The following is a 61379-nucleotide window of genomic DNA, read 5'->3' on the forward strand; positions in this document are numbered from 1 at the left end:
AATCAATCAATCAATCAATCAATCAATCAATCAATCAATCAATCAATATCATAAGATATTGATTGAATCATCATTCATTGTACCACTCCCATTGCATGAGATATAAACCAAATTAATCCAATTTGTTGTAATTTTATGGTCAGTTCCAGACTTCCAGTTACTATACAATAATATCAGTCATGCATAATCTGATAAAAAACGATGTTTTGTTTTAATCAGAAATGCTTTTATTGCAGCGGGGTGCTGCTGATTTCACCCAACTGTGCTTTTATGTCGAAAGAGTCCCCGGTAGCTGTTCCTAACCCGGAAACGCTTGAATGTTATTATGCTAACGATGTGTCATCAACAAAACAGCCTAGCAGGACGAGGCTGGGAAGTGCAAATATTACACAAAATAAGGAGGATATCCTCTTGTTAATACATTCCTTTGCGTCATCGTGCGAATAGTTTCATAGTGACTTTCAGACGGTGCCTGTCACATTGTGTAACACTAACAACCCGCAGCGTTGCATTTAGCAGCTGCTGCTGCTGCTGTTGTTGTTGTTGGCTAACGGGCTAACAGGCTAATAAGCAGCTGACTCCCCGTCCGTCCACTAGTGTCGGTAGGACGGGATAGATAGAGAGAGAGAGGCAGAGATGTCCTGCTGCCTGGTGGACTTCTGTCGGGTCCAAGAACTCAGAACCGTCAGGGAGTTCTTGTTTCAGAACGACAAGACGTCAGAGCCAGCTGAGGAGAAGGACCACACAGCAGGTATAACTGAATAATAAATTGCACTCACCATGGTATTTAGTTAGCATGTACTGGTGATGTTTGCTGTGTGACTTCACTAGACAGTGGTTAACTTAATGTCAATGTTTTAAATGTCAAGAAGGGCTCTCCCCTTTTACTCTGAGGCCCCTTTTCCACCGGTTGGGGAACCGGTTCAGTTCTTTTTGGTTCTTAGTCCATGAGCCAAAGCTGCAAAATTGGAATGTTAATTATGAATTGAGTGTGTAAAACCAAACATAAAACCAAATTGTTTACAGGGTCAATTATAAGTAAATTAATATATGATAACCTTTCGACAGTAGTAGATTTTTCAGATTTTCTATTTTTTGCATATTTCCTATATAATGCCTAATTTGCATATTTAAATGTACAAATTTCAGAACATTTTTAATACAATAAAGCATTGTCTTCATGTAAGTAATCAACTGGGGAAGTTTCATGGTGATAACTATTAATTCCATTTTTACCTATTCACCTATAGGCCTACTGTAGCTGAAAATTACAAAATGTGTGATAAATATGAAAAAGCTACTCCTGTGGAAGGGTTATCGTATATTAATTTACTTATATATTTACTTATATTGAGCTCTGGCTCATGGACTAAAGAACTGAACCGGTTTGGTGGAAAAGGGGCCTGACAGTATGCAAATGGCCCATTATGTTCAGAGTTACAGGCTTGTAATTGTAAGGGTCCATTTAAACCCTCCTAAAGTAAGTAAGTACATTTTATTTATAAAGCACCTTTCGAAACAAAGTTACAAAGTGCTGTACAGTGACACAATATAAAAACAATCAGGTTTTAGTAGTATGATAATGCAAACAAATACAATCAATACTCAAGGATTAAAATGGAAACAAAACAAACAGACCTGTAGAAGAGATCAAGCGACAACATGGGAAAAATGTTTATGGAACAAAAACGTTTTTAAACTGCTTTTAGGCAAAGGTAGGGCATTCCACAAGGTAGGAGCAACCACTGAAAAGGCCCTGTCACCTTTTGTCTTTAACTTGGTCACCGGGATTTTTAGGAGACCTTTATCCGAGGACCTGAGAGGTCTCGTATTATCCTTAGGGGTTAAAAGATCAAGGATATAAAGTGGGGCCAGTCCATGAAGTTACTTGATGGGTAACCAGTGCAGTCCAGCTAATACCGGGGTTATGTGTGCTCTATGGTTTGTGTTAGTGAGGATTCTGGCTGCAGTGTTCTGTACTAATTGGAGTCTGGATAATGAGGAGTGGCTCAGCATTGTGTTGTCTTTGCCGTGGGTTTAACATTAGCTGCCAGTGAGCCGAGGGACTGCCGAATGGGATTTGATCCCAATGATCAAGATTTCAGTTTTTTCAGCATTGAGTTGTAAAAAGTTTTGTGCCATCCAATGTTTTTATGTCGGTTAAACAGTTGTGTATGATTATGAGTTTGCTGGGGTCATTTTGCTTAAAAGAGAGATATAACTGTGTATCGTCAGCATAACAATGATAAGAAATACATTCAAAACTATTGATGAGGGAGCCTAGGGGGAGCATATAGAAGGAGAAAAGGATTGGGCCAAGTATGGAACCCTGGGGGACCCCACAGGTCAAGGGAAATGAAATGAAATGAAATGATTACTATATTTACCCAGCGTATCTGGGCTAAGCTCAAGAACTTGTTTCCAGCCAGGCCCTGCTCATAGAACATTTCATCGTAGTGGTTCAATGCCTTGTTCAAGGGCACTTCAGCGGTGGTAATTTTAACGTGTCGGACCGCTGATTCGAACTGGCGACCTTCCAGTATCAAGACCGCTCCGCAATCCGTTCGGCCACCAGCTGAGGAAGAGGCGTAATTGTCAACCGCGCCAGCCACACTTCGCCCTGACAGATAGGAGGAGAACGCCAAGAGTCCCTGGATTGGCATGAAATCCACTTTGAGAACCACTGGTCTAGTCTACACTTTAACCCATTCAGGCCTGACGTCGACATTTAAAAAAAAAAGTTTTCTAAATCATGACAATTTTCGGAAAGATTTGAGGCACATTTTAACGATTTTTCAAAAATAGCAGACCTACAAGTTCATAGCGCGCCACTCGGTGGCGCGCTATGAGCTTGTAGATCTGCTATTTTTCAATAGCTAAATTATAACATAATGTTTAAAACGCTAACGTGACATGGATGCGTTCCAGGTCTCGGAGAGTCTTCAAATGTTGTTTGTAGACTCTCAGACTTGACACTGACAAAGGATGTTACTTGTAGTGTGAGCAAGGTTATCATTACAAGGCTTAAACCAGTTAAAGTAGGTACTCAAGCTTCAAGATGAGTGCATGGCATGCTTGTTAAAACGATAACATGCAGAAATGTATAACCATGATGAACCTAGACAGCAATCTCAAACAGTGGTTCTTCTCAGGAATTTTCATGTCCAATGTATTTGGCCATTATTTGAACATATTTTGTACGAAGGAATCCCATAATAGTCTACTTGCCAGTGTGTGAACCCGGACATTTTGAGTACCCTACGTTTTTATTTTAGAAATGTTGAGTATGGGTCCCCAGCTTTTAGAAACTGCCGGATGCTAACTTGCATATGTTGGGCAATTTTCATAATTAGCATAATAAGCTGGGGTACCATTAACATCCAATATAAGGCAACATTTTCAACATTTCTTTATGCTTTAAGTAGCATGTGACGGGTCAAACTAGGGGTTTTCAATGATTCTGAATCCATTGCAATGCAAGCACATTAGTTTTGCACAAAAAACACTTGCCCAATATTTGTGATGACGGCTATGGCCGTTTTTAGCCGAATGAGAGAAGATTGTTGTTGTTAAACATTTTCAAGATTTGTCTCTTGCACAATTTGTCTCTCTTTCTTCAGAAAAAGTTCACAACGCGTTGCTTGCAGCGTGGGCTTCTAGATTGGCTATTTTCAAGTAGCCAAACTATTGTCATCATGTTAAATTGGTTTTGAAGCTGTATGTTATAGCTAATATTGCTAGGGAGGGACCCTCTCCTGTAGCCCTCTCAAGCCCCCGGCCCAGACTCCAATTTGGAGAACCACTGAAAGTGAAAACACCTCAAATCATGGCTTTATGAATTCTGTCAGTCACTGCATGTCTAAAGGCAGGTCAGATGGGTGATTATATTCACAGCTGACAAGGTGTGAGTCACACCTCAGCAGTACGTTGCATTTTAACAGTAGGGGTGTGTGGGGGGGGAGAGCGAGGCTTATGGATGGAGAGAGAAAACAGTAGGCAAGGGGTGGAGCTAGATTTGATGTTTGTCCATTGTGTGAGTCATCTCACTGGAGGTGACCTGAGCAGATAGCTGCTGCAAGTGCACGATGCTCAACAGAGAACGGACACACTCACAGGAATATGGACATGCTGCTGTCATGTCACATACACAGTCACATACATAGAGAGAAGACTCACGCATACTCCAGTTTAAAAGGGCCTTGCAAACGTGAAGCGAGGAACGCAGGCGTTGTTGCCTGGACCAACACAGGTCTCCTCCAGGTCTGTTGAAGAAGGGAGGGGGGGGGGGGGGGGGGGGGGGGGGGGTGCAACAACGCAAGCGTAAAAAAAAAGCTAAACAGAATCCAGGTCTGGTGAGTCGCGGGCGTGTGTGCGTAACGAGCACGTGCGCAACAAATTCACGGAACCGTGCTCACGTAAATACGTTTGCGTTGTCGCACCGCTACTTCTCTGAGCAAAAACGCAGGTCTCATTGAAAATGAACTATAGGTGCGTTTTATCGCTCCCCGTTTGCAAGGCCCTTTTAGGTAAATGGTAAATGGTGCATTTATATAGCGCCTTTATCCAAGGCGCTTTACAGAGATTGTGCATTACATTCACCCATTCACACACACATTCATACACCGATGGCAACGGAAACCATGCAAGGCACCAACTAGCACATCGGGAGCAATTAGGGGTTCAGTGTCTTGCTCAAGGACACTTCGACAGTAACTCTGGGGGATCGCGGGTTTGAACTGGCAACCTTGCGGTTACCATTCAGGCACTCTACCCCTGAACCACCGCCGCCCCTTAGGGCGATAACCTATTCACTGCAGTGGTTAGGAAAACTAACATGACATCACCCCACCCCAGCACATCTCCCTGTTTTTACAAACCACTGCGGTGGTTAGGTCATCATCTAAAAACGGAGTATGTGTCCCGCTCCCGCTTAACCCATTCAGGCCTGACGTCGAAATTTAAAAAAAAAAAGTTTTCTAAATCATGACAATTTTCGGAAAGATTTGAGGCACATTTTAACGATTTTTCAAAAATAGCAGACCTACAAGTTCATAGCGCGCCACTCGGTGGCGCGCTATGAGCTTGTAGATCTGCTATTTTTCAATAGCTAAATTATAACATAATGTTTAAAACACCAAAAGGGGTTCCCGGTTTAATGGTTAATGTGGTTAAACGCTAACGTGACATGGATGCGTTCCAGGTCTCAATGGATTTACACATTGAGAGCCCACGCAAAACTGCCCAAAAATCACTTTCACCTAGAAAATCCATTCACATTTTTTATAATTCAGCTGACTGTGGAGACACATGCTGGAACTTTTTACTTTGAAATGTTTTATAGTTTCTGAGTTATTTAATTTAAACGCCAAATGCATTCTCAATGGCGAAAACACAAACTTTGGCACCACGTATTAGAAAAATAAATAAATCATTGTTTTGATTTTTTTGATTTTTCTTGATAAAAAAATAAAAATAAATAAATATATATATATATATTTTGTTTTTCAAAGACGTCCACAGACGTCTTGGGCTCTGCACGTGCGGTAATACCAAAGACGTCCACAGACGTCTTGGGCACAAAATGTGTTTTAACATGCACACTGCTGCTACTTACAGTATAGCACATTATGTAGATTTTAAACAGACTTATAGCTTGTTATGTAGACAGCTCTAGAATTGCACTTTATGTAGTCATAGCACTTTATAGTACACATGTATAATATATTATATAGTATAGTATGTATAGTTTACATAGATACTCCACTGTTACGTTCTTAGTTTACGCATGATTCATGATAACTACTTTTTATACATGTGATGTATGCCATGCTTTTTGTTATTGCTTAATGTAAATTGCTCTGGATTAAGAGCGTCTGCTAAATGCCTAAATTGTAAATTGTAATTGTAAATTGTATAGTGTATAATACAAAAGTGGCATGGCAACAGGATTTGTTGCATGTAGACTGTCTTTCAGTTTGGTCATTTTCTCGCCTGGTATATTTTAATCCTCCATGCCTTTTAGTTCAGCTTTCATCAGCCCTGCATCTCCTGTCCTGTTCTCTGTTTATTTTCCTTTGTATTTGGTATGAAGCAGTTTGCTTATATCTTTTGATGGTTTCATCACCTTTCTTTCACCTGTGTGCTATTTATCATCACTTACTAAAAGGGTAGTAAACGGCGCATTTTGGTCTCGGCTTGGGAACCAGGTTGAGTGGACCCAGAAATGTGGGGCTGGAAAGTGGAAACCTATTTTGGATATCGTAGACATGCCAAGTTGCTGACATTGTGTTGAACTGTCACAGGTTCAATCATCCTGACCATTTTTAGTGAGTTCAGTTAATACCAAAAAATGTAATTAGATTGCAGACAGTATATTTTCTTCTCATTTACACAGGAGAGAATGAGCTGTCTTGGGATACTTCTGACTGGGAATCATCGTGGGATAATCCCGAAGACAAAGATGACACCACCGCTACCACCAACAGCACGGTCTGTTTTTTGTTTTGTTTTTTGGGTTTGTTTTTAGATTCCTTCTTCATACAGTATCGGTATCTTTGCTACATTGCCACCCAATCAGCGGCGTCAACTTTGGGAGTGCCTGAGGGCTTGGGCACTCACTGAAAAAATAATAAACCAAATAGCACCCACTGAGATTAAGGCTGAAGATCCCCTCCCCCTGGTCATTTTGTCACGTAGGCACACACCTTTACGGTGTTCACAGAACAGGTATTCAAATGCTAATACTGTGGCTTTGTCCAGTGACCGCACGGTTCATTCACACTCCGTCTCCTGCAGCAACACAACACTAACACAGTCAGCGGAGAGGCTGCTGTCTGTGTACCGTCGGCCCGTCTGTAAAGAGCCATGACTTGAGACTTGACAAACAGAGCCATCTCAGCCAAAATACAATTTAATTATTTACTGTTGATCATGCTGAAATGTTGAAACAAGATGCTGAAACAATTTAATGTGTTCGTTAATTGTTGTGATTAACTGAAAGCGCGCACCACTGTATTTATTAGCAAACTGTAAATTATAAAGTACCAAAAAAATGTTTTTTTCCCCCGCTGCGGCGGGGGGGGGGGGGGGGGGTCAGGGAGGCGGGGCCGGGGGGCACCCACTGCCGTTATAGGAACCTGCCGCCCCTGCCCCCAATTAGCCCATATGTTATCTACTGTAAGTTCCAAGTTCCTCTATCCATATATAACCCAGTGGGATACTTCTGACTGGGAATCATCGTGGGATAATCCCGAAGACAAAGATGACACCACCGCTACCACCAACAGCACGGTCGGTTTTTTGTTTTGTTTTTTGGGTTTGTTTTTAGATTCCTTCTTCATACAGTATCGGTATCTTTGCTACATTGCCCCCCAATTAGCCCATATGTTATCTACTGTAAGTTCCAAGTTCCTCTATCCATATATAACCCAGTGAGCTTGGGACGTGATAACTGGAAATACAGTAGGTCGAATCTGAACCAAGCCTTGAACCCACATTCATGGAATTGGAAGGACACCTACCTCTATCTCTCTTTCTCTGACTCACTCTCTGTCTCCACCTCCTTATTGATCTGTCCATTTTTCTCTCTTGTGATTAAATCATTAAATAGCTTGTGGGGACAGCAGGGCACGCAGGAAATTAGCTATTTTGTCTGCAGCACGCTTTGCAGCTGATGAACTCTGAAATAGCCTCCTCAACCATCATGTTTTGGTGCATTGCAAAGTGCTGAGTACACTCTGCGTTACAGTCAGATCCAGGTCCATTTGGTTCTCAAGTATCAATCATTTAGCTGGGTATATATATATATATATATATATATATATATATATATATATATATATATATATATATATATATATACATACATATACATACACCCAAGTGCAACCAAGCATAAAATGACTTGTCCTTTAGTTCTACTGGCTTAGTTTGTATTTAGTTCACTGAAAAAAGGTAGTCGTAGTCGACCAACATTTTTCGTCATAGTGTTAGTCGACGAAAGCAACACTGTAACAGGGACCCCTGAGGTTCCCGCAGACCCCATGTTGTAAACCACTGTTCTATTGGTCAACTTCAACCTCTCTGCTCTCTCTCTAGGTGGAGGAGGACGGCGCAGGGCAGGGCAGCGCCCCCTGGATGCAGGACTGCGTGGTGTCCCTGTCGCCCTGTTCCGACATGCTGGTGGTGGCGCGGGAACACAGGGCCGTCTTCCTCTCGGGTATGATGACAAACACACGCGCAGTCTCACACCGCACGCTCGTGTGATATTTAGACTTTGTCGTATCGTATGACTGCGTCACTCGCCGGGAAAAAAATCTAACTCAAGTGTAAATGGTTGTGTGATGAAGCGCAAATTTACCCACATTAAATGGATTCATAGTACTGTACATATGTGCACACAAGCTATTAAAACAACACAAATAAATGTGTCATGCACGTACTGTTTACCCCATTTAGACCCGAGGCCGCTTTTAAATCATGACCAAAGTTTTCAGAAAAACTTATATTTTTCATTAAAAAAATCACACCCGTGTGAACTGAGTGGTGCAACTCCCCTCTCCCCCTGCCCCCCCCCCCCCCTCTCTCTCTCTCATTAGCAGGCAACAGTGCAGCACTATCTCTCTCTGTTTCAGCGCCACTTTTGCCCCTACTGCTACTCATAGTCACATAGTCACATATGTTAACACGGACATTGCTGTTCCTTGGAGTGGTTGCACCACTCAAAAAAAATAAAGAATTCCTGTTGCTACACTCCGGATTTGAAAGGTATAACAACGTATTCACGAATTTCAAATATATTCCTACACCTGCCGTGTTCGGGACCAACACAGGTGTTTTGATTTGTCTAAACAGTCTGATTGGCGTAGAACTAATTCATTGGTTTTTCAACACCTGTTGGTCCCCAACATGGCAGGTGCAGGGCTACATTTTGAAACTCTTGAATTGGCTTTCCCGGTCTTGATGGGTTATTTTCTGCTTACAGCCAAGTGGCGCACAGATGACAACGGCAGAGAGCAGATGACCCTGGCTGTGTCCTGGAGTGGAACGCTCCCCACCGAGGAGGGGTAGGCCTGTCACAATTATTACATAATTGTCTAATCGCAAGAGGATGAAAATGAAACCATGAGAAGGGGATTGATGGGGGGCAAGAGGATGAAAATGAAACCATGAGAAGGGGATTGATGGGGGGCAAGAGGATGAAAATGAAACCATGAGAAGGGGATTGATGGGGGGCAAGAGGATGAAAATGAAACCATGAGAAGGGGATTGATGGGGGGCAAGAGGATGAAAATGAAACCATGAGGGGCAAGAGGATGAAAATGAAACCATGAGGGGCAAGAGGATGAAAATGAAACCATGAGAAGGGGAGTGATGGGGGCCCTGGGGGGGGCAAGAGGATGAAAATGAACAAAGAAGGATTAAACAGATCTTCTGTGGGTTACCAGCAGGGTGGAATGGTTCAGTAAAAGAATCATGAGAACGACAGAGAGTGGCTGAGGCTTTGTGTCCTTGAGGCACCCGATTGAGATCTGAACTTATTAACACCAGTCGTGTGTGTGTGTGTGTGTGTGTGTGTGTGTGTGTGTGTGTGTGTGTGTGTGTGTGTGTGTGTGTGTGTGTGTGTGTGTGTGTGTGTGTGTGTGTGTGTGTGTGTGTGTGTGTGTGTGTGTGTGTGTGTGTGTGTGTGTGTGTGTGTGTGTGTGTGTGTGTGTGTGTGTGCGCGCGCGCGCGCGCTCATCAGAGAGTGTGTGAGCAGTGTCATCTGTATACCCCTGGCGAGCCAGAAGAGGTAAGCTACTGTATTTGTCATTTACCTACAGGAGTTGTTTTTTCGTATCCTTATGACATCAGATGTTGACAGCCCTGTGTGTGTTTGTGTGTGTGTGTAGGAGTTCAACAGGGCGGCCAGACTGGACATGCATTGTTGTGGGTTTCTCTTCTGGCTATGTGCGCTTCTATACAGAGGTCAGTGTACAGTACAATCAAATTCTTAAATGTTTTCCTCTGTTCTGTATATATTTCATGATTAGGGAAAAGGTGCCATGCAGTTAAACATGAGCATGTAATGCATCTGATTAAAAATTTCTATCAAAATTATGGTTACCATATTTCAGTAAAATATATTTAAAATAGTCTACATTGTGAGTGCATAATATCCATGACATTTTAAACAGGCACATGAAACATGATGCTAAAAACGTGTATACATGTCTTCTCTAATCAAACCGGGGGTATACATGTCTTTAGGTCCTTTTTAATGATATGAAAGGGAATCGCTGTAATACATTTTTTAACAGCTCCCTTTGCTGGGCAACACCTTGTTCAGAGCTCCAGGACATGTTTTGTGCATGCACGCAGCCGTTCACTTCCTTGTTTGCGATGAGATATCACGGACGCTTTTTTGCATATATCTGCTGTGACTGAAACTAGCTGGTTTCAGTGACGATACAATACATTTTGATTGATTTGGTTGACTGATACATACGGTTTGTTGCATCTCGTCAGAACGGGGTTCTACTATTGGCCCAGCTGTTGAATGAAGACCCTGTGTTGCGGCTCAAGTGTCGCACGTACGAAATCCCCCGGCATCCTGGAGTCACTGAGCAGGTAAAACGCACAGACATGGGGACAGACAGACAGACAATCAGACAGACACATATGTACACAGAAATTCATTAACCCATTAAAACCGGGAAATCGCCATTTTAGCTGTATTTTAACCATTATACTTGGGGCTATTCAAAAATAGCAGATCTACAAGCTCATAGCACCTCACTTTGAATATGTATATTTCTTACATTTTTAATTAAATATTTTGCTTCTGGGGGTCCCTGGAACTAAATATTTTGAGATCGGTCGACGGCCAAATACATATAATTTTGGGTGTCCTTGACATGAAAAAGTTTGAGCACCACTGATATAGAAACATATGTTTTTCGGAAAACTGTTGGGATTTTGAAGACGATTTGTAGAACCGGCTTCATCAGGTCTTGATGGGTGAAGAGGTGCACTACATGCGCTGGTTTCATTACTAGTGTGTTCATTTGGTTCTCTTCCTCTCTGTCCTTTCAGCATGAGGAGCTGAGTATCCTCTACCCTGCTGCTCTGGTCACCATCGATGGCTTTAGCCTCTTCCAGTCGCTACGGGCCTGCAGGAACCAGGTGGCCAGAGGTACGACTAGGCCTGTCACCATTTGACATTTTACTTGACGATGAATTGTCGCTCAAATAATGGACCGTATCATTGACTACCGCACAGGGCAGACATATATGACAAATCACTTACATATGTTTAATAACGTTATACTTCAAAAATGTTAATAGTGGAAATAGCTGATCTATAAGCTTGTAGATCTTCTTCCAGGAGTTTTCTCTCCGCATTCAGTATTGTGTTGTGTGTTCATACTGTATATGTGGACAAACACGGCGCATGCAGTTACAAGTCAGTCAAGGCAGTTAATTGATCGTGCCGCTGCTTGCCACATGACTTCATGTAATTCATGGCTGTTGGCCAACAATTATTCCTTGGTGTGATGTAATTTATTTATGACCTACATGTGAAAACGGATAAATATTGTCTCTCTGACTTCGTATTCCGGAAGTCGTATTTGCATAGTCTGGAAGCCAGTGACACGAAATTTCGTTCTCTTATGTATTTTATGTATCTGTTGAATGACAATAAAGATATCTATCCATCTGTATTGATCAACACTATCATTTCCACCTCCATCTTTCCCTCTCTTCCACCTCTCCCATCTCCACCTCATCCACCTGCCATTCTCTCTTCTCCACCCAGCCGCCGCGGCGGGCAGCGATGTGATCCAACCCCCTCCCCTGGCCTATAAGAAGTGGGGTCTGCAAGAAATGGACACCATTGTAGACCACAGCAGCGTGGGTGAGAGGGACACTGGACTTTCATTTTACTTCAAACCAAATTAACCCTAGCTTCCCTGTTTTGGGCATGTCATTATGTGCAACATTCCTTCAAAAATGTTTAGGATTTTTCAATTATCTTCCGTTATTTTTTCACAGGTATGCTAGCTCACAACCTGTTGCATTGCATTTCGGGACACGATGTGAGCTTGTAGAGCAGCTATTTTCCAATATCCAGACTAGAGTATAAATTAGTGCTTACTGTATGTGGTTAAGCTATAGCAGGGTGTTTAAAGGCAGACAAATGGAGAGATTGATAGATCAAATGTATTATAAGGAAGCTGGGACGTTGACTAGCAGAAGACATGGGTGGATGTGGTAAGAAGCACAGATATCAACAGTGGTTAGAACAAATCGAGGTAACTAGGCGTTACTCACGTCTAACTTACCTTGCCTCCCTGTAAAACTTCCCTCTATTTCTCTACCTCCCAACTTCACTGTCTCTTATTTACATCCACTCTGTCTCCCTCTTTTTGTCTCATTCCTCCTTCACTCTTTCCTTCTTCTCATTTCTCCACCAACCTGCCCCCCCCCTCCCTCTCTCTCTCTCTCTCTCTCTCTCTCTCTACTAGGCATCATGACACTGTGTGTATTTGACCAGATGAAGAATGCCTCCATCCTGGGGGGGTTCCACGCCTCGGTCAAGGGCAGCCCCCCCGCCATGAGTCAGTACATCGCTGTGGGAGGAGGACCTTACACAGGATTCTATTACGCCATTGAGGTAGCCTGTGTGTGTGTGTGTGGGTGGGGCATTGTTTCCCCTGTGTTCATTATGTTATCTCGCATGGTACATGGGTCACAGTGTGCCAGACAGGGATAGGCTATAAAGATAATGTAAAAGTGTTGATCTCTTTATGTGCTAGTTGTACATGCTTGTATGTTAATTAGGTATGATACTATGGCCACAGAGAATACTCCATATTTCTTCGCTGGAGGGTGTGCGTTATTTTAAGATAACCAAACCCTCCACTTTGATATTTAAAAGGCACATTGCCCCATAATGTTAATAAAAAATGGCGTTTTAAATTGTTGGCAAGTGGACATGGTATATAATCAGGATCATCTACTCTTTACCTGGGGGTTTATTTATGTACTTAATATAATGTATATGAATGCTAGTGTAGCGGTTAAGCCAGGCATACGCCTTTAATGCGAAAGGGTGTGGGTTCGAACCCTGTCAGGGGATGACAAGGGCATGCAGTCGCAGCAGGTTCCAAACTCTAAATCAAAATGTGTTTAGATCTGAGCCAACTTCAGCCAAGTCTCCTGCAGGAGGAGTGTCTGAATGATGATAATGATGATGATGATGATGATACATACGAGATATTATACTAAATCCAGCGTTGTGTGTATTTTCTCTTTCTCTCCCCAGGGAAGTTCCCAACCTCTGCTGTCCCATGTTGCCCTTGCTGTGGCCAGCAAACTCACATCAGCCCTGTTTAGTGCTGCCAGGTCTGTATTGTGTGTGTGTGTGTGTGTGTGTGTGTGGCACGTGCATGCTCTGTCCTGTGAGTCCACAGCACCTAGTTAGTATATACTGTACTAAAGTAAATAGTATTCAAAATTACGAAATACATTTTCAGCAATCAAAGTTTCAGAAATTGATCTACAAGCTCACAACGCGTATGCATTGTGAGGCTTTGTGAGCTTGTAGTTTGGCTATATTATCACTATATTATAAATAGTGGATAATTCATAATATATTTCTTTAAAGGAGCATTCAGTGATTTGGGTGATTTGGAAAACCACCCAGTCCGCCCCGGTAACAAAATGTGCACATGCACGCTCTACAGTGGGGGGAAGTGCAACAGGCCAACAGCACGTGCACCAAGGCCCCACTCGATCATGATTGGAGGAAGGCCCCTCTCATCCTGATTGGATGAAGGCTTTGCCACCCGCCACCAAAACTGAAACTAGGGTTTTTTGACCCCAGGGGCTCACTGGGGACAGGGAGAAACTCCTTATATGGTCAGCACACTCTATAGTAGGGAGGATTATCCAGAAAAAAAGAAAAAACAAGTGGTATTTGAATTAAGTCAAATCACTGAATATACCTTTAAGGCTGGGTCCCAAAAGACTCCTTTCCTAGAAATACAGTGGAGTCAATATTTCTGAAAGTCATCAGTTTACAAAAAACAGATACAGCAAGAATTTACTGAAGTAAATGTACATTGTTACTGTGCATCACTGTGCATTAATGCTGCTACTGCACCAGCCAACAAAACGGTTAAATCAATACTGAATTATAGCCTGTTGTACCCTGGCAGCGTCTCCTCCATCCATACCTCTCTCCACTGTCTCCTTTTATATCTCACTTTTCATTTTATTACCACTCTGTCGTTATATCTGTATTTTCATTTCTCTGCTTATCTTTTTTTATCTTGCTGTCTCACTCGGTTTCCCCCTCCCTGTCTCTCAGATTATTTAAAGTTAGATTAATTAAAGGCTTGGCTGCATTGCAGCCCAGGCATTGCAGCCTGACAGCATGTCCTGACGACCTTTGCTGCCACTCCTCATTTCCTTTCAATCCTACAGTATCAATAAAGGCACAAAAGCCCCAAAATAAATCTGTCTCTGTCTCTCTCAGTGGGTGGTTAGGTTGGAAGAAGAACCAGAGTGAAGAAGAACCAGCTCAGAAACAGAAGCCCAAAGTGGAAGCAGCTACACCCCTGGGAGTCAGGTAACCAATGACCATATGTAAGAACAACATACATTACATGTTGTTCCTCAATGAAGATCTGTGATGATCAGGCGAAAGAGATTACACAGGTTGTTGTGAGCAATTATTGCAAAAGCACAGTCACCTTTTGCAGCCAGCGTACAGTAGACATCCATGTCTAAACCCACTTGTTCTGAAAGCAGGGCGCTCGGCAATCAGGACAATGTTGTAGTTTCTTTACGACACAAAGTCTAATTTTAACGATTCTCTTGGGGCAGGTTTGGTCTCCCGGACTCTCGTCGCCACGGGGAGTCCATCTGTCTGTCCCCCTGCAACACGCTGGCCGGAGTGACGGACGACTTTGGACGAGTCACACTGCTGGACGTGGCCAGAGGCATCGCCATCCGCATGTGGAAGGGTGAGGAGAAATAATATCCAGTAGGGGAGAAACTGTGTCAGTCAAAATGCACTACTTTACCAATATGAGAATGCTTTATTGTTCTATATCATGAAATGAAAAGTTACAAAAATATGGAGATAAAAGGTTTCTGCCCGACAGCAAACAATATTAGAGGCGTGTCCATTGAGGAGGTCTTAAACACAATTTGTCTTCTCTAGGTTACCGTGATGCCCAGCTGGGCTGGGTGCAGGTGTCTGAAAGGCGAGGCGAGCGGGAGTCATCCCCCTCGGCACCCCTACCCCGACGCCATGCCCAGTTCCTGGTTATCTACGCCCCCCGCAGGGGCATCCTGGAGGTGTGGGGCACGCAGCAGGGTCCCCGCGTGGGGGCCTTCACCGTGGGCAAACACTGCAGGTACTGTGTGTGTGTGTGTGTGTGTGTGTGTGTGTGTGTGTGTGTGTGTGTGTGTGGGCATCCTGGAGGTGTGGGGCACGCAGCAGGGTCCCCGCGTGGGGGCCTTCACCGTGGGCAAACACTGCAGGTACTGTGTGTGTGTGTGTGTGTGTGTGTGTGTGGGCATCCTGGAGGTGTGGGGTACGCAGCAGGGTCCCCGCGTGGGGGCCTTCACCGTGGGCAAACACTGCAGGTACTGCATGCACTCGGCCTCAAACTGGCAATGGGTAATATATTGATTTGGGGGACAGAAAATCATTAACTTATTATTTATTCTATTTTTCATATAGAAAATCATTAACTTCCATCATTACATTACATTTCAGTTTGAGAACCATACATATTGAGACTTTTGAGGTCGTATCGCCCAGCTCTGGTTCAAACAAAAGACAACTTCACGCTTTGAGAATAAGGACGCACACAAAAATTTGCCTCGCGTAGCCAGCCTTTGCAATGCATATATTGCCCCAGGCAGATTAAGTCTGGCCCCTCTCAATTGTGGGAGGACTTCACGGCCCAAAGTGGTGACGAGCCAACCAGATTCGTCTGGAACCAGGCAATAACCAACCAGGGCCCAGTATGCAAATACAGGGTGGGACATTGCGGGAAAAAATCTAACGCTGAGAGGGACGTAATTAATATCCACGCAGTGATATTAGTATCGCTACTCGAGGCTACACAAAAATAGCAACAGCATATCTCTAATATTCTTCCAGACTGCTGTATGCCGGCTACCGTCTGATGGGCGTGAACAGTGTGACCAGTCAGGGCTGGCAGCTCCACACCCAGCAGGTGTGTCTGCTGGACCCCACCACCGGAGGTTTGAGGACCATCACCGTGCCCTTCCACCTGGCCCTCAGGTTGACCCTCCTCCTGCTTGTTTAACCACGTTTTTTGGTAAAGATCTGTCCCGTTTATGCACAGAATAGGCAAACCTAATGTTTTTTTTCTGACCTAGTGACAAGAAGAGTGAGCGAGCCAAAGACATGCACCTGCTGAAGAGACTGGCCACCTTACTGAGGAGCAGAGAGGTGGAGCCTGGTAAGACATTGAGTCAGGGATGAGACTAGATGGAGTTATTGGAAACATAAGCCAAATTCCAATATCCCAAATATCGGTCACTCGCTTACTCGCACTCGGGTCAGTCCAGTGGCGTTGTTACAGTGAAATTGGTACCCTGCTTAAAATTGTGACAATCGTGTAGACATCACATAACGTCAGTGTCCGAGCGTAAATCATTGCGGTTTATTTATTAGCAGAGTTCAACCTAGCGGTGTTTAGGTCACATATTTAAAGACCTCCATGTATGTTATGTGAACTCCACAAGATGGTCACATATTTCAGCAGGTCACCAATTTCCCCGTAATACTGGCATGCTTGAGTGACCGAGTGTGAGTGAGCGAGTGGCTGAGATTCTGGGTATTGGAATTTGGCTGTAGACAAAGACAGGTAGACGCCTCCTCCGGCTCTAGAGCGTCTGTAAAAAAGGGAAGGCAACATGGAAGGCAAGCTTCCGAAATTGTGAAGCACGCTTTCGCGTGCGTCACAGAAGGGGACGTTCGATAGGCCAATCAGAGGCGGGACTCCCTCTTTCCCAGAGGCACTCCTCATGCCAATAAAGCTCCTTTGAATTGAATTGAAGTCCCGGAAAAGACACACTCTGATTGGCCGATAGGCAGCATGCCTTCCGTAATTCCGCCTCCCCTTTATACAGGTCGCTCCAATGAACTGCAGCGGCGAATGAGGTATCTAGATTTTTGTATCTTTGATTAGAAGTGTCACACTGATCTGACTGTCTTTGCTCTTCTCTTCAGACATTTTGGAGAGTGAAGCCAAGAGTGTGCTGCTAGAAATCAAACATCCTGCCATTAAGAAGCAGGTGATGAGGGCGCGCACAGTATACACACACACACACACACACACACACACACACACACATGATGTGACAATGATATGAACATGCTTTTCAATAGGTTTTGTTTCATTTGGTTTATCTTTAGGCATTGGAGTCTCTGCTGTCCAATAAGAATGCTCCCATCTCCTGCCTGACCAATGTCACACGCGCCTTACACAACAGTTTCAAGGAGCGAGGTGAAGTATAAGAGCTCTCCCCAGGGCCAAATTAGCCATTGGGCCAGTTGGACCGGGGCCCTTGGCTGTTAGGGGCCCTTTGAGGAAACTGGACCGCGTGGTACTGGGTTTGAGGCCCTGAAATTGGCCATTGATTTTGTTAAATTTAGGTCAAAAAGATGATAAAAACATAAAAAAGATAGAATGGGACCCCCAACACATTACCGGCTCAGGGGCCCTCATGGAGTTTAATCCGTCCCTGGCTCTCCCTACACCTTTAGATTTTTCAACCAGCTCTGAAATTGGAAGGTCAGCGATTAAATCCCCAGCCATATAAAAATAGGACCCAGTGCCTCCCTGCTTTGCACTCAGCATCAAGGGTTGGTTTGGGCCGTAAGTTCCTGCGAATACTAGTGTCATGTCCAGGGGATGTACAGTGCTTGTACATCAAGCTCCCTCACTAGGTGTTGGTTCCCAAGGCTACTTCTTTATTTAGATTTTTGCAGTGACAGGTACTGAAAGGTGAGGTGAATCATGGATGTATTTCAATCCATTTTTATCAGAGAGGACTTTCTTAGCCTCAAGAAATGTAAAAACAAAATGGTTGCAATACTCTCTGCCTCCCCAAGGCTACGTAGGTGTTAATCAAATCAAATGAAGAGCTCGCAATCATGTTAACGACAGGATATCTGTACATCTCTGGTCTGAATTAGCATATGATTGCTAATGTATGTCTGTACTGTATGTTCACTGTAGATCCTGAAGCAGTGGATGAAGCGTTGCTTCAACTCTGCTCCTCTCAACTGAAACTGCTTCAGCTTTATTCAGACATCCAACAGCTGCAATCTGCCACAGACACAGAACCATGCCCTGAAGCTGTGAGGACACACACACACACACACACACACACATACACGTCAAGGTCGTCGGGATCGGGACTCGAACCCGCGACATGCTGTCAGGCTGGATTACCAGCATAGGTGCCTGGGCCGCTTGGCCAGAATCATTCTGCACTCAACTCTACATTAATGTTACAGAGATATTTAATACAAGTTGCTCATTGTTTGACAGCAGTCTGTGTGTGACCCTCCCCTCTTGAGCGTTGATGTGAAGACTTCCACTTTATTGACAGACAAGTCGACTTACAGAAATCTGAAGAATATGGTTTAATGCACACCGCTTCAGCATTTGCTCTTGTGCTGAAATCTTGAGGTGTTCCACAATCCAACTAGTTACCGTGGTTGATCTAGGATTGGGCAGTAGCCAACTGCCAGTTGAAGGGTGAATTTATTGAGTTGTAACACATGGATGGTTAGGTTACATTTCTACACTCAGAGTTAAAGGAACACTCAGGATTGTGTACATACATAAACATTCACATGCTGAACCAGTTGGAAAGTTGCTTCACTGTCGATTAGATTTACATTTACTGGTCAACATCGATGAATCAACGATGTTGGTTGTTTGTCACCATGGACTTGATCAAGATCCTTATCATCATCATTGTCTTGGTTCCACGCTAGGTGGAGTCCCTGGAGGGCCTGGAGGTGGAGTTGTCTCGCTTGGCTCCCACCCTGGAGCGCTATGCCCAGCTCACCACACGGCCCAGTGTCTCCTTCGCCCAGGACTCCCCTGACCGTCCGCTGCCCGCCCGCACCTTCCTCTCTCAGCTGGAGTGCGCCGAGACTGGGGAGGTGAACGTGGTCCGCGGCTCTGACACAGACTGGAACCAGCTTGGTAAACGCACGCACGCACGCACGCACGCACGCACGCACGCACGCACGCACGCACGCACGCAGTAAACTAATAATATTAGCACTTTCAGCAATTTTTGTATCAATATCATGCTAATGCATCATTCATGTACATTGCTCAACCTCCATAATGTTTTTTTTTCATACACAAAACCAACTAATTCGAGAAAATGTAAACATTTTTATGGCTCCTGTGACTTTACAAGAGCCACCGAACAACACCTTTCATCCTCCGTGTCACACCCATACTGTCGAGCGTATACTGTAGGCGGCTGAGAATGTGTACTTGTGTCCTGTCTGTGCAGGGAGCTTCCTTTTATGGGGATGTCTGTGTGGAGACAGCCCAATCCACAGCGTGTGTGACACACTACAGCAGGCAGGAATCAGTCCACAGCAGCTGCTGGTAAGACAAAAGGGAGATGGGGGGGGGGGGGGGGATACATTGATGGTTCTCCAACTTGTTAATTTCATGCACCTGGTACCATGACCTTGTACCACCAAAGTTTAGAACATGGGAACGTTCTCATTCTACTGCTCTGCCACCTAAATGTGGAATGCCCCCGACGACGCCATCCATTAAATGGTGTGTAACACTGTTTTCTTTTAAAATTGGCCTGGAAAAACATATGTAGATAAAAATGGGATGTAAATGTAATTTTCCCATCTATTTTGTACATATATTGTTTGTATTTGTTGATGACTTGTAATGCTTGTATGCTATGTTGATTAATTGAATGCATTGGACCACAATGGAAACAAGTCTCTTATCCTTTTAGCTTTTATGTCTTACTGTATGTGCTATTTACATTTCTGACTAATAATTGTATATAATAGGGAGACTGACGAATAGAATGTATAAATGAAGTGGTTAAGCCTGTTTCATATTTCTTGTTTGAATTCATCCATGTTCAAGTCCCGGCCTTTTGTGTGTTTTTATTTCAGTATTGATATTTTTATTTCAGCATTGATATTTTATGCATTCAATTCTTATTTTAAATTTGGAACAAGGAAAATCTCTACTGCAGTATAGTGACTGGGCATTCTTCTTTTTATGGTATTTTCCTTATGTTTAACCCAGAAAGAACCCGCTGGTTGGTCGGCCAGGGACCAATCAGAAAGTGGGGACAAAATGGGTGAATTAATGAATGGGTTGTTCAGTCCAGGACAATAAGAGGCCTCCTCTGTGTCTGTTGTCTCCTCTCCTTGTGTGAAGTCTCTGTTGCTGAGCGTGTGGCTGCACAGGGAGAAAGATGTTCTGAAGAAGCCAGAGATGACCGCTCGGAACCTGCACGCTCTGCTCACTGCCCTCAGCAACATGAAAGGTGAGTACGGTCGCTCTGCTCACTGCCCTCAGCAACATGAAAGGTGAGTACGGTGGAGATGTCTGGCCATACTTATTTCTGTCTCCCCTCATTGATCCAGTCGAGTGTCGCTTTCTTGGGTTTTCCCTCTTCTTACAATCTCAGGTGAAAACTGTTGGAGCAAATTTGTTTTAAAGGAGCATTCAGTGATTTGGGTAATTTGGAAAACAAAATGTGCACATGCACGCTCTACAGTGGGGGGAAGTGCAACAGGCCAACAGCATGTGCACCAATGCCCGCCCCCAGTCGATCATGATTGGAGGAAGGCCCCTCTCATCCTGATTGGATGAAGGCTTTGCCACCCGCCACCAAAACTGAAACTAGGGTTTTTTGACCCCAGGGGCTCACTGGGGACAGGGAGGAATATAATTTTGAATTAAGTCAAATCACTGAATATACCTTTAAAGGGATATTTCACTTTCAAAACATTTTTGGGGTTATTTTATCATCTACTCAGGCTTTTGTGAACACCCCGGACAGTTTTTTAAGTTGCTTGATTCAGTATTTAGATATTTGATATTCATTTTAGCTGCCCCGCCCCCTTCCTATACAAACCCAATGTAACTTCAACCTCCATTTTAACCATCATAGATAGACTGTATGTTTATTCATTCATCTCAGTAGCTGGAGCACCAATATACGTTTGTGTGTATATATAAAAGAAATCACACCCGTGTGAAGTGAGGGGAGCTCTTATCATCATACGTCATCATACATCATCTCATTCTGGCCAATCACAATTTGCTTCCTCACTTTTGTCCTCAAGGTTTGTGTTTACACAATTTTGTGTTGCACAAACCCTCAACTAGTCATAGAACACGGTAGCAAAACAATGTTTATGTTTACACAAACTCTCAAAGCTGGACACTATGTCCTCAATGTTTATTGAGTGGCCAGTGCCCCTCAATAAAATAATGGTGCTGGCTTTTGATGTTTGACGTTTAAACCTTCAATTCACTGAGTATTTCATGCATGAGAAGTGGCTAGTTGTCAAGGTGTTAGGGTTACAAAAATACAACAAAAAAACAAAGTCATTACGTTTGAGACTGCTGAATCTAAAGCTGCCTCTTCCTGCCATTCTTCTGCTGTCCACACAGGTGCGGTAGAGGCTTCATGGGACCCCCAGTCTCTCTCCCCCTGGTGGCAGCAGGTGCGCGGTGCCTGTGTTCAATCCCACAGCCCGGCCGCCGCCTTGCTAGCTGCACTGGTGGCTCACCGTGCTGCTAAAACTAACATCACCAGCCTGGGAGACAGCAAGGTAGACACACACACACACACACACAGTAAATAATTACCTTTTGTTAAATGTGTCCGTTAGTAACTCGGAGAACATACAAACCAGGTGAACCCAGATTTGTACACGCTCAGAGTTAAATGAACACTTTTTATTTTATTGCACACACACAGACTGGCATGTTGTGTTCTGTGTCATCGTGTGTGTGTGTGTGGGTGCGCACGTTCATGTGCTATAACTTTTTACTATACCTTTTGAGGGCCAAATGGTCAAGGTCAAGGTTAGCTGGGGTTTGGAAAAAAATAACGCACCTGGGATTGATCTAAAGTGTAGTAGATTATAGTCTCATATCGGAAACCCGCATTTTAGAATGGTTGATTGTTTTGTGGTTAAAAAGATTGGGGTTGGGGCTATCACGTGTCACAGCGTGGCACGTTCTGAGTTTATAGATGTACTTTATAGATGTACTGTAATACGTGTGTGTGCGTGCGTGCGTGTGTGTGTGTGCAGCTGCAGGCAGAGTGGGAAGCTGTGTCTCTGGAACTGGAGCAGTGGGCTGTGTGTGTCCGCCAGCTGGAGGACATGCTGGCTCTGCAGACCCTCCTGTGGGTGCCTCCTCCTCCACACGGGGCAGCATCGGGCAGCACGCCGCCGCAGTACTCTGTGAAAACCCTGCTGGAGGGAGGACGGGGTAACACAACGCTTTGTACTGCAGTCCATGCAATGTTTTGTGAGCTTGTTAAAGGCACGTTTGACTGTCAAGGTTTCAGCCTCCAGGAAGAAACCCTAAATACAAAGAGAAGACATCATTGCACATAACAACCACACCAAGGGGTCTAATGAAAACATACAAACACTCCTCAACTAATCTTTAAGTTAACACCAGCAAGGTTTACAAAGGCTGCCGAGTGTCACACCTAGTGGGAACTAAGGAAGGAATATAGGAATAAGCCAGAATAAATAAGCCCATTGTTTGACCTGCTTACTCTGTCGTGTAGGTGTTAAGCGACGTGTGCTTGACGTCATTCACATAGCGTCCCCCGCAAAGATGAAATCACCAATGCAACACTGTCCGTGTGTGTCTGTGTGTGTGGTGCAGGCGGCATAGCGGACAGCGTGTCAAAGTGGGTGTTCAGGCAGGACTTGGCCCCGGCGCGGCTGGCGGGCATCCTCCAGAGGAGAGCAGAGAAGCAGGCTGACGACAGCTCAGGAGGAGAGGAGGCCAAAGACCACACTCAGCCTGACGCTGAGTTAGACAGGACAGCAGGTCTGTGATTTCAGTGATTATCATCATCACTGACATTGGATCAATCATCCACATACATACAGAACATCACACATGTTGTTGTGTTTTCAATCACTTAAACCAGGGGTTTTCATATCGAGGCCTATTTTTTATTTGGCATTTGAGCCATGGACCACCATTTAATGAGATTTAGCCAAAACTAAAGAATATTTTGTTGTCGTTGGATAAGATTTTGTCTACAATTCCATGCTTTTGGCAAACGATCAAAATAACAATTCTTCCACATTCTCTAATTGTGTAGACTTCTTGTAAATTAAGTAATTCAGATGTTTAACAAACATTTAACTTGAGGTTAAAAGAGCGTAAAATGAAACCAAATGGACCCGTACAGGTCCATTTGGTTTCATTTTATGCTCAAGAGTTAAAGGGCCCATTTGGTTACCAACTCTCCATCATTTACCTGGGGACGAGCTGGAACCCCCTCAAGGATCACTGGTCCCCAGACCACTGGTTGAGAAACACTGACTTAAACCCCATGTCGTTTCTGTCGGGCAGAAACCTCTTATCTCCATATATAATATTTTATTATAAATGTATAGATAAATATATTCACCTATTATGATATTCCCTGAATACTGATGATAAGGTTCATGTTTGGGATGTTGACTGTATATGGCTTCTCATTACTTTTATATGAAATGAAATGACACCACAATTACAGGGTTTACAGTGGCGGTATATGCCACTTCTAACTACTGTACTCTATACACCAGATTTTAAATGCCACTTTAGTCAAAGTCAATTCACACAATCCGCGGTTCTCTTCCAGAGTTGCTGGTGACCGTGTGCCAACGATTCCCAGACTCCCTCTCTGCTGACCTCCTGTACGCCCACTGCTGCTGGGAATACGTGGTTCAGTGGAACAAAGACCCCGAGGTACACACAGAGACGCACATAAAGACAAAGGTTACCCAGACAGAGGAAGACACATTTAACCCTTGTGGTGATCAAACCATACAATTTACAATTTACAATTTAGGCATTTAGCAGACGCTCTTAATCCAGAGCGACTTACATTAAGCAAGAACAAAAAGCATGGGAATACATCACATATGTAAAATGCATTTATCGCGAAACATGCGTAAGCTAAGAACGTGACTAGAACATATCTATATAATGACACTATACATATAAACTATAACTAGAACATATCTATATAATGACACTATACATATAAACTATACATATATGCTATACTATGCTGTACATATATACTATGAAGTGCTATGACTACATACAATGCACTTATTGTGCTGTCTACATGACATGCTATAAGTCTGTTTCAAATGCTATATAAGTCTAAGAAGTGCTGTCTAAGGGGGGTAGGGTAAGTGCTATGGGCCATGATGGAGTCTGAAAAGGTGGGTTTTCAGACTACGGCGGAAGATCGGGAGTGATGCTGCAGTTCTGATTGCAACGGGAAGTGCATTCCACAGTTTTGGGGCCAGAAGGGAGAAGAGTTTGGGACGTGTGGAGCGTTGTCCCGGCGTTTTTAGTGAGGGTACTTCCAGCTTCCCTGCGTTGGCTGATCTGAGTGCGCGGGAGGGTTTGTAGGGTTCAATCATGCTGGGAAGATATGGGGGAGCCATACCTTTGGTTGCTTTAAATGCCAACATCAGAGTTTTGTATTCTGTGCGGGCAGCGACCGGGAGCCAGTGCAGGGAGCGGAGCAGGGGGGAGACATGTGAGAATTTTGGCTGGTTGAAGACCAAGCGAGCTGCGCCATTTTGGATCAGTTGGAGAGGCTTCAGTGCACATGCCGGTAGGCCAGTAAGGAGAGAGTTACAATAGTCAAGTTTTGACAGGACTGTTGTCTGGATTAGGAGCTGGGATGATTCCTGGGTGAGGAACGGTCTAATTCGTCGTATGTTATAGAGTGTGAACCTACAGGATCGAGTGACAGCTGTGATGTGAGTTTTGAACGAGAGCTGACTGTCCAGGACAACACCAAGGTTCCTGGCTGTTGGGACAGACGTTACCAGGGCGTTGTCTACGGAAATAGTTAGCTCCCGCATCGGGCAGGAATTAGCTGGGAAGAAGAGAAGCTCAGTCTTGTCTGGGTTCAGCTTGAGGTGGTTGGAGGACATCCACTGTGAGATGTCAGCCAGGCAAGCAGTGATGCGCTCTTCCACCTGGGCAACCATTGCTCTCTGTTGTTCATTTGTCCCTAATTTCTCTCTCTCTTACTTTCTCTTCCCAGGAGGGTCGATTTCTGTGTTGGGCTGTAGACCACCTGAAGCTGGTCTCAAGTCCACACATCCAACTAGGTGAGTAAGTTGGTAGCTACGTGTTCAGATACCATTATGAGTATTCCGTTACTGTATGTGACCATCTATTCAGAGCACCTTTAATATGATTGCAAATTGCAATCATATTAAAGGTGCTCTGAATAGATTCACAACTCGGATTCAATCAAATATTGCAATTTGCAATATTTGATTGAATCTGAGTGTGAATCTGAGTCTTGTTTTTACAAATATACTGTAATCAGCTAATTGTTTGTGACCAGGGAAACGATTGACGGCTTGAGTTTATGCCTATAAAGTATAATTAATACCATATGGAAGTGACAGAATATTTGTCTACAATGTGATTCTCTTGACAGGTATATCTTCAATGATGTGGAGCACCTTCATTGTCAAACGATTCTCAGCGGCAGCCTTCCTCATGGAAAAGGTAAAGAGTAAAGACCCATCGATGCATATTCACACATATACTCCTGTACTGTACGTGCATGTAAAGTATTTGAATACAAAGTGGGGAACTAGTAACCTGACTCCGCCAGATGGGGCAGCAGAGAGTACACTGGGTTCCCCCCTCCTGCTCCCATCTGGGAACTCTCAGGCAGACTTGATGCCCGGCCACAAAACGGCCTGGCCAATCAGCGGCAGCTAGAGGCGGGATCAAGGCAGCACTGTGTATGTCCTCATCTGAAATATTTCTTTTTTAGGTGGGGAAGGCGCCCAAAGATCGTTTATGTCGAAGGGTAAGGGTCTGTTTTTGTGTTTTTGTCATTTATTTTTCAGAACAAAATGCAACAAATAATGCAACAATAAAGACATATTTGACCTTGTACATTGACATTCTGCATACCACCTTGATCAGATGACTTAACTAGATGTTAAGTCATCTACAACATGTCGATGTAGATCGGCTTGTTGAAAAATTCTTAAATGTTTTTCAAAATAGTAAAAAATGGCAAATAAGTTTGGGGATAAGGGGTCAGGGGTGGCGCAATATAGGGCCCCATGTCTCCACTATTTCTGGTTTCAACGAGACTCGAACAGTGAATCATAGGTTGTAGCGAAAATCGTGAAAATGCAAATCTTTGCTTCTGGGGGTCCCTGGAACAACATATTTTCAGATGGGGGTCGGCGGCCAAATTGCAGATAATTCTAGGGGTCCTTGACATGAAAATGTTTGAGAACCACTGACATAGAAACATGGGTTTTTCAGAAAACTGTCAGGATTTAGAAGGCATTTTTATTGTAGAATCGTCCTCGGGTCTATGAACATAGAAGCCATGGAGTTTTGAGTGTCTTGCTGTTCCATCTGTGTGCAGGACGTGGGGATGGGAGACAAAGCCTTGACGTCCTTCCTGGGTTCCTGTGCCCAGCTGCTGCAGATCCTCATGGAGGTGACTGGAGTATTGGTTTACAATCACTGCCCTTTGTCTTTTATAAATCACTATGTAAGTAAACATAGAACGGAAGGGAAGCATGGCGAATGAGCAGCCAACAGCACCAATAAATAGACCACAGCATGAGCCCTGAATGAACCCCGTTGGCTCCAGCACTAGCCACGCTGAACATGCAGCAGTTATTTTAAGTCTGAAAAAACCTAACAATCAAAAACTACAGCTGATGGGGTTGACCCCTGAATGATTAAATCGTTGCTGTCGGGCAGAAACTCATATCTCCACATTTTAACTTTGGAGGTTTTTTTTCCCACCAAATGGACACCCTACTTGATCATACTACAGCGAAGCGTCACAGAAAAGCATCAAAAGCTGTAGATCTGCAACCTGCAGAGCTTGGCGCGCTGCTACTTTTGCTATTTTTTATTTGAATCCTCAGAAGATTTCTTTTTTGAGTGGTGTAAACCACTCCAACAACTGGCTTTGTACCCGTGATCGTACCAGAAAAATGAGCATGGTTACTATGGTCACTGACATTACGTCAGACCACAGCTGATCAGGCTATATAAGACCTTGCACCACTCAGTTCACACGGGTGTGATTTCTTTTTTTACATATTAAGTTTCCACCCGACTAAGACGAAATACAATATTCTTTCTTTCTACACTTGTGAGTTGCAATCCATAGTGAGAGCACTGCTACGTACTTACTAGCCCTGGGTTTGGAATGGAAGAGAACAACTTCAACTAGCAGCGACCTGCTGCCACAACAAACAGCTCTTTTGGCTTCTGAGAGCTATTCAGATATTGCATGTGCTTCTTTTCTTTTTGCCGTCGGTCGTTCTGAGTGCTGAATGCCATTCCAGATCATTACCTTCATGTTCTGCTACATCTTAGCTTACATTAGCTACTCCAAACCCATCAGACCTAACCTTATAACCACGACCGTTTGTAACTTTACTCCTAAACATAACCATCTGTAACCCAATGCCTAAACACAACCATTTTATCCATAACCATAATAATCCATGCTAGAGCACCTGGCTGCGATTGGTTCGTCATGCTTTTACCAACCAGAGCACCCAATTGGCTGAAAAGCATTTCCTGTACCTAATGTAATGTTTTTAACTCAAATCTTTGCTTCTGGGAGTACTCTGGAACAACATATTTTCAGATAGGGGTCGGCGGCCAATTACATAATTTGGGGGCTTCTTCCCATGAAATAGCACCACTGATACAGAAACATGGGGTTTTTCGAAAACTGTCACGATTTAGAAGACTTTTTTTCAATCCCAACCACTCCTTCCCGTCGTTTTCCTCGTTTTGTTTTCCCCAGGCGGACTCTGCGGTGGAGGAGGTGGCCCTTCCGGAGCTGTGCGTGGAGGAGGTGTGGGGCGGGGCCGAGGGCCCGGCGTCCCTCGCCGAGCTGGCCCTGGAGCAGAAGGGGGTCCACTACCCGCTGGTCCAGCACCACTGTCTGCTGGCCTCGCTGCTGCACGCCACCATGACCTTCAGTCTGAGGCTCAAACCACTCAGCCTGTTTGACAGCAAAGTGAGGACCGTGGGGGGAGGGGCGGTAGTACCCTAGTCTAGTGGTTCCCAAGCTTTTTAGAGAAAGTGATGCATCCACGTGACCGAAACTAGTGAAAATAGCAGATCTACAAGCGTGTAGATCCAGATATTTTCACTACTACTACTACTTAAATATTTGTTTTCTAATTTATGGAATTTATTTTATTTCCCAATGACAAAAATCATTGGGAATGTTTTTTGAAATAATAATAATTAAAAACAAAATGTAGGAAACAAAAAAGAAAGGGACCCAGAAAAATGTGTCTGCGACCCACAAATGGTTCCCGACCCAGTGTTTGGGAATTAACAGCAGAAGACGCTAATTCGTTCAATTCAGTTGCTTGCCTGTTAATAAATCATTTCATTTATATTGTCAGGTTTACTTAAATACACTTTACAGGAATTAAAAAATATATTTTTGATGTGTAAAATAAATGAAATTCCTTATTTCCTTGCATTGAACACTAGAGGGAATATTGAGGTGTAAAACAAGCATTGTTATAGGTGTCCCTGAGATCCAGAATTCAAGCTGCTGATGCATAAACAGAGTACAACATACAAATACTCTGAAAACTGTTGGCTCACACTCTGACTAACGCTCTAACATCCTAGGGTAAGAATGCTTTCTTCAGAGACCTGACCTCCATCCAGCTGATGCCCAGTGGTGACATGGACCCTAGCCTGATCTCACTACGACAGGAGGTGAGCATTTAATTCAGACAGATGGGATCACTTACAGAGTGAACAAAGTGAAAAGGAGACACATTTCATGTGACGTTAAACTACTATTGTAAATGTTTGCCTGTAATGAGTTGACATGCCCATAATATTGATGCCAGGTTGAAAGTGGTTAAATAGAATCTTTCCTCCCCTCATCCCTGTCCTCTCTCTCAGTTCCTCCTGCGAGTGCTAACAGCCTGGGTTCAAGCCCTAGACGACGTGGCTGAGGCCTCTGCCTCCACCACGCCGCTCCCTGCCAGCGGGCCCAGGGCTGACTGGTGGCCCTCGCTGTGCCAGGAGCTGGCCTCCCTGCTGCAGGTCAACACCGACGTCGTCAAAAGACACCTGGTCTGTGAGCTCTACAACCAGGGACTGGATCCCAGGGCTGAAGAGGTACAGCCAGGGCAGGTCACGATGAACCCGTTAAGACCTGAGGCCGATTTGTACAAATGCCTTCTAAAATCAGTCGTTCTCAAACCTTTTCGTGTCCAGGAGCCCCCAAGATGAACCGTATTGTGCCGAATATAAACGACTCTGATTATAAGACGACCCCCATTTTTCAAGACTCATTGTTGGAACAAGAACATTGAATGTCAAATAGTCTAGTCCCCGGTTATAATACGACCCATTTCCATTGGATAAAAAACGTCTTATATTCAGCACAATAGGGTATTTGGCTGTGGACCCCGCATCTGAATCGTGCTTATAATGGAAGTGGAAGGCGGGGAAGAGAAGATGTGTGTACAATGTAAAATTGGCTACTCTAAATTAATGACAAGAGTCTATGGTACAGTGAACAATGCTGACATAAAATTATAATCCAAATATATCACGTTTACTGCCATGCATTTTACTGCCTTTTTTAATAATGTGTGATTGGTGATGCAACTCAACCAGAAATTCATCTCAGCCTTTATTTTATTTTTCGCTTAGGTGTCCTCACTGTTTATTAATTGAACCATCTTCAAATTGGTTTATTTGTTTTATGGTTCATTGGGGAGAACCGTTCCCATTTTTCCTCATCATATATTTGCGTCTTTTCTTTTTTTTTTTTATGAAAATAAACAAACAAACAAGCAAGGTTACAGGTTTTATAACATGTGATGATCAAGGTACTCATCAGGTAACGTCATGGAAGGTTCAGGGTCTTTATCTTAAGCCACCTTGCCGTCCTCCTCTTCCTCCCAGGTGATGATGGAGGTAGAAGATAAGGACGTGCTGGGCTCTCAGCTGCTGGTGCTGACGGGCCAGAGGCTCAGCTACTCGCTGCTCCACAGTCAGGCGCAGACCCAGTCTGCCATGGAGCTGCTGGCGCGCCTGCCCCCCACCCTCTGCACTTGGCTGAAGGCTATGGTGAGACACCCACACCCTACAGAAGTGATTCTCAACCTTTTAAAAAAAAGAATATATAATTTAAGGACCCAGTTTGATATCTGTAATTAGGCCGCCATGGACCCCCAATTGATACCAGCTTTGTATCTCTATTGTCTACTAATGTACATCCACCAATGTATGTACACAGTTGACCCAAAAGACTTCCTTCTGTGTCTTCACTGTCTGTTAAGTACCAATCCATTTCAGAGACCATTTTATTCAAACGGCTCAAAGAGTTGCGGCCTCAGGGCTGAATCATTGTGATAGATTACTAGGTATAGCCAGAGCCATTACTCCCATTATTAAGTACGGTAACTTAGTACTATCCTATTGTGTGTGTCATATGCCATGATTTTGTTGATGTAACTTTGCTGCACCTAAACTATTTATGTCCTTGTATGCAATTTCCTCTGTGTGGACATAAATAAATTGTTAATGTGTCCGTGCGTGCATTTTTATTCCTTCCAGGACCCCAGCGAGCTGCGGTGCCCTTCGGTACCGTTGGCTCAGAGCAGCAGGCTGGTCAGCCGACTGATCGAGATCCTGCCAGAGAACCACGCCCAGTACAGTCTGGCCTTGCATCTAATGGAGGCCGTGGACGCCCTCACTACCGGGCCCACCCTCACTACCCATCCCACTTGACTTTTAGTGGGTACGCAGTAAAATCACCAGTCGTCATCATTTCACTCTGAGAGGGTACAAATGTATTAGAATGTCCGAGAGGGGGTGGAGCGTCTATATTTCTGAAAACGCGTTGAGACGGAGGAGAGACTGTGAGATTCCTGTCCAGTCGTGTCCTGGCTGGCTTCAAAGAAAACACTTTTCTTTTACATTTGTACACTCTCAGTTACAAATGGATAAAATAACCCTGACATTTTACTGAGTAAAAGGATGGATGGAGGGCAGGGAAGTAAAGGAAGGATAGAGAAAGTGACATTGGTGCTCCAGTGGGGCGGTCCTCCGTCCCCATCACTATTTGGGTCCACTGTTATTTATCATGTCTTTTTTTTTAAAGGCCACCTTAAAAATTATGGAGACCAAGAACCCCAGTCGTATCCTTCAACGGCTGAGCTTGTATAACGCGATTAATCATGTCTTAACATCGGTTTGTCAATGAGGTATTATAGGAAGAATGGATATGACGGGCTTTTAAATGGGTTTTTATTCGATCCAATCACCTTATTTTTGCTGTAACATACATTGTCTAACACTAGTGTTTGTGTTATCGAAAAGTATTGTAGAGTACAATTTGTGAGATGGAACTGGGCATGTCTTTACTTTATCAGCATGTAATTTAATTTCCACCACACCCATCTTATTCTGACTTTAAAATGACTATAGTGATTTTCTTTCTTTGGGTTAGGTTCCTAACTGTTCTGTGCGCGCCATTTCATAATTCTCTCATACTTAATTATATATCCTCTCCTCTTTCTAGAGCGATGTATGTACCATAAAGAAATAGACCATATTATTTTGTTATTTATATATGCAGACCGTTCTGTACTAGCTGTGCCTGTAGACCTCTTCTGTTGTTCTGTGTCCTGCACTGGGATTGAATTATGCAGAATAAAGAGGTTTGAAGCTTCTCAAGAGCCTGGAATGGGTCTATATACTCTACACTAGTGGGTGCATTCATCAGTGTTCGTTAATCAGACGGACATCAACTCCATACACGTTATTTATTTGTTGGAACTTGGAATACACACTTTTTTTTAATGCAGTGAAATTACACCAACGGAGTGGCAATATAATTTCGTTGAATGCTTGCGTACAATGACAATAAAAAAAGTATTCTGATAAAGGGTGCAAGGAAAGTAATTATTATACAAGGGTCTGCATTTACAAGTCAACGGTCACCCATACCCTCTTAACGTTCCCCAACTGACTTGCAGCACTATTTGTTGATGTCACACAGTGACACTGAACATAGTGACTTCCATTTCCACACCATTACATGTGAATAAAAACAATACGGTAAGCCCTCTGAGGACAATACCATAACCTCTATCTATAGGTTTTAAGTGCTGCTGCATTCATATCCTCAACCATGTACATATACCATCCTGCTTGTCACTGACTATACTTACTGATGCACGTTCTTCATGCATGATATTTGGTTGTGAATTTAAGCCTTTACATATAACAACCAAATTGTCTAATAAATTCTAATTCAATTCCAAAATTGGCCTTCAGGCTGTTCTGCAAATATAATCATTTTCGAGATGTAATTTGTGTTTTTCCGTTCAAATCTGCTAAGGCAATCAAACAAGGCTATAATGGAAGGGACACTGTACGGGAAATGGGTATGGCACCTGGGGCTACAGTTATGCACAGAACGGATCGTTTAATTGCTAACTGTTGGCAGAATGCTCTTAACAACCATCTCAAGATCAAAACAAAATCTTGGAATATCTTATGAAAATAACTAACTTTTGCAGATGAACAGCCTCATATGTGAATTTTGGTGGGCTTGCCCGTGGAGCCCATTCCCTTTCTGAACACCAGAGATGGTCAGTCTTGTCTTCACGCACTCACAGCAAAGCAGCAAGCGTCAGTTAGCTGACCAAAGCTACGGGGCATCAGAGTAGGGTGCTACTAGACCCCCTACTCTTCACATTTCCCATCTGATGGTCAATGTTTCGTCTATTAAATAAAGAACTTGTAACCAGAAAATGTATGCCTTATGCCCCATTGGGGGCGAAGAGCGTAAGTAAACAGGGAAATTCCTTTCCTCCTGAGAGCAGTTTTTCTGGGCGGGGCTAATAACCACCTGATGACACGCTCAGGTGCGCAAACCCCTAGACTCTAAAGTACATCGCCATCTTTTGGCTAGAATACAATTGGTTCTCTGCTTTCAATGGACAATCCGAAGAAGAAAAACTACAGCTTATTTTTCATGACTTTGAAACCAAACTTTATATACTTAACTCTTTTTTTGTAATCATTCTAATTTGGCCGGGTGATTTATAACATGTTATTCTGTGGTCTGACAAACTTTGAATACATACAGTAATCCTTCTTATACCACCGGTTTCGACTGGTATCAATGGACAAGACCGCAGTTATCAGTTAGGATCAGCACAACTTTTTCAGACGAGTATGGGCATGCTCTGCCGACCCAACGGCTCAGTCGTTAGTTCTCCGTGAGTATTTCGCTTGATAATCACTGATGTCCTGACAGAGGCGCGCCGTGTCTGGTGGCCTTGAGCTACGTGAGGCACCGCCGAGCGAGGCGCTAGCCGAGCGAGTCGCCGTGCCGAGCGTTGCGAAGGCCACCAGACCCGACTCAGCGCCGTCCGAGTTACGTCCCGATAGGCAGAGAATAGTATATATTAGTAGCTCCTAGTTTCCATGCCCCGACAATAGTTGGAAATGACACGTCCACCAGGGGGAAACCTTGACCAGGACATCAGTGATTATCAAGCGAAATACTCACGGAGAAATACCGACTGAGCCATGGGTCGGCAGAGCATGCCCATACTCGTCCAAAAAAGTCGTGCTGATCCTAACTGATAACTGCGGTCTTGTCGGGTGATAACGGTCGAATCCGCTACTTATACTAGGTTAGGGCACTTCCTGTTTACGGGCTCTTGAAGACCAGAAAAGCTTGAGCCCAAGTTCAGCACGGAAAGTCAACTTCCACTTTTGGTATGGTAGCGAGGGCCATTGGTTGCCATCGTTTCTCACAGCAGCAGCCAGCCAGCCACCCGGGTGACTGGCCATGTCAGTGTGACTGTGTTACTGTGTTCCTGAGAGGACGGTCTGGCAGCGCGGGCACAAGCAGTCTGCCGACTCGGCAGTGTAGCGACGGCATCGCGGGCATCGGGCGGCCGAGGTGGGCACCACCGCAATGCTGTATGCGCTGTCCTCGTGTATAACACCACCTATAAACAGATAATAAAAAGTATTTGTTATATTGCACAGATTTATATTTTTCCATAATCCAAAAAAACCCATCCTGAAATCAATATTTTGCTGCTGTCTGGCAGAAACCTCTGAACACCCTATTTGATCATACTACAGTGTCACACAAACATATCCAAAAGTAGCAGATCTGCTGCTGTTGCTACTTTTGAATCCTAAAAAGTAATCAATATATATATATTCTTTTTAAATAATGGATGAACGTACCCTCCAGGTTGATGAGGAAGCTGCCCTTGCTGATCAGGGTGTCAGGGGGCAGGTCTCTGGGCAGGGAGCTGCTCAGGGTGGTCCTCGCCGCCATCATCAGCTCCGTCAGCTGGGAGGAGGTGGAGCTGGGCTTCTCTTGTAGAGACTGGGGGGGGATGCAGGGAAGAGAAATGTTTAGAGCACTGGATCTCAAAATGGTCAAGCCGTGACACACCCCCCACCACCCCCCACACTCCAGTGTGCTATTAAGCCATACCTCAATGAGTTCAAACAGGAGGCCAGGGTCGATAGCGATGGTGAGGTCGTACTGGGTGGCGTTTTTCCCCGGGATGGAGGACAGGAAGGAGTCCCTGATGGCACACGCCCCTTCCACTGCCTCCTCCAAGCCCGGCCTCCGCCACACTGAGCTGCTTTTGATCCATCCGCTTTGAAACAGCGTCTCCCCCTCTGCAGAAAACAAGGACCGGGATTCCCTGTAAGCATGCTGGGCTGGCACAGGTGACCGCAAAACACCTGCAGTGACAGGCTTCCATTCACAGAGACTAATGCTGCGTTCACACTGGCAGATGAGATACAACAAATACGCTGTGTGTTTGTAGTTGAAACCAGCTCAACTTTTTTTTGTAGCTTTTGCTGCAGCTACAAACGTCGGATGCATCTTTGTATCTTCATGTCGCTGGCTTCCATTGACAATGAATGGTAGACTGTATCTTTGCATCTGCCCGTGTGAACGCAGCAATAGACTCCTGTCCTGAGGAGAGCTTGACAGTACTGACCAGTAGGGCTGGCCTATTAACCAAAAATAGATCAGAACCAACATTTATTTTTTGTAGATAATGGATCAAGGCAAATGGTTGAAATCATATCGCCCAGCCCTGACTGGAACACGTGGAGCCACACTCGCTCTGACACACACACACACACACACATACTGTCATGTCCAGGTGCATGTAGGTAAACGTCCTCAGCCAGGTGTGGCAGGATGGGAGCTATGGACCGGGCCACTCCGTCTAGGATCTCTTCTAAGACCGTCTGACACGACCGCCGGCCCAGGGAATCCTCTGCATCACAATACAACCTGACGGGTGGATCGGAGAGAGACACAGTCATGATGGAGAGTTGGAGACTTAGGGCAGTATTATGCGTGTCTTAAGTACCAGGTCTTATGACTTAACTTAAGACCTGGAGGCGTGGTCAATGCTGTTTGGCCACTCAGAATAGCCAAATGGCATTGAACACGCATCCAGGTCTTAAAGGGGTATTCCACTCATTTTCAACATTTTACTATGTCATTAATATACCTTAGAGCTGTTGTGTGGAAATAATAAAAAAGTCCCCCCATTCTGTGTTTCCTAGAACTGTAATTATGGAGAACATTTTTTTTCAGACCTCTAGTTCTAGGAAACACAGAATGGGGGGACTTTTGTATTATTTCCACACAACAGCTCTATGGTATATTAATGTCATAGTAAAATGTTGAAAATGAGTGGAAGACACGCATAATACTGCCCAGAGTGTGAGTGTGTCTGTCTGTGGGGTTTTACAAGTGAGTATTGAACACTCAGCGAACGTCTCTTGGAATGTCTAAAGATGAATATTCTGTGGCTACTTAAAAGGTAAGCAAATACCCCCAAAAGGCCTGGCAGTGGCTAAACACAGCCAGAAATAAATCTGGCAGTCATTGAGTTAACGACGCGTATTCTTCCTCTATTGCTACTTGATTAGAATGGTGTGTCATGTATTGTCTGCACCTCAACACCGCTGGAAATGAGGGATCTACCTCGATGCATTTTCCGAGGTTTTACATAAATATCGTCCCCGACGAATGGAAACCTCATTATGCCCAAAACTGCTGCTTTTCAGGATTCAAAAATATCAAAAAATAGCAGATCAACAAGCTCAAAACGCACCGCTTCGCACTGCGTTTAGAGCTTGTTGATCTGCTATTTTTGGTGCTTCTGTAGTATGATCAAGTGGGGCGTTAATTTACGTTAAAGTTAGAATATGGAGATAAGAGGTTTCTGCCCGAAAGCAACGATATATAAATGTAATGACTTACCTGTCCTTGATGATACTAAAGTAAAAGCTGGACAGGTCTCTGGAGATGAAAGCTTGCAGGAGGCGGATGACTCTGCCTGCGTCACTCTCACTGTAGGCGTCCGTCACCTGCCCCATACACACACACACACACACACACACAAATAAATATGGGTCATCCAGTTAAACCCTCTAGTATTATGGCCTAATCATACTCCAGTTTCAGGTGATAAGGTGACCACTGAAACGGTCGTTAGTAAAAACAGAGAGTGTTTTGAATTTGAGTGGCTTATCACAGCGGCATGACGTCATGTTCTTGTCTTCGGTGGTCACCTTATCACCTAAAACTGGATATGAATAGGCCTTTAGTAAACTGGACCCAAGTTGGCTGTACTTGGACCGTTCTTTTTTTCAATGCAGTGCATTGTGTGAGCTTGTATATCGGCTATTTTTTGGCTAGTGTTCCCCCCAGAATATGGATGCTGGGGTTCAAGCCACACACATGCACGCACTCACCTTCATGCCGTATTCACGGAGCACGTGCAGCATGTACTGGTCGACGTAGTGCATTTCTTTGGGGTCCACAGCCTGAGTCCGGGGATCAAAACCACCCAGGTTGCCTAGGAGGAACTTCAGTGTGTTTCTCAGCTGAGAAAGAAAGGCATGACCAGTGAGTACAGCCAATATGTAGTCTTTATTTACATGAGTGATTCTCAACGGCCCGCCAGTTAGATTATGCATTACGCCGTTTGATACAATTTTAATCTGTGGGACCCCCCCATCTACACTGGAAAACACTAGTGTGTTAATTTAGCTCAGAGTGTAGAAATGGAACCAAATGTCATGGGTCCTCATTCACCGAGAGAATGAATAGACCCATACAGCAACGGTCCATTTGGTTAAATTTGTACACTCTTGGAGTTACAGACTCGTTAAGGGTCCATTTGGTTCCTATCAGTCATTTAGCTGGGGACCCCCTGGAACCCCCTCCAAGACCCCATGTGTATAGATTACCAAATTACTCCAATCCTGGTTCACCTCGTATGGAGAAGGATCAAGGTTCAACGAGTTTATTGTCATTCCACAAGTGCAGAACGAAGTCTGTTACCGAGATTCTGGTCATGACAGGAAAAATTAAAAGTACACCTATACACCACATAAAAACCTCAGTCTAAATAATACCTATTACTGTATTACTGTGCAGATAATGCTAAACAATGCAATAATACGTTAAAAGCATTTCTAAAAAGCGTGTTTAGTTCATTTTCAATGGGCGTACTATCCATTTAGGAAAGCACCTCACTTCCTATTGTTTGAGCACATTTTTCCTACATTGCGCACGTGATCAATACCTTATTAATGCTTTCTCTGGCAGAGTTGAGCACATTGGGTCCAATCTGGACCTCAGAGAATACGTTGGACTCTGCCACCCACCAGCGCAACGCATCTGCACCATACGCTGGCGTACTGGGGTCCTGAGAGAGAGAGAGAGAGAGAGAGGGAGGTAAGTGGAAGACGGTCAAAAGGAGTAAAGGTTTGATAGAAAAAGGATGAGTTGTAACACATGAATGTGTTATAATGAGAGGGACTTTTTTCAATTCAAATTGCCACTGGTTTGTAAGAACAGTAAGGGCTGATTCATACTCCTATTTTACCGCTGTAGTGCCGAAATGATTTTGGCTCGTCAGAACTTTTCAGTAGCACCGAAGAGCCGACTTTAGGACGGTACCCGCCCCCCCCCGAACCTCAAATGACGTCACATTGTAGGCTCTACAGAGCCGAACAGACTTTTATTCGGCTCTAAAATAGGAGTATGAATCGCGCCTTACAGTACACTCAATTAGTGGAATGCATTTCTAGGCTACATCCTCGGATCACGAAAATACAAACAAATACAAAGATGGCTTAAATTGTCTGTCTTAAACCGCCAACTCTCATCCTACCTTTCCTCCGTTGATGATGGTGTCAGGATCCACCACATTGCCGACAGACTTTGACATCTTCTCTCCTGTCTCACTGACGGCAAACCCATGGACCACCAGAGACCTAGACAAACACATCATGTAGATAGACACACACGTCACACACACGGAACATCAGCATCTCAAACCCACAATATAGGAGGTCATTATTGTAGCTATGTGGCATTGTGATGGCGTATCCTCTGCTTTTCACACAAACATTCTCTCTCTCTCTCACGCACACACACAAATCATATGCATTAGTCTACTCCACACACACACACTTATTTAATTAGCATAATGTATGTGACTTGATACTGACTTGTACGGTGCTTTGTTTCTCACGGCTACGCTGGTAAGCAGCGAGGACTGGAACCACCCGCCCAGCTGATCCTTCCCCTCCAGGTATACATCGGCCCTGGAGTCAGAGTCTGGAGGCACACAGCCAGGGAACAATAATGAATCGGTCATTCCAGAATCAACTCAAGTCAGAGCAAAGTGTGAACGGGAAAGGTGGGAAAGGTAGATGACAAGACAGAGGCACTGCACAAAAGATTAGTATCGGGAATAACAGAGTAGTTTGTCCACCACGGATGGAAGTCTAGAAAGACAAGAGAGGCCATGACCATGTGTTATTTGGGATGCTGCAACACGACAGAAGAATTGCTTTTACGGCCCAATGGCCTGACACAAAACCTTTCACCCATGCCTTGACAAAATAACCGTTGACCAATGAATAGACCTTCTTGCAGGACCAATCTTTTGTACATAGAATAGGGTTAGGTTTCCCAGAGGCTAAACGATACCACCGTTATCATCTGTTTACACACACACACACTTTTTTTGGTATGCGGTCAGGTTTAGGCCCGGCTCAGGGAAGATGACGCCCCTGCCATGCATAGTCCACCATGGGCACCGAGGAGGTGCGACAGTCCTAGCAGGAAGACCATTCTTCTGTATGAAATAAATAAATCATGGAATATGTGGAAAGTATCCACTTTTCCACCCTCATGCCCCTATTTGGGGCATGTCAATATACTGTAGGCTAAATGTTCTGTAAAATGTTCTAAAATATCCAAAATGGCACCGTGACGTGTTGTGAGCTTGTAGAGCGGCTATTTTAGCTGCACAACAAAGTATAAAATAGGGCCTACTGTATATACATGATTAAATGCCTTTGAGAAACCCAGCCCCAGAAACCGAAAGGAAGCTCTTAAACTAGCTGGCAGGTTTGTAGATGGATGGTTACAGATGTATTGTAACAGTCCATTACAGACACTACTGTGTACATCACAGGCAAATGTGACAAAGGTTTGTCAGCCTCGTCAGCTGCCGTGGTGAGACAGCCCACGAGACAGGACCACATCAATGCCCAGTGGGCGTGGGCTGGCACTGGAAAACAAATCATAGAAATGCGACGGTGCTCTCCCAAGCAATGTGCTGTGTCAGGAGGCCTACATGCAAGGGAGAAACAAGAGGTGGTTCAAAAGAAGAGGGTTGAGGGCTGTTTAGCCTCAGGAGGGAAAGAAATAACCAACTGCACCGTGCAAGTTTTACACTGAACAATTCAGTGTGTGTGATAAGAGAAAATATTTAAGGACAAAGAGGGCGCTTGGGGAAGCGAGTGTTAGGTTTTCTTTTTGTTTTTGCGACAGAAAGGAATGTGGTTGGCTGAGTAACCTGTGACCAGGGGTTTGCGTAGGGAAGCAGGGAGCCAGCTGAACCGAGGTGGAGGAGAGTCTGCTCCCTCGGGTTCTCCCCCATCCTCCGACATGTCCTCTGGAAATGACAACACAACCGAACCACACCTCACGTTGACTATTCTTTCTGCTGACTGAAAGAAACACTTAGCACAATGACTTGCGGACGCTGAGGTGGCACTGGGCGTTAATCCAAGGTTCTCATCCGTAAAGCCAGTACAGCTTCGACAGAACAGTGTGGTGTGAGACAAGCCAGTTAGCACTCTAGAGCGCATTGCGTAAGTTTAAGTAGCTTTCAACACACTATCGCTAATGAACGGCCACTTGATTAAAATAGTTATCGTAGGCTACTTGTCCATGGCTTAACAAGGAGGCGAGCGTACTTCTACTGCTTTTAATGCAGGCCTGAAATGATAATTAATTTACATTAATTAAATGTGCACTGTATATCATGTATCATCAACTATTAAGCTATTTCCATATAATTAATAAAAGACAGTCCGCTTTCACTTCTACAAAACGTCTGTCGGGTGGAAACCTCATAATCCAGGATTTAAATAAATCAGGATTTAAATTCACGAGTAGCAAACGCAGCAGACCGACACGCTCAAAACGCATCGCTTTGCGAGCTTGTGGATCTGCTACTTTTGTGTATCACCGCAGTATGATCAAGTAGAGCGTTGATTTAAGAAAATATAAAATAAACACAAAAGGTTAGAATATGGAGATATGGAGGTTTCTGTCCGACAGAAAGGTGTCTTGAAAGAAATGGCCAGATGGGGAACAACGTTACCTTCCAGTACCGCTGCCCATGACACTCCGCTGTCAAACCAGATGTCCAACACGTCTTCTCCTCGAACGTAGTCACTCACTGGGCCTGCACCACACTGAGACAGACAAGACAGACAGACGCACACATTAGCAACAAGCCAATTGTACAGTGAGTGGGGAAACGTACATGTCAGTTTGAAACAGAGACTGGCCACCAACCTTCTTAAGCACATCTGGTGGTAACAGCTCGTCCATGGGCAGCTCCCACCAGCAGTCACTGCCTTTCTCCTTGAACAACGTCCCTATATGGGACACTGTGTGTCTACGTGAAACACAAACAAGGACACAGAGTTGTGTATATCTGTGCAGCTGCAGCATGCATGATTTATGCCACAAATACACTTTGTCATGTTTGTTCTATATCATCATATCTGCAACTCTTTAGAAAACATCAATGCTTATTATTTGGAATACAAAGTATGGCTTTAAATCCTTAAGAAGAAAGTTTTTTTTTGCCTTACATTTCTTTTAAATGTCTGTTAACCACTTAAATCTTGTGTGTGTGTGTGTGTGTGTGTGTGTGTGTGTGTGTGTGTTTACTTGTTGATGAGCGGCTCTGCAGTGTCTTTGTGGTAGAACACGGGGATGGGGACGCCCCAGCTCCGCTGTCTGGAGATGCACCAGTACGTCCTCCTGTCCAGCATGGCCTGCAGGCTGCCACGCGCCGACTCTGGTACCACACGCACCTTCTGCAGCACCTCCTGCACGCACGCACGCACACACGTTTGTATTTCTATTTCTGAGGATATACCAGTATTTTAGGACGGCAATTTTATGAATGCCAAATGATGTGCCATTTTTAACCCTAAAGGTCAGCGACTGGCAAACCTAGTAATTCATTTTCAATGAGAGGCGTGCGTTTATTTTGGACGCGCGGAGAAGTTGAGGGACGATTACGCAGGCGTATTTTACTATTTTTACAGGCGCGGTCCTGTGAAATTGTCGCACGTGTGCTCGGTTTGTGCACACACGCACAGCTGACTAGACCTGGGTCGTCATGCTATTGCGCAGCAAAATACACCAGCGCCGGTCGGCGCCCCTGAGCCTTACACCATGTGAGCTTGTTGATCTACCGTTTTTGCTGCGTAACATGCTTCCATAGAAGGCTTCTAGGGGAATCAAAATGACTGAAATCAACTTAAATCCATGCAGTCAGTCAGTACCTTGGCCTTGGCTTGGAGTGAGGCGGTGTTGATGAACCACTGTTTACTGGGTCTGATGATCACAGGCTGTTTGGTCCTCCAGTCATACGGGTAGCTGTGCACACACGGCTCCTCCTTCACCAGGGCTCCACATGCCTTCAGCATGGAGATCACTGAAGCACGCACACGCACACACACACACACACACACACACACACACACACACACACACACACACACACACACACACACACACACACACACACACTTAAGACAATATCGTTGCAGTCTGCCAGAAACCTCTTATGTCCATATACACTTATATCAGAAAAACAACAGTAGATACAGGAAGACGCAAAACCACAGTATTCTTCACTGTGTCTACCTTTGTCAGTGCCTTCTCCCATCACTGACAGATTGTGCAGATCAGGGCCGGCCAGCTCGGTGAACTTGCCATCCTCATCCACTATGCATTCCTACAGGAGAGAACACAGGAGAGAACACACACACCAAAAAGTAGCTTATTAACATGTCTACGGTGGATTTTTATGAAACAAACACTTTGTAGATAGAAAGAGGATAATTCAATTATTATGCATGTTGGCTCACTGGAAGGACTGTTACAATATGGCTGCCATGAAAAATAAAAAGCCTATTGTTAGATAGGTAAAAGACCACTGTACAGACAATTTAAACTGTGAAGCAACAATGTAACCATCCACTCAGTAAAAGTAACAGATAATGGAGCATACCACAGACAGTTTAAACTGTGAAGCCACACTGTAATCGTCCATTCCGTGGGCCGGTGCTGTGTGGACCAATCCCGTTCCTTTCGCCATGGTCACATGATTGGCTGGCAATAAAGGCACTTCCTTATCGGGAATTGTGGGGTGTTTGCAAACTCCACCTTCAAGCTGAGAGCCTTGTTGGGAGAGACCAAGAAGTGGGTTTAACATAGTAAAGCGTGTGTGTGTGAGGCAGTGTGCACATGAGTGTGTCATTTTGTGAATATGGCTTGTCAAGGGAGATTAACCACTTGAACCCCAGGATCCTTATTGTGGGGAAGTCTTTCACGGAAAATAGCATATCGACAAGCTCACAACGCGTGCAGTGAAATTGTCATGTATAGCGAGACATTAGTATATAGAGCCCTGAGGGACTCCGGGGAACCATAAACTGGGTCGAAGTGGTTAAAAACTAGATGGATGGATGACTGCCATGAATGTCCATCATTGAGAAGTGTGCGTGTCTGACTCTGAGTGTAATACCTGTGAATGTGCCCACGGTCTCCAGCTCTGTGCCCAACAGTGCTGCCAAGCTAGCCGTGCGCTCTGTAGCCACTAGCATCAGCTCTGAGCTGTCTGCCCTCTTCAGCACCGAGTACCTTTAACACCACAACATTAGCAGAGAGTTACTAAGCATTCACCACAACACTAGACATCAGAGAAGTTTGATTCATCTTTACTCTTGGTTCAACTAACATTTCACCCCTATTTGACATCCTTTCCCGGCACTATGTAGTTGTTACATTTAACTGAGCCTTATATTTAGCAAGAAGCTAATTAATATAACTTATATGGAGGGCAAATTCATTTAACATGATCTAAGGAATGTGGGTGTAGTAGTAGAGTATATTTTTAACTCCCAGAGTGCACAAATATAACCAAATGGACCCGTTAATGATCCATTTGGTTACATTTTGTATACTCAGAGTTAACACTTAGGTTTACAGTGTACTGTCGGTGCCAGTTTGTGGTATTGTACTCACTGGGCGTTGGGCATGTAACAGACGGCCTGGTTGGCAGGGATGGTCCATGGCTGTGTGGTCCACACCAACACCGACATACTGCCCAGATCCACTGAGATACATACAGACGATATGAATTATGAAACCTTAACCAATACATCCTCTTCTATATTGTACAAATGAATGAATAGTCCTGTCACAATTATTATTACACAATCGCACTTATTTGAGATAAGTGCGATTGTCATAATCGTCACAATCATGTTGTAAAATGTTCACACATTTAGGGGGAAAAAAAGCAGAAATAGCTGATTTACAAGCTTTCAACACATCACTTTGTGGTGCATTGTAAGCTTGTAGATCAGCTATTTACCTTTTTTATATAAAATTAATGTCTTCCCTGTGCAATTTTTTAGCCTAAAAGGCAAACGGAAGTGTATTTTTTATTCATATGTTCAATGCCAAAAACACAATGAAATCGTTACTTGCAATTATTAGTGTGACAATGAATCGTCAAACTTAAATTTGTAATCCTGACAGCACTACAAATGAATGCAGAGGGTTTAGTGCGAGTTACCCGACGTCTCCTGTGCCAGCTTAGGTGGAAGTGTAGCTATAGCGAACGTAGCATAGATTGCTTTGCTGACATGCTGAGGGTTGTACTCCAACTCTGCCTCCGCTAGGGCCGTTCTGTAGACAGGGAGAATAAGATGCAGGAGACTGAGGAACTGAAAAGAGTCTTTGAGCCGGACCATGAATCGGTGTAGGAAAGGATCAAATGGAACATAAATAAATAGGAACAGCAGGTGTAGTAAGCTAGTTATGTGTGCTTCCTACCTGGAGGATGGAGACCAGAAGACTGGCTTGTAGTCCTGGTAGATCAGCCCCTGAAGAAGAGCACAGAGTAATCGTAAATGACAATTTACTACCGGTGTCAATATTTATATGAGTCAAAAGGTTATGGTAGATAATTTAACAGTTAGTGTCAAAAAGAATAAAGTGCCATCAGGTAGGCTACCTTGCTATGCATGTCCTGGAAGACTTTGAGCTGTGCCGCCTCATAAGACCCATCAAAAGTGTAGTAGCACTTGTCCCAGTCGGCCATCACTCCCCAGCGCTGGAAAGCTGCCCTTTGACGGGCTATAGCTCCTTCTGCAAACTCACGTGCTGGGTAAGGAGAGAAATGTATATAACATATGAATGCTATAGAAATACAGTACGTACATGCTTAGAAAAGGCGCAGCTGGACAATAAATGGTGTGCAAGGTTTATGTGCATATGAACGTGTGAAGTGACCCAAACACATGACATAACCTCACCTTTCTGTCTGACCTGCAGAGGGCTGAGGTCACTGGTTCCCAGCTCACCCAGAGCCTTCAGCTCGATGGGCAGGCCGTGGCAGTCCCAGCCAGGCACGTAGTGGACCTGCCTCCCCCTCAGCATCTCAAAGCGATTCCGGATGTCTTTCAGGATCTGGAGCAACCAAAACAGTAAATGCAGTGAAGTGACATGGCCTAATCGGCAGTCAGAATGTACAGTATGATCGGATGCTGGAAATCTAGCTTCAAGCTTTTCAATCTCTGGCTGTGTTTATGCTGTGCGACTATCATTAGTTATTTAGTTGGACTCACAACAGGTTTATCATTATTCCAATACATCACTTAACAGGAAGGCATTACATTAAATTAAAGTTGCCAGCAATACAGTTATAGGTTGACCAGATAATGTCAGTTGCTCTGGAGGTAGAATGGGGACCGACTGGGAACTGAGAGGTCCCTGGTGCCCCAGCTCCTCCTGGACTGAGAGGTCCCTGGTGCCCCAGCTCCTCCTGAACTGAGAGGTCCCTGGTGCCCCAGCTCCTCCTGGATTTGTGTCCAAGTGTCCTTGAGCAATATGCCTAACCACAACTGCTCTTGAGGTGCATGGTTGTGCCTTGTAGGGTTTATGTAATGTACATGATAAAGCACTTAGGATAAATCAAATGTAATATGCAGACTGGTAGGAAATAGCTGAAAATGCACGACAAGACCAGAAATGCATTACCTTATTTAGTGCATGTCCAACGTGGGGGTCACCGTTTGCGTATGGGGGTCCATCGTGAAGGCAGAACTCTTTCTTGGCCTTTCTCTCTCTCTGCCATGAGTATAGCTCTGTGAAAGCACACTCCTGCCCCATACAAAGATCAAGTTGAGGAGGAGGATTCATGTCAAACATAATCAAGAACCCAGAATCTAGCATTCACGTTAGACACATTCTTCTGTGTGGAACTCTCAAGAGTTACACACAGCATAAAAACTGTTCTACCCTGGGCCATGGCTCAGCGGTCCAGGCACCTTGGCTGGTAATCCAGTCCGGCAGTGTGCCGCGGGTTCGACTCCCGATCCCAACGGCCTTTACTGCATATCTTCCCCCCCATCTCTCTCCCCATTTCCTGTCAGCCTACTGTCTGTCCCTCCATAAAAAAAAGATATAAAATAAAGGCGAAAGCCAAAAAATAAAAACATTTAAAACTGTTCTACCCCAGATTTGAACCTGGGTCTCCTGTTGTATAAGTTGCATTGTATTACTCTTACTCTTCATCATAATTAATTAAAAACAGTGACACAGTGGAGCTTTACATTTAGATTAGAGCCTCATCCAATTTGACTGTGTCGGTGACAGGTGTCTCTTACCTGCTGGATGTAAAGCTCTCGGTCCAGCAGCTTCTGTCCAGTGAGCTTCATGGGGAAGTCTGTGCGGGGAAGCAGCACACTGTCCCGGTACTGTCCCTCAGCAGGTACTGTCCCTTCTGCGGGCTTATGTTCCCCGGAACCGACGCTCCGAGGGCGGCTACAGCTGAAGGAGAGTGCGGGGTGGAGGACAGCACCGCTCCGGCGTGCAGAGCTGCGTACTGCTGCTGCTGCTGACCCCCATCGAGCCAGACTTCGGCTCGCTGCCGAAATACGGCACAGCAACATGATGGAGAGGCCAAAGTTGCCCTTGTTGCGGGCTGATTGTTAATATTTCTTTCTATGGTGTCGCAGTGTTGTTAGGCAGTACTCGACCTCCCTGTGCGCTAGTGTTTCTTCCGGAACGCCTGGATGAGAGGACAACTACGGGAAGTAACAAGGGACAAAGTCGGAAGCGTAATTCAATCATTCATTTTGTCCGGTCTATGAATTCAATCATATATAAGGCCTTAATAACTATTAACTATTAAGGCCTTAATAGTTATTGTAAAATATAACGGATCGACTGGTTGTCTATTCAGCCGCTGGACAGCAGCTACCCGGAGCTGAATGTCTAATATTGCTGATTCATTCATATATAATGGACTAAATGGAGCTCTGATGTCAGTCATGCCCAAAATATGGTCTGTTTGTCATTCATATAATGGAGCTCTGATGCCCACAACATTTTTCGATGAGCATTTGAGTGACGTGTAAAGTAAACTGTAAAGGAGCATATTTTTGTACACTGGATGGCGCTGTAACCCCCTTCGTGAAACCAGACATTCCCCACACACGCACGCACACACGCACGCCAACCTTCCTACAGTGTAATCTACTGGAAGCCCCATAGGACCCATGTTACCCAGAAATGTTGTTTAAAGTAAACTTGTATGATTCAAATATCATTGATTGATTGATTGATTGAAATATTTATTAACAGTTTGCAGAATTACAGTACATTTCAAGCACAAACTCAATACAAAGACTGTTAACTGTGAGTGGACGACCCAATTAAGCATTACACTTGTTTACAAGAGGGTCCACCTTGTTCAATTCATCAATAGGCTTAGCAGATGATATTAGGGCAGGCTAATAGACTTGGTTGCTAAAAGTTGCATGTTGAGCAATTTGAAAATTAGCTAAATATGTGACCATACCATTTAACAACCGCCTATAAGGTTCTTATAGTTGAAACTAAATAAAATAAAGTTTGATAATAACCAAACCACTGAACTAAAATCCACGACGATATCCTTTTTTCGGGGGTTTATGCCATGTTTTTGGGGGGCTTTTCTAATGGGTGTTACAGTAAATTGATACGTCTGGAAACAGACATATCAAGTACAGATTTGGCTGAAATGTTTGGACTTTTGTAAGTTTCCACACGAGATCTCAAAAGGGGAGACCGTCGTCCCGTGTGACGTCACGTGGGCGGGGGGTATAAAAAGCCGTGGCATTGCCTTGTTTCATTCATTGTCTCACTTCGTTCACTTGCCTTCACACTGACTGAAGAGACGCAGCAGCAGCACCTCAGACTCACCGGATCATTATCATCACCAACACCACCAGCCTTTTTTGCTGCAGCTGAGCTCGCTCCTAAAAAACAAAATCAAAATGAACAAGATGATCGCACCAGTGCTTGGATTTATCCTGTTGGCTCTGCATCTCTCATCACAGGTTTGTTTTCCCCATTACTCATTTCTTTCTCGGTTCGGCTTCTTCAGTAATTTAAACAAAACTACTTCAAATAAACTGCAACATACTGTATAGTCTGCCGTGCTCGAACGTTGGTCATTGTTTTTGGATTAGAAATTTACGACCCAGTGTAATTAGTAGTTTAATAAAGTAAAGTGACACGATCACACCTGTATGTAGTTGGTATAATTAGCCTACGGGATAGAGTGTGCGGCATCAAAGCCGACAAACTGGACACTCGAGCCTCAAACTCAGTTGAGTGACTCGGACTTTAGTGCGTTTAATAGATAAATGGCATCAAAACGTTTCCACGTAAATTAATACAAGCAGGCTAATCTCTGTGGCACCATCTATCCTTTAAAGTAACATGAGGCTGCATATATCTTTCCCTCGTGCAAAATTAATACAGACTGCTACGTCATCCATATTAAAGCTGTGACAACTAGAATAATCTGAACACCATTTTGCCTAAAGCATAACATCGAGCGTGTTTTCCTTTCCAGTTTCCATTCTCATTTTGCCCTGGTGTTTAATAATACAAAATACAATCTAATTTTTTTTTTTTTTAATATCAGGTCGTGGCCCAGAACTCCACGGCGGCCCCCATGTCGAACAGTACGATGAACGGCACCTGGACCACAATGAACGGGACCGACAACACGAACGGCACCAGTGGGCCCACGGACGCGAGCGTGTCCGTGCACGCCAACACGCTCACAGTGCTCGTGTCCCTGGCACTAACTGCCTCTTCATTCCTCTACAGCAGAGTCTAATGACGCCTAAACCCGACCTTATATAATATGCACACACCACCGCCAAGACTGTAACAACATCTGCAGATGGATCATGTATGGTTTTTGCTCATTGGGACTTGCACGCCCCGTGCGCGTTGGCCTTCGGAGAAAGCTGTGAGCAAAGTTTAGTTTCTTTTTTTTTTTTTGATGGACCTCAGCCGGGGATTTGTGTTCAAAGCATGAAGTCAAACCGGAGGAGCGCTTTTCTCGTTTAAAAAAAGCAACGTAACAGGATGCACGTTGCTGTCGTTGTGTTAATAATAGTTTGTCTCACAGTTTTTCACTCAATAAGTTTTTGTTTCACGGGAAATCGACGCGTTTTGTGGAGACTATTTGACACGTTCCTCCCGGCTCGCTTTGTGCTTTTAATCACGTGGTGGATACTTGCTGGACTAAGAAGTCATTTGTATAAAATTGGCAAACTTTTGTATTACTAATTGATGACACCATGTGGTTTAAATTGTAAATGTGCTATGCTTTTAGGCTTTTATATTGTTGATTAAAGCTTTATTCTGAAATGTACTTGACAATTCGAATTGTAAATAAAGAAAATTAAACCTTTAATCTGGTTTGGTGGTATTATATTGCTTGCACCTTGTCGCCTGACTGTCTACCCTCTGGTAAGTGTAGCTGCTCATTACATTAATTTGCACTTTGCGTTATGCTACACTGAAAGTAATCTGAAGCAGTTTAGGATCATGTTGTGATCTGGCTCCCACTTCACCTGTATCTTCTTGCCTTTTTCACATTGCTCTGATTCGTGGGTGAATTTAGTTTATAAAACATTGAACATGGGTTGCCTACTAGCCTTGGCTAGTAAATGGGTTTAGGTTTGTAGAAATGTCAGCAGTGTATGCAGAACTAAATGCCATGATACAAGGGTTATCCAAACATCTCTCCTTGGTAGCTAAACTTCAGTTGAATTCCCCCCCCCTCCAATTTAACCTAATAATTTACTTGCCCTGCTTTGTTTTCTTGAATTAAAGTTGTTCCTAGTGTTATGTAAAGTGCTTTGGATACTTGGAAAAGCTTATTTGTTTTTAAAGTAACCTTGAGTATTATGGGTGTGATGTTGTGCAACTTTAATCTAGAAGGCCTATGGTTCTGAAAGTTGGGGTGTTGTCTCCCTGGCCACTTCAGTTTGTCTTCACCAGTCTCTCAGAATTTGGTCCTATGTTTTGAAACGGTACCAGGGACCAGTGTTGCTGCTTGGTGTATCTAGGCCTCTGTATCTTCAGCTTTTCTTTGCTCATGAGATGGATGACAAGCTTCTAGATCAGATACTTTTACCTTACAAATTATATAATGGAGGCAGACCTGCAGCACCTGATGTTTTCCACACAGATGCATTTCCTTTCACTTTGCATTTTGTTTACATTTGAGTTAATTTGCATCCTTTGCTAATTTTCCATTCTGTTCAGATTTCCCCAGTTGTGGACAGGCTAATGATTTACAAGACAAAATATACAAAGTCTATATTTAAATGTTTGTTTTGGTTAAATTGTACCAGATGCTAAATATTTGACCAAATTGACTTCTGGGAAATAAAATAAAGTGGCTACTCTGTATGAGTCTTGGCAAAATACCAGTTTCATGCTGGGAGCTGGCACCCAAATTTGAAACATTTGTTTTTCCATGAACTATTTTCACAAGCATGAACTTATCTCTTATTGAGAGTGTTTAAACAAACCCTTTAAATTCACTGCTGTTTTCCTAACCTTGAGATGACATGAGCTCACCACCAATTCAAACTTTGGCATTGAGAGTGTTTATCTCCGCTGAAGTTTCTACATTGGATGTGTAACTTTGACTAAACAGCTTTCACACTAGTGTGTGTGATGTGTGGAGGGTGTGAACACGGGACAAATAAAAACACTTCAATAATTGACCAAGAGCAGGTGAATAATTTAAAGCTGGTGACCTGGGCACCCCTTGTAAGTTACCAGGCGCTATCTGTGACTGACTTCAGGATTTCACCTGCTGTTACCCCACGCCGCCTCCAGCCCCCCCCACACACACACACACACACACACACACAACACAGTTCAGCAGCCCCTCACTGTTATGCAGTGTGGGAACCACAACCCACCCTGATCACATGACAATAGGCTCATTGTCCAGCCCACCTTATCTGCTCCAGGGCTAGACTTGACTCAGGGCCTTTAATCCCCCTACCCATGGGGATGTTATTTGTGGTTCCAAGGGGATGCCATTTTGCATTTAACCTCAAAATTCTGGTATTTTATTCATATTTCCTCATCCTCTGAATGTTGTTTTATTTATTTTTTACAGATTAATCAGATTTTAGATCAACACTTATGACAACCACACATTCATGAATCACTTTTTTTCCCCTTTTTTTGCATTATACTGTGTATATATATATATATATATATTGTTTCTTCTCCAAAATAGCAGTTCTACAAGCTTGACAGTTTTTTTTTAAATCGGGCTGAAGTGGTCACTTTTTTGCCATAGTCTAGTTTTTTTGTAATGAAACCAGTCAAACCTGCCACTGCCGAACTCCCCCCCCCCGCTGACCACTTTTATGCTTCACTTGTTGTCTCTATCCTCCTCATGTTATCCTTGCATCTCTACATAGGGCGTAAGCATGAGTGACCATTGTTTCCTCTTCCCCTACTTCAATTTCTCTCTCTCTCTGTTGCTACTTTTATCAGATGCCAAGGAGGGCCTGATGTAGTGCTGCTTGCCACATTTTATACCACATATACCATGATGAATCTTTAATGCCAGCGGAGTGCACTCAGGTATTTGAGAGCGCTAGGGCACTCCTCTAGTTGGTCACCAGTGCATGGCCATGACGCCTCCGAGTAACCTCTCCACATAACCCCCCCCCCCCCCCCCCCCACCTGAAATGTAAGGAGAAACTCGAGTTGGGGTGGGGGGGTGTTTATGTTAGGGGTTTACTCGTGAACAAATAAAAGACACAGGGTGATAAGATGGAGGGAGATTGAGTGGAAGGGGGAAGGGAATGTTAGATGCTACTCCTGTTGCAGGTGTGGGGGGTGGCAGTGACTGAGGTGAATAGCTCTCCACATCTTCCACCATGGAGCCTATATGGCTCACATGAAGTTTCAAGGGCCCTTGAAGTGTGCAAACTGTGCATTCCACAAACACTCCACCGTTGAAAGCCTGAGAAAAGGTTTTTTGCAAGTGTATCCTCATACTAGCTGTAAATAACAGGACTTTTTACACAGTACACTTGCGGGTCCGTTTGGTTTCATTTGTACACTCTGTTAAATTAACACAGGAGTTTTCCAGCATCTAAGGCCTCAGAACATTACAGTGAACATAACAGAAACTATTGTTTGCACACAGATTCAGCAGCCATGTCACTGTGTGGCTTTAAGACAATGCACTAGAGTTTGTTGCTCATCAATTAGTCAAAGAGTAGCACATGCTGGAAACAGATATCGCCTCACCATCGTAGAGGATTCCTGGCATATTGTTGAGTACCAGAAAGCTTCCGGGAACGGATGGGGAGGCAGTTTGTCTGATGCAACAGACGCCATTATTGCATTTACAGCAGTTAATGCAATTACTGGAAGCGTGCCCAAATCTATGTTACAAGTTGGACAATACGCAGGGAAGTTGAAAATGCATTAGGAAAGCAAATACATTGATGATGCTATCGCTCATTGTAACAAAACATAAATAAATAAAATAACCCACCCAGCTCACCCAGGAAACTGCACACATACAAAGAAATGACAGAAGTATGTTCATAACATTATGTTTGGAACAAACAAATGTTTATTTGATGTGGCAGCAAATGCATGCAGTTACAGCTGGTGGCTGGTACAAGTATTGTACGATTGTATTATTTTTATCAAAATTATATGAACTTCTTTAACACATTTTCTTCTAACCATAAACCTGTTTTAGGAAGCACAGGCTGAGTAGCCTATAGATAACTATTTTTTGCATGTTCTTATCACATCTTTTCTCATTTGTTGTTACAGGACAGGGCAGGTATTTGTTACCTGCCCTGGATCATTTGATTCTCAAATTTATAAGTAGGGACTTAGGAAATATTTCCTTGTGAAATATCTACAGTACAGTACAGTACAGTACAGTACAGTACAGTGAAAAAGTACAGTACAGTGAAAAAGTGCACCAGGGTATCTCAGCCAGATCTTTGTCTATGTCCCCAGTTTCACACGCTTGCAGGTCACACACACGTACACGTGCGACGCACACGACGCACTCGCGCGTGCACGAGCACACACACACACACACACACACACACACACACACACACACTCTTCAGTGTGTCTTTACAAAGGCTGACTCAGATCAACTACATCAACCACCTGTTGGAGAGACAGCGAGATGATAGGGAGAGAGAGATAAAGAAAGGAAGAGAGAGAGAGAGAGAGAGAGAGAGAGAGAGAGAGAGAGAGGGAGAGAGAGAGAGAGAGAGAGAGAGAGAGAGGGAGGGAGAGAGAGATGGAGAGAGAGAGAGAGAGAGGGAGGGAGAGAGAGATGGAGAGAGATGGAGAGATACAAACAAACAAAGGCCTGTTCAGTCAGAGTTAAGGTGGATGTACATATAGGGAAGGGAAGGGAGGCACATATTTATGTCCCTCCCACAAAACCCCCCATGAGAGAGAAATGAAATAAGGGTAGGGTATGACTAAGCAGCGAGATTACTATCTATCCAGTATTTCTGTGTGTGTGTGTGTGTGTGTGTGTGTGTGTGTGTGTGTGTGTGTGCGCGTGTGCGTGTGTGTGGATCATCGGACTCGATGGACAACCATAAGTAATAAAGCGTGCACGTGTCTGTAAGAAAGAAAAAACTGAAAGATCGGTAGAATGAGAAAGAGAGAGAGGGATCTTGTTTCAAAACCCGATGAGAGCTTGGTGACTGTAATGGAAAAAGGGGTGTGTGTGTGTGTGTGTGTGTGTGTGTGTGTGTGTGTGTGTGTGTGTGTGTGTGTGTGTGTGTGTGTGTGTGTGTGTGTGTGTGTGTGTGTGTGTGTGTGTGTGTGTGTGTGTGTGTGTGTGTGTGTGTGTGTGTGTGTGTGTGTGCGTGCGTGCGTGCGTGCGTGCGTGCGTGCGTGCGTGCGTGCGTGCGTGCGTGCGTGCGTGGGGGGCACTATGCCTCTTTCTCCTGAAAGTATGCCACTGTACAATGCAAGATTTACATGTCTGTATGTTATCTCTTCCTCACATAGGCTACTGTCCTCGCTGCTGCTGTACCTTATATCAGCCAGGTTAGAATAGCAACAGTGGAACATTGTCATAATCTATAGGGGTTAACATATTTATTCATTTATTTTACATTTTTGGAATGTTTGCGCCTACGATGACATGCCTAACATAGGGATGCCATGGGTTGAAAGTGGTTAACGATACAGTTTGCTAATAATACTTCATAAAGCCCCCTTGCAAGAGGTTATATAACATATGCACCTGAACCATATGCTATTTGCAACAGGATATTTCACACCTATATTACACGAACTGATTAATTGTGGAACGCACCGCCCAGAACACTGAGCGATCACCCTGGGACCGGAGCCAGGACAGGAGCAGGATTCCTACGTGGTGAGAGTTTGATTCTTCTTTGGTTTCTCCGCCAGTGGTTCTCTAAGTGGGGTCCTGGGACCCCCATGGGGTCCTTGCGGGTGTCCCAGGGGGTCCTCAGCTAAATGTGTTAATACAGCATCACAATCATTTGAAGCCCTTTATCCATATTTAATACGTTGGCTATTCAAAAAAAGCAGATATACAAGCTCACACTCACAGCACATGACTTTGTACATGAGCTAGTTTTGAATATTTTTGAACAAATCTTCTCTTCTGGGGGTCCCTGGCACAAAAGCGTCCGTGGCCAAATTTAATTTGTGAGCTTATAAATCAGATATTTTTATTGTCATGTACATAGTCCTATGTACCATTAGGCCATGAGGAAAGTAGGACACCAAATAATTTGCAGATTTTAATGATAATATAACATTACATAACATATTTTTTTTAAATGTTGAAAAAATGTCATTGTACCTTTTTCTCTAAAACATTGAAATAAACGTTTTCATTGTGATAGTATACTTTACTCATACTGCATTTATAGTTTCATTGATCAATGGAATACATTAAGGATCAATCAATCTGAGAATCCCATCGGCAAATAACGAGAAAACAGCGACCTCAGTCTGTCTTGAGAGACTATGATCTATTGATTGATCATTAAAATGAAAATGCTCTTATATATGTGGTGGAACTGGAAAGGTGGATCCTTGTCCGGTGAATGCAGTTATTGCTGTTCTTGGGGTGTCTCCAACCGGGGAACGACTCACACAGGTCTTCAGGCAAACAATGTAGCATTCGCTGGCTCATAGGCTGATACTTCGGCAATGGAAGACTCCCTTGTTCCTCCCTTGTTCAAACAGTGGGTCATGATTCCTTTACAGAAATAAAGATACAACCACAGTGGCTCTAAAGACATTAAGACTTGGACCCCTTTCATAGAGTTTGTTGAAAGTATACCTTTTACTTGAATCCATACTCCCTTGTATAGTTTGACATCACTCACCAAATCGGATACTGGGCGACCTCTGCCCATAAGTCCGACCCCCGTTAGTCCGACCTACGTGGCCGGTTAAGACTGAGGTTAGGGTTAGCGACCTACGTGGCCGGTTAAGACTGAGGCGTGGCCGGTTAAGACTGAGGTTAGTTAGGGTTAGCGACCTACGTGGCCGGTTAAGACTGAGGCATGGCCGGTTAAGACTGAGGTTAGGGTTAGCGACCTACGTGGCCAGTTAAGACTGAGGTTAGTTAGGGTTAGCGACCTACGTGGCCGGTTAAGACTGAGGCATGGCCGGTTAAGACTGAGGTTAGGGTTAGCGACCTACGTGGCCAGTTAAGACTGAGGTTAGGGTTAGCGACCTACGTGGCCGGTTAAGACTGAGGTTAGGGTTAGCGACCTACGTGGCCGGTTAAGACTGAGGTTAGGGTTTCGGATAGTGTTAGTAATCGGACTCACAGGAGGCTATTTAGACTGTGTTTGTCATTAAACAGGAGTCTCCCCTCTGTCCAGCTCAACAGAAAATACATTTTCAGGTGGGTTGAAAACCAATCATGAGATAGTATTATCAGTTTAAAATTGTATAATGTTCCAGTTCCATTTTTGTCTGCTCAATTCTTTGTGTCATCACTTCCAATTTCACGTTTTTAATCTGTATCCTGATTCCTGTCTGTATCCTGTTACTGAACAAACACTAGCAGTGAATACTCATGGCCATGGGAAGATATTTACAGTAGGAGGTGCTGAACGTTTAGTAGAGGGTGTGCGTGCGTCGCAAAATGCATATACACGCGCATTTTCACGCAGAAAAGTGTCTTTTACTTTCCCTCTCCACACGCATGAGCAAACTGACACATGCAGGCAATTAACCAGGATAAGGCACCGATACTGTGATACAGCATATTTATTAGGCCTAGTAACAGAAATCTGTTTTGATTAAAATTATTATTATTTTTCCCCTCCTGTCCGAGGGGGGGGGGGGGGGGGGGTGGCTGTGCCTGGGGGGAGGGGGTGCTCCAGCCCCCCCAGCACCCCCCAGCACCCCTACTTCCCTCAGCCATGTGAATACTATCAGAATATAGAGCTAAGAAAATCACTTACCCTACCTTTAATACGGCAGCCTAATGGCGTGTTAGTGTTAGTGGTCAGATGGGTGGGCCGAACCACTGACTTAGAGATGGAAATAAGTCGAGGAACTTCCCTTTCAATGTGAATTATCACATTGCATGTATCAAGGTGTATTACACTTCACCACCTTGTTTAGAAGAAGGAAAGAAAAACATTGCTTCGCTCCATTTGATACCAAACAGACCCCATGGCAAGCCCGTCAATCAAAAAATCCTCTATTTTTGATTGGACAGTGGAAACCAGCTGTTAATGACAAGGTCAATCGCCCCATGATCTGGTTTCCTGGGCCTGGTTGTCATGGGCAACCCTTCCATGACTCATCATCAAGGCTATCTAATGACATTCTAATCTGTGGTGGTGGAAAGTAACTGAGTGCATTTACTCAAGTGCTACGTTTTACTTTATATTACTCGAGTATTATCTGTAAATTAACGCTATAATTTGATCATACTACAGCATCACACAAAAGCAGCAGATCCACAAGCTGGAGACGTTTGAGCTTGTAGATCTGCTGCGTTTGAGCTTGTAGATCTGCTGCGTTTGAGCTTGTAGATCTGCTGCGGTTGAGCTTGTAGATCTGCTGCGGTTGCTACTTTTTGAATTTAATTGGAATCCTGAAAAGTAACCGTTTTGGACATACAGTATGAGGTTAATAACAATAATAATACATACAATTTATATAGTGCTTTTCAAGGTACTCAAACTTCGCTTTACAGAAAAATAAAAACAATTTTAAAAAATTTGAAAAATAAACTAGTTAAAAGGTTAAAAAAAGAAATCACACCCGTGTGAAGTAAGTGGTGCAACTCTGTGTAGGGGCCCCCGGGGGGGGGGGGTTCCAGACACACAGGAATGCATTGCCCGATTCCGGTGAGCCGCCCGCGTCCGAAACGGTTGAGAAATGACAGAGTTACCGTGTGGGGGTCCCTCTACAGTACCCTGTACTGTACTGTACTGTACTGTACTGTACTGTACTGTACTGTACTGTACTGTACTGTACTGTACTGTACTGTACTGTACTGTACTGTACTGTACTGTACTGTACTGTACTGTACTGTACTGTACTGTACTGGCACACCTGCAATCACCATATATACAGTTAATATGTGCGTGTGTGTTTGTGTGTGTGTTAGGTGAAAAACAACCATGCTGTTTTCGTGCTCACACATACCCAGGCAGCCAGCCAGGCAGACAGGCACCCACACACATACCGGTACTATACACACCCACACTATACACACCCACACACATACCGGTACAGGCAGGCACCCACACACATACCCAGGCAGGCACCCACACACATACCCAGGCAGGCACCCACACACATACCCAGGCAGGCACCCACACACATACCCAGGCAGGCACCCACACACATACCCAGGCAGGCACCCACACACATACCCAGGCAGGCACCCACACACATACCCAGGCAGGCACCCACACACATACCGGTACTCACTTAAGGAAGTGGTTTGCACCACTTAAAAGGTGGGTTTTTAGTGTGCTTTTGATTTTTCCACCAGAAAGAGACATTGTAGTCTACTACCATACTTACATACTCACTTTCAGAGACAAATACCGTACGTTTTACTCCACTACAATTATTTGAAAACTTAAGTCACAAGTGACTTTGGAGATTTCGATTATTATTACAAAACATTTAAGCCCTGTATTATAATTGGCCTTTTACATGACAGCTATATTGCAGTATTGCTACTTTCATTTGACCACTTTAAACTCTCGGTGTGAGCTTGTAGATCTGCTATTTTCGCGTAATATTCGTCCCATGCAGGGTAAGGACGATAGGGTGGTAAATACGATACCGTTTGTTTGGACCTTATGTTATAGAATTGTATGTTGTCTCTCAAGTCCCATGTTATGTTATTTAACTCAAGAGTGTACAGTACAAATGTAACTAAATGTACCCTTGAGATTTTACACTATATGTCTTACAAAAAAGATTTATCTCTTGAGTCCAGTTGATACATTGAATGAAAAACAACAACAAAATTTGAGACTTAAACCATGTTAGTGGCAGCGGTGGCCGAACGGATTGTGGAGCGGTCTTGATACCGGAAGGTCGCCAGTTCGAATCAGCGGTCCGACACGTTAAAATTACCACCGCTGAAGTGCCCTTGAACAAGGCATTGAACCACTACGATGAAATGTGTTCTATGAGCAGGGCCTGGCTGGAAACAAGTTCTTGAGCTTAGCCCAGATACCCTGGGTAAATATAGTAATCATTTCATTTAATTTCAGGCACTTTAAACATACTGGATTTCACCTGCAGCAAACACAACAGGCTCAGGTGCCCAAAGCCGGTTTCATTTAGTTTCTTTTAATGATATCATGGGAAAGGTTCCATTGACTTATAATCACATGATATTTAGCACACCAGGAAGGTAAACCAATATCATTTGCTTGTCTATGAGAGTAGGGCAAATATTACATAACGTTACCTGTTGTTGTTCATACATTTCAAAAGATTGATTCTGTAAAACCTGCCAAAGGTGAGCAACTGAGTACATAGACATTTAGTTTGAAAACAAATAGACAAAAACAAACACCATAGCCTATACCTAATAAAGAAATAGGATATGCTTAGCATAATATAATTAGCTATGCATAAACACGTACTGTGCAGTGTGCACACTGCACATACATATAGATGTGGCAACCGCTGCCAAAAGGTAAGCAACTCAGTACATAAATAAAGTAAAGTAAACATAATATACATGTAATTAGCTATTTTATTTATACACAGTACTGCGCAGTGTATTTAGAAGTAGGAACCATGCACCCAGCACTTTCAAGCACCCCCAAACTGTGCTACGAGTATCACTAATATTTCTCAGTAATGTTGCTATTCTTTCTTTCTTTCTTTCTTTCTTTCTTTTCTTTCTTGTTGTTTCTTCCTGCTACAATGCTGAGGAGTCATTTAAATCTTGTCTTGTGTATTTGTGTATAAGATCTTGCATTTTGAATAAAACATTTAGCTAATATCAATATGTACAGCGTACAGCGTATTGTGGTGTTTGACCTTGGCTGAAGTAACAACCACTGATTTTTTTTTAAAGCCGTGGAAGAGAGAAACCAACTACCATGGCCTACATTAAATATCCCCTCACCTGGCCCACTCTTGACACACACAATTCAATTCAATACACACACACACACACACACACACACACACACACACACACACACACACACACACACACACACACACACACACACACACACACACACACACACACACAGACACACAGACAGACAGACAGACAGACAGACACAGCAATTATTTAACCCTAACTTTAAAAAACAAACAAACAAAACAAATTTATCTTGTGAGTGCCAAGGAATGTGTCTATTTGTTTTGACCAGTGTGACCACATGGGCCTTGACTTGATTCACCATTAGGTTTACGGGACTGACTACAACCGAGCCATCTGCAAACTTCAGGATATATCGATTCTCAAACAAATCCACGGAGGGATGCCCTGCAAGGGCACAGCGGCGCAGCCATAGCTGCAGTGTACCATTAAGCGTAAAGCTTTATGCCGCAACACTGATTGCCTACACCTGGCCTACAGGGCACTGCTCCATGGCTTCGTCTATATAGAATATAAAGGAGTGGTGAGAGAATTAACACACCCCGGGGCTGAACATGCAGATGAAGAGAGCTCACCTGACATGCACTCGTTCTGTTCAAATGGAAATCAAGGATCCAGCTTTAAGCCAAACTAGAGTCAACACCAAAGTAATTAGAGCGTTTATCCACAAACAGGTGGGGTCGAAAGCTCATGAAGAATCAACAAACAGCCTGGCACCTTTTAGGGTGAGGGTTTGAGATAGGTTGTAGTTGTAGGACTAATGACTGGTCTAACCAATGACTAGTCTATATACCAAAAACTGTCTAAACTAAGTACTGCAAGTCTGCACCCGGTACCAGTTTTAGGTTTTACTGCACTCAAGCCTGTGTTTGGATAAAAAGGTATTAGGACCACAATGGAAACAAGTACAGAGGACTTTTTTTGTGTTATCCTTTAGCTTTAATGTCTTACTGTACCACATGCTGTTTACATTTCTGACTAATAAAGTATAGCTTCATCTGTTCCTCATTTTAATACTGTGTGGTTTCTTTTCCCCATCATCAGTATGATGCTCAAAAACATTGTAGGCCTAACCTCAATTATTCTTTTTTTTTTTTAATGTTTTTTTTTGTGGCTTTTGCCTTTATTTTATATGGAGGGACAGACAGTAGGCTGACAGGAAATGGGGAGAGAGATGGGGGGAAGACATGCAGTAAGGGCCGTCGGGATCGGGAGTCGAGCCCGCGGCACACTGCCAGACTGGATTACCAGCCAAGGTGCCTGGACCGCTGAGCCACGGCCCAGGCCCCTACTCAATTATTTGAGGAACTGATGAAGCCACGGGTGAGTCTTAATCGGCCACGTATGTTATGTGTCTTTACCGGCA

The 61379-nt window shown here is 43.9% G+C and overlaps 2 protein-coding genes and 1 long non-coding RNA gene across 9 annotated transcripts; 2 read left to right on the top strand and 1 right to left on the bottom strand.

Moving 5' to 3' along the window:
• The first annotated feature begins 310 nt into the window (after positions 1-310).
• rab3gap2 (RAB3 GTPase activating protein subunit 2 (non-catalytic)) lies at positions 311-32058 on the top strand. Of its 4 annotated transcripts, none has more exons than XM_079529074.1 (36): positions 311-751; positions 6395-6489; positions 7213-7290; positions 8098-8218; positions 8984-9065; positions 9743-9790; positions 9891-9966; positions 10507-10608; positions 11074-11173; positions 11798-11896; positions 12507-12655; positions 13307-13386; positions 14522-14614; positions 14872-15011; positions 15212-15407; positions 16163-16306; positions 16405-16487; positions 17261-17325; positions 17447-17537; positions 18273-18394; positions 19040-19253; positions 19576-19673; positions 20484-20592; positions 21729-21889; positions 22376-22556; positions 22965-23132; positions 23941-24047; positions 25372-25438; positions 25777-25847; positions 26122-26157; positions 26734-26862; positions 28144-28359; positions 28992-29081; positions 29274-29492; positions 30288-30452; positions 30942-32058. In XM_079529074.1, the coding sequence occupies exons 1-36, from the start codon at positions 637-639 to the stop codon at positions 31113-31115; spliced, it is 4284 nt and encodes a 1427-aa protein (XP_079385200.1). In that variant the 5' UTR covers positions 311-636; the 3' UTR covers positions 31116-32058. The 4 variants fall into 4 exon arrangements, with proteins under 4 accessions (XP_079385200.1, XP_079385201.1, XP_079385202.1 ...); XM_079529075.1 differs by having other exon boundaries at positions 26734-26808; XM_079529076.1 differs by lacking the exon at positions 7213-7290.
• Positions 32059-32138: 80 nt separating this feature from the next.
• On the bottom strand, positions 32139-47087 carry iars2 (isoleucyl-tRNA synthetase 2, mitochondrial). Of its 4 annotated transcripts, none has more exons than XR_013792347.1 (25): positions 46695-47087; positions 46066-46188; positions 45342-45495; positions 45041-45189; positions 44860-44909; positions 44600-44712; positions 44044-44134; positions 43544-43659; positions 43028-43197; positions 42661-42751; positions 42297-42448; positions 41674-41834; positions 41293-41395; positions 41096-41189; positions 40283-40381; positions 38925-39033; positions 38585-38687; positions 37994-38116; positions 37158-37289; positions 36664-36770; positions 35537-35682; positions 34861-35051; positions 34605-34749; positions 34034-34357; positions 32139-33491 (listed from the first exon to the last, which is right to left on the bottom strand). XR_013792347.1 is itself a non-coding variant. In XM_079529078.1 (24 exons), the coding sequence occupies exons 1-24, from the start codon at positions 46977-46979 to the stop codon at positions 34212-34214; spliced, it is 3153 nt and encodes a 1050-aa protein (XP_079385204.1). In that variant the 5' UTR covers positions 46980-47087; the 3' UTR covers positions 32139-34211. The 4 variants fall into 4 exon arrangements, 2 of the variants coding, with proteins under 2 accessions (XP_079385204.1, XP_079385205.1); XR_013792348.1 differs by having other exon boundaries at positions 34028-34357; XM_079529078.1 differs by having other exon boundaries at positions 32139-34357.
• A 1097-nt stretch (positions 47088-48184) lies between these two features.
• LOC306942588 lies at positions 48185-49786 on the top strand. The gene is made up of 2 exons (XR_013792318.1): positions 48185-48410; positions 49004-49786. It is a non-coding gene; the product is annotated as an uncharacterized lncRNA (long non-coding RNA).
• The last annotated feature ends 11593 nt before the right edge of the window (positions 49787-61379 follow it).

The sequence above is a fragment of the Electrona antarctica genome, assembly GCF_951216825.1.
Source record: "Electrona antarctica genome assembly, chromosome: 18".
Classification (NCBI taxonomy): domain Eukaryota; kingdom Metazoa; phylum Chordata; class Actinopteri; order Myctophiformes; family Myctophidae; genus Electrona; species Electrona antarctica.

Excerpts from the sequence above, each read along its gene's own strand:
- rab3gap2 (XM_079529074.1), top strand. The coding sequence starts at position 637 with ATGTCCTGCTGCCTGGTGGACTTCTGTCGGGTCCAAGAACTCAGAACC. Across the intron at positions 7,291-8,097 it reads CCGCTACCACCAACAGCACG|GTGGAGGAGGACGGCGCAGG; the intron begins GTCGGTTTTTTG and ends CTCTCTCTCTAG. Across the intron at positions 25,439-25,776 it reads AAGTCCACACATCCAACTAG|GTATATCTTCAATGATGTGG; the intron begins GTGAGTAAGTTG and ends TTCTCTTGACAG.
- iars2 (XM_079529078.1), bottom strand. The coding sequence starts at position 46,979 with ATGTTGCTGTGCCGTATTTCGGCAGCGAGCCGAAGTCTGGCTCGATGG. Across the intron at positions 41,396-41,673 it reads GCAGAGCCGCTCATCAACAA|ACACACAGTGTCCCATATAG; the intron begins GTAAACACACAC and ends TGTTTCACGTAG. Across the intron at positions 41,190-41,292 it reads CACCAGATGTGCTTAAGAAG|TGTGGTGCAGGCCCAGTGAG; the intron begins GTTGGTGGCCAG and ends TGTCTGTCTCAG.